Raw genomic sequence first — 70,436 nt, 5'->3', positions numbered from 1 at the left:
CAACTCTCCACTAGATACCAAAATGACACAGAAATTAACAACTATAGGTCACCATACAGCCTTCAACAATGACAAAAGCCCATACCGCACAGGTGCCAATAAAAGGCCCCCAAATGACAATGTAAAACAATTCAAATGAGAAAACTGTGAAATTAAAGACATATAGATCTGTATCGGGCGGCATATATATTTTTTGTTGAGCCTTCAATTTCCGGTGTAGAAAGCATAAGGATAGGCGGCGTTACAAATCTAACTTCTTAAAATTTTAATATTTACATGGATCCTTTGTACTTTGCATATATATGCCTTAAATTATGAAGTTTCCGTCTGTCAAATGTTCATTGTCTTTTTCTTCATTTTCATGTTTCAGTGACTGCTTAAAAAAAGTTCAGATTTTTTATATTTTTAATTCTCTCATATAATTTGGTATGTGCCTACTTTGCAAAGTCTGCATGCCCGTCAGACAGTTTTCACTTGACCTTAACCTCATTTCATGGATCAGTGAACAAGGTAAATATTTCATGGTCCAAGTCAATAAGTCTACAATATTTAATTATATACGAATGATTGTAAGGTATACATGTCCAACTGGCAGGTGTCATCTGACCTTGACCTCATTACATGGTTCAGTGGTGTGTTGGCCTCTTTTTACACAACAGCAATATTTTTTGGTTTGTATAATGCTATGATGTTGTCGTTGTCTGCGACATCTTCTGAAAACATATTTGGTTTCTAGACAATAACTTTAGTTTCAGTGAATGGATATCAATGAAATTAAAACACAAGGTTTATAACTTCAAAAGGAAGGTTGGGAACGATTTTGGGGGTTATGCTATAATGGTCCCAACAGTTTAGGAACGAATGCTAAAAAGGGTCCCAAATAAGCATTTTTCCAGATAATTACTTGTGGAATGGTGTATGGATGTCTCTGATCTTTGAGGGGAAGGGGGTATGGCTTTTAAAATCATTTAGGAATTAGGGGCAAAAAAGAAGGAAAAACAAATGTTTCCTGGTTAAAAGACAATAGCTTTAAATGTACAATGTTGTGTTTGAATTACCTCCCTTACACCGTATTAACACAGAAAAAAGTCAGGCGTGTCGATTTCTTAAAACACTACATACTAGTAATTATAATCAAGATTGTGCTTGAATTGCTATTGAGGTTTGGAGTTTGAATATGAAAGTTAGAGAGCTTAATTATGCCAAAAGCCACCGCCAGAAACGTTCTAACTATTTAAAGGCCTCCAATGTGCCATAGCAATATACTTAATCCTCAGTCAAACATAATATATAAATGATGATGCATTTATTGATTGGTTGGTGTTTAACGCCACTTATGAATATACTCCTCATCGGAAATGTTAGTATGCTCGAAAATGAAAGTAATTTTACAGTTGAGACACCCTCCACGTGTGCGAGAAACTTAATGCCAAATTAAGACAAGTCCTAAGTCGGGAACCTTCAGATATGATGTTCAGTGTTTGTCGTTTGTTGATGTGGTTCTTAATATCTAGAGTAGAACGTTGGTTTTCCCGTTTGAATGGTTTTACACTAGTCATCTTTGGAGCCCTTTATAGCTTGCTGTTCGGTGTGAGCCAAGGCTCTAGGTTGAAAACCGTACTTTGGCCAATAATGATTCACTTTCACAAATTGTGAATTGGATTGAGAGTTGTGAATGTCTCATTGGCACTCTTAGCAAATCTTGTATCTATATATTGTATTGAACAATACTTAAATAAATATGTATACTAAAATATAAGTATTGGACATTCGAACTGCAACTATACTTTTGTAATGTTATTTTAACGGAACGCTTCTAGGTCTTTCTATAGCTTAACCTGCAGAATCTCTACTCGAAACAATTCGCTTGCTAAAATACAAGTGTAATGTTTATTGGTCGTTAAGGTTATTATCAAGTAGAATCTTGGTGTATCAATGCATGGTTTACGCTTGAGAAAGAGTTAAACAGATTTAGACGTTTGGCGGGAGAGTCAGTGGTTGGGTCCATCGGTATGGGGGTTGTTTGAGAGGTACTCTTGTGTTCGGTATCGGGAACATATAGAGAACACCCCTATCAAGGAAATAGTGGTATCGACCCCGGGTATATAAGAGAGTGAGCAACGGCACTCAAGGCTGTCGGTTGGCTGTCGATGAGCCGTCACAAGTCAATAGAGCGTTCGTTGGTTACATTAAGCGCTAGTAAGAGCCTTAATAGTAAAAGGACACTTTGTACCGGGTACAAAGTAAACGTACAAGTTGAACGGATTGACAAGGCAGACTGCCCCACTCGGAGGACAAGCTGTACCAGCCCGCACTGTCTGGTAGTGACAGGTTGTCCCACTCGGAGGACAAGTTGTTCCAGCTCGCACTGTCTGGTAGTGACAAGTTGTCCCACTCGGAGGACAAGTTGTACCAGACCGCTCTGTCTTGTATTGACAGACTGTCCCACTCGGAGGACAAGCTGTACCAGCTTTACTGTCTATAAGTGACACATCGTCCCATCTTGAGGACAGGCTGGTTTATTGTATTATATTTGTATATATATAATTGCCCGTTGTTACTTTATATCGACAAAGAGTCAATGTGTATATTTTAGTTCATTGTGCAAAACGTAGATAGTTGTAGTTTTTAGCATTACCATATTGGTTGAGGACAACTTGGATCCAAGTATTGACTGGAACGGACGTTTGGGATATTAACGCCTGGTTACACGTTACACAAGTATTGAATAATTGAAATGCAACTAAACGTTTGGAACACTTCTAGGTCCTTGTACAGTTTACAGTACATATGTCCTTCGTATTGATATCGGTAAAAGCGTTCAGATTGATTTACTAGTAAACTTTATCTTAATTCCTGTCCTCGTAATAACGCTAGCTGTTCTTATATCAAGACAGATATATAGATCAGATCAATACCATTCAAGATATACAAGAGGGCTTATATGGGGTACGCAGAATCGAGAAAAAAATGACGAAATGTGCAAAATCAAGGAGAAAAAGGGGAAGAATAGCCAATAATTCGCTGATAATTATTGTGAGTAATGGGCAAAATATTAAAAAAGTACAAAACAAAATGGCTGGGAAGTTTAAGAATAAAAACCAAAATGAAGAATGAAGACCCTCCTCCAGCGTGGCTGCGTGTGGTTTACAAAAAAGAGAGAACATTGTACAGGCAATTTTAATGTGCGTATTGTTATGCGTTTACTTTTCTACATTGGTTAGAGGTATAGGGGGAGGGTTGAGATCTCACAAACATGTTTAACCCCGCCGCATTTTTGCGCCTGTCCCAAGTCAGGAGCCTCTGGCCTTTGTTAGTCTTGTATTATTTTAATTTTAGTTTCTTGTGTACAATTTGGAAATTAGTATGGCGTTCATTATCACTGAACTAGTATATATTTGTTTAGGGGCCAGCTAAAGGACGCCTCCTGGTGCGGGAATTTCTCGCTACATTGAAGAACTGTTGGTGACCTTCTGCTGTTGTTTTTTATTTGGTCGGGTTAATTGTTGTCTCTTTGACACATTCCCCATTTCCATTCTCAATTTTATATAAAGAGAATAAGAGAAAATTTGGACTAATTGATGAAACAAATTGAATGTTAAAAAACGATTTGATTTTTGATGTTTTAACGCCACTTTTGAGCTATATCGTGGCGGCAAGTTTTTATAAGCAGAGGAAGCTGGAGTGCCCGGAGACATCCACCGACATGTGTGTTATAAAAAAGATTGACAATAATGGCCCTAAAAAAAAACAAAAAAAAACCCAACAGTCATGTAACAAACACTTGAAGAGTTAGACCCCTAATCCAGACCCTCATATCGAACCCACGTCTTCATATTATCAGGAAATAAATCAATTTCAAGGTCTCGAAAAATTATATAGATATATAACAAACGTTATCAGACTGGCCTAGTGAAGACCTGCAGTCTTGACCTTATAAACATTGACCTTGTACACATTGGTCTTTTGATCCTTGCCCGATAAACAGAATCAGTTCAAAATTTGTAAATATATATATGTCGTAATCTACATGTATAATATGCAATTCAGGAGTGTAGCACATCCCCAACTTGGGGCGGATCCGAATGGCAAGCCGTTTTACTATTTAATCGAATTTCAAGTTATCTCCTATAATATATAAGATATCTTATATAATGTATAAGATATCTCCTTTGATATATAAAATATCTCCTATAATATATAAAATATCTCCTTTGTTATATAAGATATCTCCCTTAATATATAAGATATCTTTAATGTTACTAGTATATAAGATATCTATAATGTTATATAAGATATCTCTTTAAGTTTATAAGATATCTTCTAAAGAATATGCTATATCTTATATGAGATATCTTATTTCAAAGGGGGAGGGCCTAATTACATAATATAAGACAGAAAAATTAAGAGCAATTAACCCAAGAAAACTAAAAATAGGGCGCATTAAAAAAAAGATAATAGATAATCAAAACACGAAAGTTACGTAAGTGGAAATCTCGTCGGCAACAATACATGGGAATGCCCTCACGAAAAGTTAAAGGAATATAGGAAAGAAGGACCCCATCGAGACCCTCTATCATGGTTTACTATAGGAAAGAAGTACCCAATCGAGACCCTCTATCATGGTTTACTATAGGAAAGAAGTACCCCATCGAGACCCTCTATCATGGTTTACTATAGGAAAGAAGTACCCCATCGAGACCCTCTATCATTGTTTACTATAGGAAAGAAGTACCCAATCGAGACCCTCTATCATGGTTTACTATAGGAAAGAAGTACCCCATCGAGACCCTCTATCATTGTTTACTATAGGAAAGAAGTACCCCATCGAGACCCTCTATCATGGTTTACTACAGGAAAGAAGAACCCCATTGAGACCCTCTATCATGGTTTACTATAGGAAAGAAGAACCCCATCGAGACCCTCTTTCATGGTTTACTTGTATACTTTCCTATCTCATATGTATAACCTATTAACCCAGTGACAGAAAAGTCAAAGATACTGTAGTGACCACGGTTATTGACCATACTATATAATATTTGGTATACTATGTCCGATTTTAAGTTCAGTTGGACTGAACAATTTCAGCTTTTGTAGGCATTCGTGAATAGAGAATACATGCTTTAAAATAATTGGTTAATGACTTTAAGAATGATGAATTGAGAATAATGGGTTTAAGAATGATAGATAGAAAATAGTAACTTCAATAAAGGTGAAAAAATAGTAACTTCAATAATGATGAATGGAAAATTATTTTAAACTTCAATAATGATGAATAGAAAATAATAACTTCAATAATGATGAATAGAAAATAATAACTTCAATAATGGTGAATAAATAGTAACTTCAAAAATGATGAATAGCTAATAATACCTTCAATAATGATGAATGGAAAATAATAACTTCAATAATGATGAAAAGAAAATTATAACTTCAATAATGATGAATAGAAAGAAAATAATAACTTCAATAAGGTAAATAGAAAATGATAACTTCAATAACGAAGAACAGAAAATGATAACTTCAATAATGAAGAATAGAAAATGATAACTTCAATAATGATGAATAGAAAATAATAACTTCAATAATGATGAATAGAAAATGATAACTTCAATAATGATGAAAAGAAAATTATAACTTCAATAATGATGAATAGAAAGAAAATAATAACTTCAATAAGGTAAATAGAAAATGATAACTTCAATAACGAAGAACAGAAAATGATAACTTCAATAATGAAGAATAGAAAATGATAACTTCAATAATGATGAATAGAAAATAATAACTTCAATAATGATGAATAGAAAATGATAACTTCAATAATGATGAATAGAAAGAAAATAATAACTTCAATAAGGTTAATAGATATTGATGAATAGAAAATTATAACTTATAGAAAAAATGCCTTAACGATTAGTGAATATATATTAATAGCTTTGAGAAAGGTAGATAAAGAATAATGGCTTTGAGAATGGTGGATAAAGAATAATGGCTTTCAGAATGGTAAATAAAGAATAATGGCTTTGAGAATGGTAGATAAAAAATAATGGCTTTGAGAATGGTACATAAAGAATAATGACTTTGAGAATGGTAGATAAAGAATAATGACTTTGAGAATGGTAAATAAAGAATAATGGCTTTGAGAATGGTAGATGAGGAATAATGACTTTGAGAATGGTAGATAAAGAATAATGGCTTTGAGAATGGTAGATAAAGAATAATGGCTTTGAGAATGGTAAATAAAGAATAATGACTTTGAGAATGGTAGATAAAGAATAATTACTTTGAGATTGGCAGATAAACAATAATGGCTTTTAGAATGGTAGATAACGAATAATGACTTTGAGAATGGTAGATAAAGAATAATGGCTTTGAGAACGGTAGATAAAGAATAATGGCTTTTAGAATGGCAGATAAAGGATAATGGCTTTCAGAATGGTAGATGGAATTATGGCTTTCAGAATGATAGATAAGGAATAATGACTTTGAGAATGGAAGATAAAGAATAATGGCTTTCAGAAAGACGAATAGAGCAAAATGGCTTTCAGAAAGACGAATAGAGCAAAATGGCTTTCAGAATAACGAATAGATAATAATGGCTTTCAGAATGATGAATAGATAATAATAGCTTTAAAAATATTGAATAGAGCATAATGGCTTTCAGAATGATGAACCAGAAAATGGATTTTATAGTGTCATTGTTTCTTTTATTGTAATCATATGCAATAAGTTTGATAATGGCTTTAAGAATAGAAAATAGAAAACAATGGCTTCAACATCAATGACCTTGACCTCATTTTAATGGTTCAGTGGTTTTAGTTAATTTGATGTGTTTTTGTGTATTTTTCATATACTTAGTAAATTTGGTGTATGGAAGGATTGTAATGTGAACATATCCAACTGGTAGGTTTCGTCCGATCTTGACCTCATTTAAATGGTTCAGTGGTTATAGTTAATTTAATGTGATTTTGTCTGCTTTTCATATACTGTAAGCAATAGGTCTATAATATTTGGTGTATGGGATGATCGTAAGATGTACATGTCCAACTAGCATGCGTCATATGACCTTGACCTCCCTTTTCATGGTTCATTGATCAAAGTAAAGTTTTTGAATTTTTTTTTACTAATACTATATGCAATAGGTCAACTTTATCTAATGCATATATTGACTGTAGGTGTTCATGTTTGCCTGGCCTGGTTCCTCTTTTTTAATGATCCATTGGTCAATGTTTAGTTTTTCTTAGTTCAGTCTGTTTCCTATTAGAAATTTATACACAATAGGTCAACTATATTTACGAGACATTTCAGCGTGTGCACTCTTGTTTTTCTCAATTAGTATATTTTTCGTGAACAAATTTATTTATGTGTACGACCCGATTAATCAGATTGGCATCTCTTATACTGAGAAAAAGTTTTGTAGCTTTTCCCACGATTATTAATATGAGTCAATTTGTCCTTGTGTATGTTCTTTTTTGCTACTTTGTCTGAAGTGTATATTCCACTGTCATTTTAAAATTGGTTGAAGTGTTATACTTAGAGTGATTGCCTTTAAACAGAGAACTGAATCATATATTGTAATTTTGTTGAAAGTGATTTTAAGGATCGATTTATTTGTTTTAAATTTGAAGTGGACAGTAATTCAGATATGACTAACTATGTTGACGAAAACAGGTATACAACTGTTACAGTATCTTCTTATATAATGGTCGATCTATATATTGACACCAAAAAGTTCATCTTTAATAGGGGGCATTTGTTGGTTCGGTTTCAATTGGAATTCGTTAGAATTAAATTGACTCATTGTTAAGGAGAAAAGTGACAAAGTTGTCATTCTAACCGAGATCATATTACAGTTGATATGCATAAAATGAGATTTATGACACACGTCTATAAGACAGCAATCGAACAATACTAAACCCCAAAACACATTCAACAACTGACAAATAACAACAATCGGCTAACATCGGGTGACGTCGCTTCTCTCCATACGGTATTGTCCGATTTGTTACGAATAACTATCAAATTAAATATATTCTTTCTTTCTCTTTTGACTAAATAAATTCGCAACCCGATTCATAAGAAATAAAAATTCAAGACAAGATGTCTGCATTCGGCACATCTCCGCATAATCCTAGGTTACCGGAATTTGCCGAGACGTGCCGAATGCAGTGTACCGTATTCTGCCGAAATGTACCGAATCAAAATCTACAAGATTTTTTTTCGATTTGTTCTAAATTTACAGCATTATGAAATTAAAGTATATCGAATTAAACAGGCAATCAATATCTTCTCCAATTTTTCTTTTAGTGTATCAATTTAAATATCTATTATTATTATGATGAAGAAAAATTATGTTAATTTCTATCGAAATTCAGAAAAAGTAAAAGAACACTAGTCAGAGTTTCATTCCCAAACTTTGTTTACACGGTCACCGTAATTTCTTATAAAGTCGGTCATTTCAGGTGTTCATCTGTTATATTTCAATGAGACGTAGGACCCAATGTACTATGCATTTTCTTTTCCCAGTAATAGTCGTGTTGTATTTTATACGTTTGGTTGTTCAATTTTTCAAGTACCCACGATCAAAGATTAATTCGATGATGTAAATGTAATAGAAAGTGCTTCATCTCACGAAGATTTATAAAATATTATTCAAGTTAACATTTTCAATCGTTTTACAAGTGGGTAGTATTTCAACACTCACTGATGACGTACAACTTTACAAACACCATGTGACACAAGATGGCCACCCACAACCCAATATTGTCGACTAACTAGTAAAGAATGCGTTAAAGAGGGTGTTAATAGGGCTAGCAATATAGGATATGGGCAAGAAAATATAAAGAATAAAGTGAAAAAAGGACCAAGAAAAAAAAAACCAAGAAAAAAACAGAGAATAATGGACAAGCAGTATACAGAACAGAGAAAAAATACCTTAGAAATGAAAGCATTCATCAGAAAAGTCATCAATTATTGCTATTTTGCTGATTTTTTTTAAATAATACACATGTACTAATATTGGGAAAGTGAAAGATTTATTTTAAAGATCAAGGTTTCTCATTTATCAATATTTATGATAAAATCTTGATTACATAAAGTGACCTTGTTCATACAACAATACAGGTGTACTCAAAAGTGACGTGTTGCCATACGGTAGTCTTGACGGACCTCGAATGATCGAAAATTATAGAAATATGGCCATACGGACTTCTCTAGTTTTACAACCAGACACGTGATGAGATCTGGTTGGATATTTGGAAGTAGATATAAACACCGATATCCCTTGTTATGAGAACGGTTGTTATGAGGGTACTGTCTGCACCGAATATAATCTTTGTATAACTTTTTAAGGGGCGTAGGTCAGCTATTGCATAAAATGTTATGCTCCTTTTTAACAAATTCCAGTCAAATTGCAAAGTATCTCCCTTCGGTCGGGGCGACTCGCCTGGTTGGTCCTGCCTAATTAACTTTTGTTCTTTTCCTTTGTTTGAATTGAATATAATTAAAATTTACAGGTTTGGCAAAGTTATTCATAGAAAACCCATTTTTGTAAATGAAGGAAAATTAAAACATAGAAATTTAAGATTAAAGATGAGTTGATAGCTCATTTAATAGGCATTCAAAATCAGAAGAAAAAAAAATTGGATACGGGACTGGTTTTCTTGTAACTAGACAAATCAGTTCATTTCACACACATATCTAGTATTAAAGTATACACCATCTGAGTTATCTCCCCTTATATGGCAAAGTTTGTTTTTTTTGGGGAGGGGGATGCAATCAAACAAAAATATACTTTATTTGTAAAAACCAGTAGCATAAATTTGATAAAACACAATTTCCTTGATTAAGATGAAAATTTCACACAAGAATGCCATTTTTCTCTAAAAATTTGCACATTTGATTAAATATCTAGAACGAATCTTTTCTGCAATTTCATAATCCAAGGTGGCGGAAGATACCTCCGCACCGACCGTGCAAGGGCTGTATAGCCAGTCAAGGTCGTTAAAAACTTCCATTCCATACCTCCGCTACTTTGATATCAATACTTATATAGAATGAAATATGCAAATTTCAGCATAACTCTCCTAATAACTATGTTAACCAGACCATGATAGTAAATGAAAATATAAAATTCAAAATAATTATTCCATGCCTAGACGGTTATACTTATTTTAGCGATAAAAAAATCTCGAAAGAGGAAAAAAATACTCGTATGATATAAACATTTCAGTATAGCTTACGATATATATATTTGTCGTACGATTTTTCGTGATAAGAACAGCTGGTTAGAAAATGGCACCAAATTATAGTTTACTTTCGGCCTTGGGGAAAATGTTGTTCAGATTTGTTGTTGATTCACGTTTTGCTACGGCACTTGAAGTGTAGAATTATGGTTTGTCACGTGAACATGATTCAGGGTCGTTGTACTGCTTCGTCATGCATTATGGAATGTCCTATGAACAAATTGATTTTTCCCCAAATCACTCGAGTTTTTGACTTTGCGGTTTTCTAAATAAAAGTATAATAAGGAGCAAGTGTAACCCCCTCCCCGCTTGATTTTGGAAGGAAAATAAAAGACAATCACCGTTGCAATGCCAATTAAGTAAGCAAAAATGTTTAAGCTCTTGCAACGTTTTTCTACAAGCAATAAAACCAACCACTTGGTTATTTATGTTAAATAAATCAAATGGTTTACTTAATTGCAATAATATGAATTGCGTGAGCTTTGATTAAATTATGAAAATGGGAATGCAAATTCAGTATTACGAATTTAAAGAAAAATCATTACTTTGCGCCTCGCATATCGCATTTTCCCACTCTTATACGGAAATCTTACATAAAACGAGTATCAGATGGTCTAAGCATGCGAATTAATAAATTATCTTTTAAAACTATATTGTTTCTTCAATTTTCTTTTTTGTGAAAAATTTTGTACAAACTATCGGAAATAATTGCGCCAAAATGCTATCCTCAATAATTAGATAAGTTTGTTACCCCATAAGTACCCCTATCAATCTTAACCGAGGTCAATATTAAGCACCTTTGATTTATTATAACGAATTATCCTGGTAACCCCCTAAACTCAATATTTCAATCATATATTATCACATGAGTCAATATTATGACCAGAAACCGGGTTTTAACGGTCAAGGTCACGCATGTTATCGCTTATTAAAAAGCAGAAATCTACCCCGAAAATTTCAATAGACCGAAAAGTCAGAACTAACCATGTATATCTCATATTTAACTGTGTCCGGATTCTCGTTTCTTCTTTGTTTTGATTATATGCTTGTTGGTAAGTATAGTTTTTTAATTTAGAAAACTTCAATTTTTAGAATATTTATAGCGTTATTTTTTTTTCCCACTCATAAAATAAGGTGAAGTTAAGTGCCATTTTAACAATTTCCCTGGGCTACGAAACACGAGCCGGTATAATTTTATATCCAGCTTATTTATACTGTCAGGTGGAGGAATCTCGGTACCAATCTGGTGTCACCCGCTTTTTTCTATATAGTTTAATTCAATCTTAAAACTTCAAAGAATAATTAAAGTTGGAGATTTGTTTTAAATATGCTTGAAATATTTTCCACTGGACGTTAGTCAAACTTTTTTTTATTTAAAACTGTTCGAAGAAATTCTTTTTTCTTTGTATTCCTCATATATTAGTAATTAAACAAATCATATTCATTGTAATTTACTACCTATACAACTATGCGCCTAGATGCTTAAAAAAAGGAACATAATGCTGGATTTTGTTTTTGTTTAGAAGAGTGATTGCAGTGGCGGATCCAGTGGGGGGGGGGGGGGGGGTTCCGGGGGGTTGGAACCCCCCTTTTTTTGGCCGATGAATGCATTCGAATGGGGACAATAGTTGGAACCCCCCTTTATCCTGGGTTGGGAACCCCCCCTTTTTAAAATGGCTGGATCCGCCCCTGGATTGTTTTATTGTTTTTGAAACTATAATTAGATATCTATTCGTTTAAAAATATATAGTTTTTTTACTGAAGATACTTTTTTTTCAGTTCGGATTTGTATATGCTTATTTAATAGTAAAGTTAATTTGTATATTTACTTTATTGAAGCTGTTGCATATCGAATAAATGATGTCAACTTCGAATTTGAAAATACCTGCGAATTATTATTTCACTATAATTTCACTTTCATTAATGATCATTAATGATTGATAAAAAAAATCATTTTTTTTTTATATCATCGTAGCTAGTACCCTTTTAACATTATAACTTCTTTTTTGCAGATGGATTTAAAGTTCGTGAACATGAATCACGTACGTATTAATTGGATACTTTTAAGTAAAAGCTTTCAAAAAAGCCTGTAACACCCCCGCAGTTACAAGCAAATACATTACAGAGTTTCAAGTCGTTCCAAGGAATTTTTAATTACAAGATTGCCAATGAGACAACTATCCACAAGAGTCAAAGTGACATAGAAATTAAAAATTGAAGGTCACTGTCCGGTACGGAATTCAAAATGAGCAAAGCACATACCGCGTAGTCAGCTATACATGGCCCCGAAATGATAATTGTTATACAAAAGAGAAAACTAACGGCATAATTTGTGTACAGTATGAACAAATAACACATGTTACACAGCAACAAACGGCAATTACAGGCTCCTGACTTGGAACAGGCACATTCTGGTGGGGTTAAACTCGTTTGAAAACGCCAACCCTTCCCTAACCTTGGACAGTGATGTAAAAGAACAACATAAGAACAAATTTAATAATAATTAGTTGTAAAAGGCTTAACTCAACAGATGTATACAAATATAAATACATGTACATCTAACAAAAACATAAAATGGACGTGGACGGGTACTTATACATCCACACCAGTGGTTGATTCAGAATTTTTCATTAGTGGGGGCCCACTGACTGCCTAAGAGGGGGCCCGCTCCAGTCACGCTTCAGTGATTCCCTATTTAAGCAACCAAATTTTCCCCCAAAAAGGGGGGTCCCAGGCCCCCTGCCCCCCTAAATCTACCTCTGCACACAACAGAAGGACTATGAATACATATTTGAGAGTTTTCACAGTTATTGACAGCCAGTCCAAAGCCAATATTAATAGGGAAAAATCATGCGTATAAGACTTAGATTAATATGGTTTCGTAAAATTTCAATGACTACATTTCTAAATTTTAAACGAAGTTTGCATTAAATGAAACAATTACGTTTTCTTTCAGATCAAGATAGAAGTTTGGAAAGCTTTATAAAATGTTTAAAAGGTTGTGAAGAAAAGGACAAGGATTCAAGCTCTTTGTTCCAAAGAATTAGACGGTCGGAGAAGTCATTAGAACTTGTTCCAGCAGGAAAAGAAACAGATAGTTTAGTCTCAGGCAAAGAACTCAAAGAGACGGGAAACAAAATGAACAATGATGAACATATTTATGTCACAAATAAACCCACTCATAAAACAACATTATCTGATATTTTACTTTCACGAACTGGTACCAGACATTTTGTGTCTGTAACTGAAGGGTTGGATAGCAGTCTAGAAAGTTCAGACCAAAGTTCACAAGAATTACATGATGATGTGGGAGGCCATGAAGATGTAGTTGACCATGGAGATGTTAGTTCCAGTTGGAACTGTCATCATTTATGTTTGCGTAATTCAAATATTTTTGGTAAGTTTTCAATTTAAAATTAAACATACAAACAGTATAACGATGCCATTGAAAGGTAGTTATTCGATTAACGATCAGACACAATCCGGTTGCGTGATTCAAATATTTCTGGTAAATTTTCAAAATAGAACTTAACATATAAACAGTATAACGATACCGTTGAAAGTAGTTATCCGATCAACGATCAAACATAAGTTGTTCGTACTCGCCATAGATATTTAACGAGTTATTGTTTCAAATTTGTCCCAAGTGTCATACAACTAAATGAAATAAGAAATAAGATCACATGCCGAAGTATGACGGACACGAATAATATACTTTCAAAGTTACTGACAAAAAAAACAAATTTTGATTCTTATCTCTAAATATATAAGAAGATGTGGTATAAGTGCCATTTAGACAACTTTCCATCCAAGTCACGCTTTGTAAAAGTTTATCGTTATAGGTCAGAGTACGGTCTTCAGCACGGAGCCACCGAACAGCAAGTTATAAATAAACATCCCCCAAAATTACTTGTGTAAAACCATTCAAAAAGGAAATCCAACGGTCTAATTAATATAAAAATTAAAAACATTTATGAACCACATTTCATTCAATAATTTATTTTAAATGGTATTTTTATACACCATTTAATGGCTTACAGTACGGTAGATGCAAAAAAATAGTGTATTTCAATGGTAATCGGAAAGCAGACGAAAATCTGCTGTATATAATAGTCAAGACAATTGTGTTTAGGAATGACAATCGAGATAGGGGCGCTGATCCAATCATGTTGAAAAAAGAGGGGGTTGGGGATTCAACATCCGGAACACTACAAAACGTTAACGTTCTCCATTTTAAGAAAAATCAATCGAAAAAAAGGGAGGTTTGAACTTTATGAAATTTCTCTTTTTGTCTTACATTATGACCATCAAGGGGAAATAACTCAAACTCAAATTATGTCAATGGAAATCTCATTCGGCAATCCTCGGTAGAATCCGCTACTCTCCTTCAAAAGATGAGGGTACGGAATCGGCCGAGTTAAGACGAATGTCACAGTGGAAATCTATCTAAATCAGTTTTGCCTGAGTTGGTTGCAGTATGAGTATTCATGTTATTCTAAATTATACAGTTTGTAATCGAAACAATAATACTATGCGTCAAAAAATGCTATTGATCACTATATTATTCCTTTGTCCATTCATTCATATCTTTAGTTTAAACGAGTAGGTAATCAGTAAGTCCATGCCAGAGTGCCATGTGAAATAGAGCTATTATATATTAAAAGAAGATGTTGTATGATTGCCAATGAGACAACTCGCGACAAGAGACCAAATGACATAGAGGTTAACCTATATGTCACAGTACGAGCTTCAACAATGAACAAAAAAATACTATCGTACATCAGAATTTCATTAACGCGACAATTTCATAAGATCAACTGGAAACTTTTTATTCATTTCTGCGTTTAGTTTGTTTGATGGTGTCACTAAATTTCGTTTCATAACTTAAGAAAATACCCCAATTTTTAATTGTTATTGTTAAGATTCATTAATATTTTTCTTTGGTTTTTTTTTCAGGTTAAACACATCAATGGAAGTTTGGTTTATAAACATAGACTAAAAGAGATCTGACGTTTTATGTTTCTTCCGTTTGTACACTGGCGATTTGTGTTCTTCTATGTATATACTGACGTCTCATGGTTCTTTTATGTCTCCACAAACGAATTATGTTTCTACAATGTGTATACATACTGACGTTTTATGCTTCTTTTGTGTATATTCTGACAAATCCTTTCTATGTTTCTGAGTATTTACTGACTTTTTTTTAAGTGTATATACTGACGATTTATGTTTCCACAGTGTGTATACTGACGATTTATGTTTCTTCTGTGTATATGTTGTATGTGTGTTCGAAGTATATGTTAACGATGTACGTTCTGATGTATGTATGCATGTGTGTTATGTGTACACGATGTGCATTTTTTTCTGTGTATATATACTGACGATTTTTTCCCTTTTTTTAGCTCACCTGGCCCGAAGGGCCAAGTGAGCTTTTCTCATCACTTGGCGTCTGTCGTCCGTCGTCCGTCGTCGTCCGTCGTCGTCCGTCGTCGTTAACTTTTAGAAAAATCTTCTCCTCTGAAACTACTGGGCCAAATGAAACCAAACTTGGCCACAATCATCATTGGGGTATCTAGTTTAAAAAATGTGTGGCGTGACCCGCCAAACAAAACAAGATGGCCGCCATGGCTAAAAATAGAACATAGGGGTAAAATGCAGTTTTTGGCTTATAACTCAAAAACCAAAGCATTTAGAGCAAATCTGTCAGAGGGTAAAATTGTAAATCAGGTCAAGATCTATCTGCCCTGAAATTTTCAGATGAATCCGACAACCCGTTGTTGGGTTGCTGCCCCTGAATTGGTAATTTTAGGGAAATTCTGTCCATTTTCACTTATTATCTTGAATATTATTATAGATAGAGATAAACTGTAAACAGCAATAATGTTCAGCAAAGTAAGATTTACAAATAAGTCAACATATCCAAAATGGTCAGTTGACCCTTTTAGGAGTTATTGCCCTTTATAGACAATTTTTAACCATTTTTCGTTAATCTTAGTAATCTTTTACAAAAATCTTCTCCTCTGAAACTACTGGGCCAAATAAAACCAAACTTGGCCGCAATCATTATTGGGGTTCCTAGTTAAAAAAATGTGTGGCGTGACCTGGCCAACCAACCAAGATGGCTGCCATGGCTAAAAATAGAACATAGGGGTAAAATGCAGTTTTTTGCTTATAACTCAAAAACCATACCTTTTAAAGCAAATCTGACAAGTGGTAAAATTGTTTATCTAGGCAAGATCTAACTGCCCTGAAATTTTCAGATGAATCCGACAACCCGTTGTTGGGTTGCTGCCCCTGAATTGGTAATTTTAGGGAAATTCTGTCCATTTTCACTTATTATCTTGAATATTATTATAGATAGAGATAAACTGTAAACAGCAATAATGTTCAGCAAAGTAAGATCTACAAATAAGTCAACATAACCAAAATGGTCAGTTGACCCCTTTAGGAGTTATTGCCCTTTATAGTCAATTTTTAACAATTTTTCGTTAATCTTAGTAATCTTTTACAAAAATCTTCTCCTCTGAAACTACTGGGCCAAATAAAACCAAACTTGGCCGCAATCATTATTGGGGTTCCTAGTTAAAAAAATGTGTGGCGTGACCCGGCCAACATCCAAGATGGCTGCCATGGCTAAAAATAGAACATAGGGGTAAAATGCAGTTTTTTGCTTATAACTCAAAAACCAAACCTTTTAGAGCAAATCTGACATGGGGTAATTTGTATATCTAGGCAAGATCTAACTGCCCTGAAATTTTCAGATGAATCCTACAACCTGTTGTTGGGTTGCTGCCCCTGAATTGGTAATTTTAGGGAAATTTTGCTGTTTTTGGTCATTATCTTGAATATTATTATAGATAGAGATGAACTGTAAACATCATTATTGTTCAGCACAGTAAGATCTACAAATAAATCAACATGAACAAAATTGTCAGTTGACCCCTTTAGGAGTTATTGTCCTTTATAGTCAATTTTTAACAATTTTCCTGAAATTTGTAAATTTTTACTAACATTTTCCACTGAAACTACTGGGCCAAGTTTAATATAGATAGAAATAATTGTTAGCAGCAAGAATCTTCAGTAAAATAAGATGTACAAACACTTCACCATCACAAAAACATAATTTTGTCATGAATCCATCTGCGTCCTTTGTTTAATATTCACATAGACCCAGGTGAGCGACACAGGCTCTTTAGAGCCTCTAGTTTCTGTGTATAAACTGACGATTTCTGTTTTTCTCTGTTTTAAACTGTTTATATATTGTTTTGAATATGTTTTATTTGTATTTATTTATTGTTTCTTTTAAGCCATTGTTTTGAATAAAAGTAAACATGAATTATTAATGATTACAGCTATTCTGGTGAATGGAATACATTCGGAGAAGGTTGAGCAGGGTCTGCTTATACCCTTCCGGAGCACCTGATACCATCCCTAGTTTTTGGTGGGGTTCGTGTTACTTATTCTTTAGGTTTCTATGTTGTGTCATGTGTACAATTATTTGTCTGTTTGTCATTTTCATTTTAGCTATGGCTTTGTCATCTTATTTACGATTTATGGGTTTGACTGTCCTTCTGGTATATTTCGTCTCTCTTTTGTGTCAAATTTGAGTCACACTCATTTGATCTCTCACAATACTCCGTTAGGGAATTGCCATTTTGTTTTTCGGGGAGGGCAGTGATTTTTTGCATACTGAATACCAACATAAGCTCAAATGGCCCAGTAGTCCGTTGTATTATTTTTTTTTTGTGACAAATTTATTTTCACTTTTCTCGGGTTGGATATTCATATTCGTCCTATCTGTAGCAAGGTGATTTGCTGACTACTAAACGAAAACAAAAATAAGTCAGAAATTCGGACTTTTTTGTATAGTAGAAAATCAGAATTAGAAAAATAGGGTTAGTTTGAGTGTTAGACCCCAAAATTGAATTTACATGTATATAAACAAGAACAGAAGTGGTATGAGGCCAATGAGACAAAACTCCAAAAGAGAACAATTGGCACAGAAATTAACAACTATAGGTCACCGTACGGCTAGGTAATAGATATCCGTCTAAATACTAACCCAACATTACAATGTTAGATCTGTAACTTTGCAGAAACAAATTTGTGTCAAGTTTTCTCTAGCAGGGATTCGAATTCTTTTGTGATATCGTGGCACCAAATCGCCTTGTATGTCTGGCGCGATAGACAACCTAGGCCCGACATATCAATGCTTTCTGATAATAATAATAAAAAAACACAATCAATTGAAACAAAACACATATCTATAAATAGAAAGATTTATAATACATCTATAAATAGGCAAAATATAATCAGAGGAAAATAATAAAAGTAGTGTACATTTAAAATAACCATCGGACTACTTTTTGAACTTTAAATAACAGTATAGTGTCAACAGATCAAATTTGTTCAAAACCGGTATTTTAATTATGATAGAATCAGTTATGTACCGTTATACATGGTAGAATAACTACTCATGCGTGACCACCGTGAGACAGGTAAAACTTTACAGGTAGAAGAAGGAGGAAATTACCTTTCGATCCGTCGTATAAACAGACAAGCAATTAAATATTACATATTTTATTGATATAGGTAAAAAGATTTGTTTATAAATTGTAACTTCAGACAGTCTCCGGTACGAGAAACAACTTGTTTCGGATGTGAGAAATGATATTGACATTGTGATGTTCATTTCTTCGTGGAAATGTATAAATACCGGTATGTGAAATGAAGTATGGAATATACAAATTCTGATTGAACGTGTCTATGAATTGTAACCTACGCCCTAACTACAAAAAAATATAGCAATATTGGATAATTCTATAACCAGTAATAATGGGTATGTATTACATGTGTCTATTTTCTTTATGATAAAAAATGTATTAAACTTACATAAACAGTTCAGTGGAGGATTTATAAGATAGAGGGTTTCGGGGGTTTGAAACCTGGTCCCTTTTTTATTGGACGATCAATTGCATTCGAATGGGGACATATGGTTGGACCCCTTTTATCATGGGTTGGTATCCTCATTTTTAAGGCCAGACGCTTACTTTGAAGGAGAAAATTCTCAAAATGAGACTTTTCTGTTGCTGTGTTTATGAGTCGGTTCTGACATTCAGGGACACAGTATTGTTCTCTGTAAAAAGGGGTACCCTGTATTTTATAACCCTGAAACGATCGCGTCATCATATCCCTGAAATATATGACTCATTCCAACGTTCGATCTCGTTTCGTCTTGACCGTGCGTGAAATATTTGCCACTGGACGTAAGACCGTCTTCGGCTAATCATCAATCAATCTAGCTCTCAATTTCTGTAAGATTTCTAGATTGCTGATGACAACAGACACGTCCGTATCCAAAATAACCCTTAACCCCTAACTAAGCTAAGAGTCCGGCATACTATACGTGGGATTGGGGGTCGAGGGTAAGATTGGGACCTTAGTGACGAGGATCCAGCTAAGCAAACAAAAGCGAAACAAGCGATTGCTGAGTTCTTAGATAACATATATATATGTTCCCCCTTTTCTATAGACTACTTATAATAAAAAAACACAAAGTTAGATTGCCCGCATTGGTCCTGTATTTTTGTGATAGGAAGGGTAACACACTCAAAACATTTCAAATATTTCTAAACATTGTACTTGAAAGTCTTTCATTGGAAGTAGACATGGGTTGAACGCCTGTGAGAAAGTAACCTAGTGAAACAAAAACCAAAAAAAACACCCAAACTTTTAAAGATCCATCTTAGCTTAAATGTCATTCAATATTCCAATTTAGGTTTGAAGGATGGACGATCGTAAACGTCCAGTGGCAAATCATATACCTATTACAGGGGGGTTCTAAACATAACGTCCCAATTTAAAAGAATTGATCGTCTTAAAAGAGGAGTTCAAACTGCCGGACCTACTGCATTAGACACCTTTTAAAGTCCATGATAATAAGATGTTAATGTGATCAGTACAGGGTCGGATCCAGCCATATAAAAAAAAGAGGGGTGGGTCCCAACCCAGGACAAAAAGAGGGGTCCAACTATATGTCCTATTTAAATGAACTGATCGTCCAAAAAAAAATGGGGTTACAACCCCCGGAACCCCTCACCCTTGATCCGCCACATCCGTATATGAGACCTATTTAATACTAGACTGACATGTACGGTGAGTCGGATTTTTAATGTGCTAGTTCATAGGTCACAGTGCAGTGTGCTTTGATAATGCTTGCTGTATTTTTGATAAAGAGACAATTAAGGTGTTGTCTTTAAAAGGGTCGAGATTCTTGTCATATTAAGTCCATTATGCATATAATAGGGTCTGGATGGAGGGTCTTTGATTGCAGCATTTCTTAAATGTTGAGGTAATTTTATCTATTATTTATCACCTCATTATTCTCTTTTACGTACATCTCTTTCCACACCCCAATACAAATACACCCGTTTATACCACAGACTTTTAAAGAAATTCAAAATTAATGCAATCTGCATTGCTTTGAAATTATTTATGAAGTTAATGTTTGATTGATAGCTGATATTCAATCAAACATTATTATACTATTTGTCAATTTTATGCTTAAATAAAAGAAATAATTAAAAATGTTTTGTTATATTCTATTCTATTCCAACCCACTTAAAAAGCAGCTTCCACAAAAAATAGTATGACATAACGTTTCAATTTCTTTAAAAAAAATGTTCTCATGGTCTCAAGTCGCTTTCTTGTCTCAAACATGTAACATTGGTTGTTGGCCAAACTATAAATATCCCTACCCTACAAGAATGGCTTAAGGAATAAAGAATACATTAGCCAAACGGATACACTGCTGAAGTAACACTTCACTAGCAAAACAAATATTTATATTTCATGAAAGTTCAGATACAATTTAGAAATGACTAATTTGTCAAGTTTTGTCATAAATAGGGACAAAAATGATAGACTCGGTTACAATTCAAACTTAGATTATCTGTATTTGTTTTGTTATTTAGACTTAAAATGAAACCAATAGTTTCTGGCTTCTACTGCTAGTATTAAAGACCATGTATCATATTTTTTAACAAACCCAAGATGTGCCGCACGAATATTTTAATTAGAGATTTTATGTGATAAGCTAATGAACTTAACATTCAGAGATGACATATGAATTCTTTCGACTTTATTGTTAACACACTATACACAGACATACATATCCCCCACCCCCGTCCCAAATAGAAAAGCCTAGTTAAAACACAATTTACTGAGCATGTGCTGCTTCTCCGCTAATCATGCGACATTAAAGAGTAAGAGCAAAGACTCGGGTAGAAATAATGTGTTTGTGTACGGTGTCGGTCGACAGGTGGATTTACGGGGTGGACCCAACTGTGCCCCCTTTTTGTGCAAAAAATATAGTTGATTATTAAGGGAATCACGGAAGCATGACTTGAATGCCCCCTTCTTCGACAGTCAGTGGACTCCAAGTAATGAAAGTATCTGGATTCGACACTGGACCGTGACATATCTTCCTACTTGTGGACTTTGTGAACTATTGCACGTTAAAAAATCCGATTTAGTATATCTCTCTAGTTCAAAGCATGGTTAATTTTCATATTACATCAGATATATTCTTGTCCTGGATATGCATCTTATTTTACCACTGGACGTTAAACAGCCATGCATAATACTAATCCGAATAATCGTGTCGTTCTTTTCCGCTAACTTCGATAACTCAATCGTCTAAACTCGGATTCCGTACCGGATAGTAACGGATTCTACCGAGGATTGCCGAATGTTCGATAACTCAGTCCTCTAGAGGACATTGACCGTAAGGCACTGCATTATTCGAGGTAGTTTATTAGTATTACGATATATAGTTTGTACTTACATTTAAGATGTATTTACATAAATTATAAATACAATGGAATGACAGGTTAATAGATATGTAAATAAGCAGTAATTATGATACGTTACATGTACATGTAAGTTTTGACATTTTCATATTAATGGCGTACGACCACAGTTAGTAAAACAACTTTTTTAATTGTAATAAGATAAGTCCACGTACTGTTTAATTTTGAAATCGTGTTGAATACATGTATCTTAGGGAGCAGCCATATTTGAAAAGGGATACTTTATGTACTTTTCAGACAAGACTTGAAAAACTGACTAAGGAATAAGAAAAATAATAAGAAACTAGAGGCTCTAAAGAGCCTGTGTCGCTCACCTGTATTATCTGATGCTTTAGAAATCATGTATAATAAGGTTAAGATCATAATTTATAGTATAATATATCATTAGATACCACAATAATATCTAAGATAATAGCAAAAAACAGCAAAATTTCATAAAATTACTAAATGAGGGGCAGCGACCCAACAACTGGTTGTCAGATTTGTCTGAAAATTTCAGGGCAGATATATCTAAATCTGATGAACATTTTTGCCAACTGTCAAATAAGCTCTAAATGCTTCAGTTTCAGAGATATAAACCAAAAACTGCATTTTACCCTATGTACTTATGTACTATTTTAAGCCATGTCTGCCATCTTGGTTCGTAGCAGGGTCATCAGACACATTTTTAAACTAGATACTCTTATGATGATTGTGGGCAAGTTAGGGTACATTTTGTTTTAGTAGTTTCAGAGGAGAAGATTTTTTTAAAGATTACAAAAATTTACGAAAAATTGGTAAAATTGACTATAAAGGGCAGTAACTCCTGAAGGGTCAACTGACCATTTTGATCATTTGACTTCTTTGTAGATCTTACTTTGCTGAACATTATTGATGTATACAGTTTATCTCTATCTATAATAATATTCTAGATAATAGCCAAAAACTACAAAATTTGCTTAAATTTACCAATTTCGGGGCAGCAACCCAACAACGGGTTCTCCGATTCATCTTCAAATTTCAGAGCAGACAGATCTTGACATGATAAACTATTTAACCCCTCGTCAGATTTGCTCTAAATGCTTTGGTTTCAGAGATGTAAGCCAAAATCTACATTTTACCTCTATGTTCTATTTTAGCCATGGCGGCCATCTTGTTTGGTTGACCGGGTCAAATTTTGAAACAAGATGCCCCAAGGATGATTGTGGCCAAGTTTGATTTAATTTGGCTTTTGTAAAAGTTAACGACGACGACGATGACGGAAGACGGACACAAAGTGATGAGAAAAGCTCACTTGGCCCTATGGGCCAGATGAGCTAAAAATGACCGCGATACACAACGAAACCAGTTTACATTAACATATTATTTTTAATTCATATTGAGAGAATTAAAAAATATCGCCAAAGATACCAGGCTTATAATTTATACGCCAAACGAGCGATTCGTCTTCGATTGACTCGCCAGTGACGCTCGATTCAAAAAGGTTCAATTCAATTTAATTCAATATTTTATTTACGTCTCATCTTATGTATAAATTTACATAATACGTTTATAAAAGATACAATTTGTATGCATACGCCAACCTGTACAGATTTATAAGAGACGGAAAAAAAGAGGGCAAGAGGTGGAATAAATCACGAAATTATGATTCTTGAAAGTCTCATGATATTTGTAAATGAAAACGAAATCTTAGTGTGGGTGTTTAAAGTAAATTTGATTTCTTTGTTGACGTAGAATTAAGTAGATAGACTGCAGTATTGATATTTAAAGTTTCTTAAAGTTTACATAAGGTCAAATAAAAATATATGTGTGGTTCCTGTTACCCTACCTAGACATAGGAAGATGTGGTATGAGTGCCAATGACAACAAATCGAAGTTGTTAACGACCTTGAATGGCTTTACAGCCCTTGCACGGTCGGAGTGACAATGAGACAACTCTCCACCCAAGTAATAGTAACAATTCATAAAAGTAAACTATCATAGGTGAAGCTACGGCCTTCAACACGGAGCCTTGGCACACCGAACAGCAATCCATAAAGAGCCTACTTTTTAGTCTTTATAATAGTTAACCGTAAAAAAAAAAGAAATTTTTGTAATTTTTCATTAAGTTAAGCACTGTTAACGTCAGAATGTTGCTTCCATACACTCAATGAAGAAAAAGACAAAAAACTTATAACAAAATTCCCCACCTACCTACCCTAACTTGTTATTTTTATGTAACTGGAACCACAAATACAATTTTATTTGGCCTAATAGATATAATTTTGAAATTGATTACGGTAGAGTATCGAAACGTAAATAAAGAAGGAAAACAATTGTTATTACAAGGAGTGTTAATTTCAAATAATTTTCAGACATGAATAGTCTTGTGAATAGTTAGCCTCGTTTGCGTGATGTAGCAGCGTTTGGTCCTTTTAAATATATGCACTGCTTATGCCAACGCCCCTGTAATTACAATACAGTAATACAAAGAAAGAGGACATTAAAATATACAATGTATATGCTTATGTAATATCTGATGAAGATGAATTATATAACAAACTTTCAAATTGGTTGTCGTAACTTAAAAAATGTTGATTTTATACTCAATCAATCAACATCGTCACAAGAATTAAATATATTGGGTCCTAAATCAAAAAGTCAGTAAAACTGAGGACTAGTGGCACTGTACTATTTACTATAATTGAAAGACATATATGTGTGTGTGAATTTTAGTTATATTTTCTACTAATTTTGTATTTATCACAAACTTACGGGCCTTAATGTTTAAAGTGTATATGGCAATAAATATTTGAATTTGAATTTAAATTTGTATACTAAAAAGCCATTGATGAGACGCATCTAAATGAAATAAATTTATATACTGAATAAAATATATAAGTTAATAATGGCGTCAAATTCACTTTTAACCTTGAGAAACAAAGAGGAATATCGTACATGGAAGTGAGGGGTTGATATTTAGTGGCGGATACAAATAAGGGGGGGGGGGGTCTGAGGGGACTTCCATTATTTTAAAAAACAAATGCTGATGAATAGGGATATATGGTAGGATCCACCTATTTCAAAAAGGCTGATCCGACCCTGATATCAAAGACATCCTTTTCTGTTATTCGTCTCTGTGAACTGATTAGGACTCACTGACAAATAACGTCACCCCTATTAGTCAGAAAGGAACAAATGTATGGATCTGCAATGGGAGAAAGGGAAGGTTTTCATTTTTATATTCTTGAAATATTGCGTCGTTAAATAGGTAGTCTAGTATATTTTTTTGTATCTTATCCCTTTTTGTATTTTTATCCATTCTTTTTAATTATTTTGACCATTTTTCTATGCACATCTTATTATGATAATACGACCATATGAATTGCGTTTAAAAAACCTCGTATTGAGTTTACGAGAATTCCATAATATGTTCATTTCTAGTAAATAATTAATTATAGTGTTTATTGATTGGCGATGTTGATTTCACTGCTTTATTAAGGGGGTACACATTCAATTAATTGATATTTAATTAAGGAGGTACACAATCAATTAATTGATATTTAATTAAGGAGGTACACAATCAATTAATTGATATTTAATTAAGGAGGTACACAATCAATTAATTGATATTTAATTAAGGAGGTACACAATCAATTAATTGATATTTAATTAAGGAGGTACACAATCAATTAATTGATATTTAATTAAGGAGGTACACAATCAATTAATTGATATTTAATTAAGGAGGTACACAATCAATTAATTGATATTTGATTAAGGAACATATGTTCTACTATTTGATTACTACTATGTTAGTTATTTGCTTATTCAGTTACACCTAAAGCTCAGTGACAATCGAACAATATAAAGGTTAAATATTATTCATATATTAATAATTCACAAATTCAAAAAGTGTATTCCGAATCTGATGACTTGAATCATGGATCCTTCGCTTATTTACATGTCCGTCGGGAGAACTAAAGGTCAATCCCGTTTTTTTTTGGGGGAAGGGGTTTAGGGGGGTGGGTGGTCGTTTTACTCGGTCGTTTATTGTGTTTTTTTAAGAGAGCGACGGGATATATAAACTCACAAGTCTAACATCGTAACATCGCAAAGACAAAAAAGAAAAACGACGAAAAGTATTCTTATAGCCCACAATGATAAAAGTAAGGGATATTAGCGAAAGAAACGGACATAAACCCAACAAAACAAATAACCAAAAGACATCTACACATCTACAGTTCTACATGTACCTCCCAACAACAGATATCTTTAGATCCAACTCCGTCTGAATCTGAAAAATGTTATTAGATTGCTTGATTAATTGTTGGTGTTCAAACGCACTTTTAAGCGCCACTTGTGGGCTATTTCGTGGCGGCCACTTTTTATTGATGGAGGAAGCCGGAGTGCAGAGACGGATTTAGGGGGGGGGGGGCAGGGGGCCCGCCCCCCCCCTTTTCTGGGAAAAATTTGGTTGGTTATATAGGGAACCACTGAAGCATGACGGAAGCGGCCTCTTAGGCAGTCAGTGCATGGGCCCCCACTTATGAAAATTTCTGGATCCGCCACTGGAGTGCCCTGAAAAAACGCCAACCTTCGATGATATAAACTGACAATTCTATTTAATTGAGATTGGAATCTAGTGGACACACATAGGCAGGGTTCGAACTAACAATCTCAGTGTTGACTAGCTAGGTATTACAGTAGTAGCTAGAACTACTTAGACTACTTGGCCACCGAGGGCCCTGTTTAGATTGAACAGAAGGATAAAAGATCTTCCATTAACACCAAAATTTCAAATTCACAAGACGTAAAATCATTTGTGTCATAGAGATGAACGTTGCCACCGTCTTAGATTTCTGGATTTTATTAATATTCTTATTAACACCGGTGTAAGATTTCCCGATTTTATTCCCGAATTTCATTATATTTAAATGGCAAATTGAACAAAGTATTAAAGTAACTCGTATAAGTTAGCTCTTACTTTTCAACCCATAAAATATTCGACCCATGTAATTATATAAACCTTTGAAACATCGCTAATGTGTATTATTACACACCGCCAGGGGCACTACTTTTATTGTCAACCTCTGCCAGGCAATATAAATAATGTTACAACCTTATCTGATGTAGTTCATTGTTGATTTTAAGATATCAAGGTTAAAGATCTTTTGAATTTCACTATGTTTGTAAGATCGGAATTCGTAGCATATTTTCAATGTATCCTTTCCAAGCAGAGAAAGATATTCTTTTTTTCAGAATCATTAGTGTCCGGTTTCTACATTATAATTAATACAATAAATACACATATAGTAAAAAAGCAGTCTAAAATTTATGCAATAATTTTATGGTTATGGTATACATTAACTAAAAATACCATTGACGTGTTCCTAAGGTCCAGTTACAAATATTTCACGCATGTTTAAAGCGTTTGCAGTTACAAAATGCATAGTTAAATTTAATCGATTGTACTCATGGTACTTCTTTATAACGCGCACAAGGCTTGATATATTTACCTACATACATAGATTATATATAATCCCCATTTTATCTTCCTTTTAATGTTGGATTATATCTATGTTTGTGAAATACTTGAATACGATTTATTTGAGTTAAATATCCGTGTGTTTAGTATTATTTACAAGAAAACGCTAAGAACCGTTGTTATGTTTGTAACGAAAAAGAATGATGAATATGATAATAGCTGTTCAGGACGAGGATATAAGAATGTGATATCAATTTAACCCTATTTCGTACTTCCAGACTTAATCTAGCGACCATTAATCATTATAATTAAGAATTGAATGCTTCTTTTTGTTAATTTATTGGGGTGTAAAAGCGTTGACCGAAGTACATTTTGGGGGTTTGTTTTTTTTTGGAAAAAAAGTTTGTTTCCAATTTTTGGAGAAAAACAATAGCTCTCTCCCCAGAAAATCAAATGGTTGCTGCCTTACAGTCTCAAATCATTATCGAACTCCCAATTGCCGCTTGTTGAGCGGACAAATATAAGTACCAAATTTCAAATCTTTGGTAAGACCGGGCAGGAGACAAGAGACAGTCGTGGTGGTTTGCAAATTGATGCAGGACTTAAGGGGGTAGACCTTGGTCCAGGGAGATAACTCTTTAATTCAGTGATGCGTTTGTAATAGTCAAGTTTTATTAATGTATTTTTAAGCATCTACCTGAAACAGACTGAAAATAATCTATGTATCCTAGAAGCTTAGAACCTATTTATGAAAATGGCTGACACAAACGTACTGATGATTTTAGGAGTTATTTCCCCTAACCTAGGTCTACCACCTTAATGAGTAACACAGTCCCAAAATTGTCATACATGTCCTTGTTAAGATTTTTTTAGACTTTCCTAGATCTAAGTCTCCCTATTTCTATTACATCTTATTATTGGATGATCCATAAAATTGCTAGGAAATGCTAAAAAAAAATGTAATTACATATCTTAATATAATTATATCTTCCGCATAGTTCTTTTAAACTCGATTGTGTGCTATCTTTTAGGGGCTATCTTTTGTACATGTACATCTTCCGCATGATTGTGTGACTTTCTTATTTGTTTATAACAGTTGTATGTATATATACTATAGAATGACGGAGTTTCGTTACAAATTTGTAGATCAAATTGACTGATGGAGGGATTTAAGCTTTTCCCCTATACATTCTCGACATACCTTCTTTAACTTTTTAATTAAAAAATGATTTAATCTATGACCATATCTTCTATCTTGCTCTGTGGTCCATTTCATAGCGACTGAGACATGTATATGATGTTTTGTAGATCTTGTCTTGGAAGGGGGACATAATGAAATCAAAATTAAAGTTTTGTCTAGATTCAAGCGAGTGTGGTGATGGTGGGTGGGGATGGGATTAGGGAGAGGGGCATTCCTTTATACATGTATTTTTCGAAGGGGAAGAGGTCTTAATCTTTCTCTTAATTTGTCTGACAGCTGTGATCTATTTCTTTTCCATTTCGCCCCCTAAGAATCCCTCAAAAGAAAATGTAAAATTTTATACCAATTTTTTTTTCATTATTAAACAGTTATTACACATATACTGTGGTTGGCCTAATGAATTGTTGAAAAAAAATCATAACTTGCTATACGAGGCTTGGCGAGATAAATTTTTGCGAAGGGGTAGGGTGATGGTTATTGTTGTAAAATGTTACCTTTTTAGAGATCGCTGCTTAAGAATCAGACCCTGTTTGGTGATCTTGTACAACACCGAGTTTATATTAAATAATTCTAATGGTATTTTATCATATTGAATATGAAGACATATTGCATAGATATCTTTTTTGTTGCTGATCTGAGTCATCTTTCTGTTTTAATCGATGCCATTTGGGTGGTGTCTCAGTGAATTATTATCAATGCTAAATTAATACTTCTTGTACACGTAATGACAACACACTATTCAAATAGAGGACATACGAACTAGTTTTTCGCATGACTTGTTTCCTGATTGAAAGTTAAACTATACCTTTTTAAAAATTATAATGACGTTAACTTAAGGATCAGTTCTCAATTATTTAGAGACATCTTCTTAACTTTTAAGATTAAGTGACAGTAAATGGGTATATATTTTTGATCAATTTTACAAATACTTGTAAAATGGAATGGAGAATGGAAAAAAGGAATGTGTCAAAGAGACACCAGTGGGTCTTAAAATAAAAATTTGAGGGAGGTTAGAAGTAAAAGACAAAAAAATACCGAACTTCAAGAAAAATTAAAAAAATTAAAACGGAAAGTCCCTTATCAAATGGAAAAATAAAACCCAAAACACATGAAAACGAATGAACAGCAGCTGTAATATTCCTGACTGGGTACTGGGTCTAATGTAGAAAATGGTGAATTAAACCTGGGTTATAGCTAGCCAGACCCCACACTTGTATGACAGTTAGATGTAAGGCATGACTGGAAGGAGGTATAAAATAGGGTTGGAGGGAGGCTTAGAGTGTGATCATTTGGGACAATTTTTTCCTTACGCCTTTTGATCATCATATTGTTAAAATATTGTTAATTTCCAACCAAAGGAATTGTTAGAGCCTTTGTTCTTGATTTTGCGTATATCCACGTGACTGAACATAGACTGACTCTGACGATGTATTTTTCAAAACATTTTCTCCTTCATCTTTTATCTATACAATTTCTAGCTGAAATAAGATTTTCATATAATCCTTTTCAACTTCACTTAAGCTACCTTTTAAATATGTGTGAATAGTAAATATTCTCAATTATAAAGCCATACTGTGACATTCCGTGTCAAGATGTAGTTCGATAAGTGTGAATATGAAAAGACGATGTGGTATAATTGCTAATGAGTTAACTCTCCACCAGACATCAAATGATGAAGAGGTTAATACCTAAAGGTTATCGTACGGCCTTCAACAATAAGCAAAACCCATAGTCAGCTATAAATTCATTTAAACACATGAAATACAGAGTTTCTTTGTGTATTTCCCCACAACCTTCTCTAATGTTTAAATTAAATTAATGATAGAGGGTAGAATTTGTATAAATTGTTTTTATTATGAACATCCAGTGGCAAATATTTCATATCAAAGACAATTTTTTTTTTTGGGGGGGGGGGGGGGGAGGGTTAAATACTAAGGTATTATTCAGCCATACTATGTTATGTTGAACGTTGAGTGTCAAATTCATTTTAGCTTTTCCAGTGAACATGCTGACGGCCATTAAATAGTTCGAAAATTTGTGATCTGCTACTAGTATTATATCACAATTTTTAAACTTGTAAATACTTTAAATTGTAAATTGTTTAGAGTGATGGGTTTTAAATATTTAAGGACTGGTGTTGGAGCAGAGGAGGGGGATTTTTTTGTCAATTTGATTTTTCAAATAAAAAACAAAAATGAAAGAGGACCTTCACTAAATATTAGACTGTTTATTAATTTTTATCTATTTTGTTGTTGTCTTTTTTACTAGCCTATCTCTTTTAGAATGTTGCATCCATCACTTTTTAAAGCTGATACCGTTGAAGAGGTATTTTAAACACATTGTAAAGCACAAGATACCACCTTTTTAATATTGCAAAATTGTCCGAAATAAACCTAGCGTCACACCATTCGTGATGGTGACAATACCATTATGTTAAGAAAATAATCTCAATGTAATTTCTACTTTGCATGGTCCATGTAATATGGCTGCTACCACTTAAATAGAGATAATTGTATATGCTTTGTAAAATACAGGGTAATAGCTCTTGAGTTTTCAAATAAAAAAGAAAACGTGCCCGAAATGACCCGAGCGCCACACCTTTCGTTAAAGTGACAAAACTTTGTGATACAGAAAAAATCCTATGTAATTTCGGCTTGACAAGAGTCTATTTAAATAAAATGAGGTAATTTTTTATGACTTATAAAAAAAGAAGATGAGTACCAGCTGAGCTCCTCATATTTTAAATGATAAATTGAAAATAAGCCCCATTGAACCGTTCGTCTCAACTCGGCCGATTCCGTACCCTCATGGAGAGTAACGGATTCTACCGAGGATTGCCGAATGCGATCGTACCAGAGGGTTATCGTTCGTGAAAGTGACAAAACCTTTTTTTATTTTATACAAAAATGATATCTGTGCAGTTTCTACTGAGAGACCACTGAGAGACCTTTAATTAAAAAGATGCATACATTGTTGAAGGCCGTACGGTGACCTATAATTGTTAATGTTTGTGTCATTTTGGTCTTTTGTGGATAGTTGTCTCATTGGCAATCATACCACATCTTCTTTTTTATATTGTAAAAAAATAGATACTACCTCGTAGTTTTCGAATAAAAATTTAAGAGAACGTGTCCGAAATGAACCGAACGTCACACCATTCGTGAAAGTGACAAAACTTTTTGATACAGAATTTTCCTTACGTAAGTTCTGCTTGAGTAGTAAGTATAGTCATTTGATACTTTTCAACTTAAAATGACCTGTAACGCTCAATAGAATAAATCTTGTATGTACATCAAATTATAAATTATCTGTTCAAGTAATTTTCAACGTCTCAAAATTCATCACTTTATGTCAGATACATTATAACGCTAACTTGATTGATGGGTTGAAATAAAAAGTTAATTTTATTTTAAATTTAAAATGTCTCAAATAACTTTACTACACGTTTAAAGATATTATTAGTTTCACCCTTTATTGCAGGATTTATGTTTATGTTTCTTAAATTAATAAAAGTTGTCTTCGCTTTTTATTAATATGTTGTAATATTGCTACTTTTCAAGAGAGTTAGAATTTAAAAATTTCCAATTAAAAATTTTGCTTCATTTTGTTGTAACGATATATTTTTTTTAAAAGTTTATGTTAATATAAGAATTTTGTAGTATGTTTAAACAGTTCGCGTTGTATTTCGAGTTAGAGTACGGCTCGTCGAGTTATAGTTTATGTTGGACTTTGAGTTTGAGTTACATTTTCTTTAAATAAACTCATCAGAGATACCAGGACTAAATTTAGTATACGCCAGACGCGCGTTTCGTCTACAAAAGACTCATCAGTGAATATCCTCCAACGATTAGGAGACTCCGTGTAATATTTACAGAGTATAATCCTAGTTATGTTATCTTATAATAAGAAAATAACTGCATGTCATGGACGGTATTTTTGATCGCAGTGTAATCTCTCTTGCAGGAAAATAATGTTTTCTGATTTAAGATTGGTTTTATATTTCAATTTTAGTTTGTACAGTACTGAAAACAGCTACCGATGATACAATCATATTATCAAATTATAGTGTTTCTGAAGGAATCCTGGTGCAGGTTGGATGTCGGGAGTTTGGACAGAGACTTACTGGTGGAGCGAACGCGGTCACGTGTTTACCTAGTGGATGGAGTCCTGCTCAAACTACGTTTAAATGTGAATGTAAGAATGTATAGTATTAGTCCATTAAATGGGCTCACAAGGAGCATAGTTATAATATAAGACATATTGAAATAAGACAATAACAAAAAGAAATAACAATGAATAGTCTATTTCCATTCTCAATTTTATAGTATACATACAGGAGGCCCCTCATGGGGGAGTGGGGGGTCCTAGTAATCACATAATCACCATTTTTTTGCCAATATAATCACATAATCATTAAATATTTACTTATCTTTAGTAATCAAATAATCATAAACTAAAAATACAGTCCTAGGTAATCAAATAATCATGAAATATTTGGCTTAATAATCAAATAATCATTAAAAAAACGGCCAAGTAATCACATAATCAAAAAACCCATGAGGGCCCTCATACAGTTTGGACACCACGAACTACACAATACATAAATATATATATGTACGTCTGAACCAGTAACACATCTACAACAGATTTATCCATCGGATCACCAGCAGTGATGGCTGTGTACATTCTATATACTAGTATGCAACTCGTCTAAACATCAACCTAACAATATTCATGTTAGATCTGTAAATTTGCTTTCGCAAATTTTTTGTTATTCCCTCGCCGGGATTCGAACCCATGCTACTGAGCAGAGACACTTGTTTCTATCCATCGAAGGTCGACTATCCATATAAATAGAAGCACTTGTTTCGTATAGATAGAAACAAGTGCCTTTGCTACTGATATCGTGACACCAAATCGCATACACTGTAACCGGCGCGCTAGACCACACGATCACCTGCGCTTCATAAAAATAAATATATTTCCTCCTTCTCAGGTACACCCCAACTTGGAAATTTTTCTAAAAAACTTGGCAATGTACTAGATAAACATATTCCTCAGAAATTCGACTCACAAAGTATATTCACTCATTTTTAATTTCACTATTCCATCTTTTTTTCTCAAATGCCTGGAAATAGTACGGAAGACCTGACGTTTTCTTTTTATAGTTCAGATACACTTTAAGACTTCCTACAATGTGCGTATATGACAAAGGAGTAGCTCCCTCCAGTAAGGACCGATTTTAGCTTCAAATATCGTTCATCTGATGAAAGATTTTAGACATTTTTTAAACACTTAAATGTCTATTTCAGTTAAATCAATTAGATTTTAACTGATAAACTCATTAAAAACGCTCCGAAATTTAGCTTAAATATAAAAAATCTATCAAATATACCCAAAAATCTTCACTTTTCAGAGTGTTTTTGGTCAAAAATGAAAGCGGCTGCATCCGTGTTATTAAGACAGAAACCGTCTAAAGTTGAACTAAAATGCTGAAATTGAGAAGATTTGAGTAATTTAGCATGAATTAATGATGGTAGTACCCAATATATGTGCATTTTATCGTATATCGTTTTTTGATTGAGTTAAGTCTGCCTATTGATATTTTATCGTATGTTTTTCTATGTTGTGATGTTATGCTATTGTTTCAGAAAAAGGGAGAAGGTTTGGGCCCATTAAAACGTTTAATCCCGCTGCAAATGTTTGCACCTGTCCTAAGTCAGGAATCTGATGTACAGTAGTTGTCGTTTGTTTATGTAATATATACGTGTTTCTCGTTTTGTTTATATAGATTAGAACGTTGGTTTTCCAGTTTGAATGGTTTTACACTAGTAATTTTGGGGCCCTTTATAGGTTGTTGTTCGGTGTGAGCAAAGGCTCCGTGTTGAAGGCCGTACTTTAACCTATAATGGTTTAATTTTTAAATTGTTATTTGGATGGAGAGTTGTCTCATTGGCACTCACACCACATCTTCCTATATCTATTGTATTGTAAAAAAAGCCCATATTTAATAAGTAGCATAAGCATTCAACTTTCCAATAAATAACTAAAAGTTTACATTGTAACAATTTTGTAAAACTGCTATATTTTGGGTCCAAAAAGGGGTCTTACTGGACCTAGAGTGGGGTGCTCATTTTCGCCGGGGACACAATTTCGCCGTTTTAGGATTTAAAAATCTTCAAAGGATGGCTGAAATGGAAGAAATGTACCGTTCAATTATATTTTTATAACAAATATGATATTTTTTTACACTGAAAAAAAATTGCGGCTCCTACCGAAAATAACCGAAAAACGGACAACGATTTTCGGACAATTTCCTGAATAAAAAATATGATTTTAAAGAAGTATTTATAAGTAAATATTTGACTGAATGCCCTAATTTTGAATTCTTTACACCTTTGAAAAGTCTGCTATTCATCTATAATGCAATTGATTTTATAAAAATTGTTAAAAGCTGCGGTTATTTGGTTTTAAATAGATGTGTAAAAACGGCGAATATGTGTCCCCCATTGACAAAATATCCGGAAATTTCAAGCACCCTTTAATCTAACTTTTCAGATGATTTTTTTCAAACAAACACGTTTTCAAGCTTAAGAATATTTTGCATTTGAAGTTATCTTCATATAGAAATATCAGTATACTTCAAAAACATTTAGACCTGACCATAAACTGTAGAAAACATGGAAAGATGTGGCGAAAATGGGCACCCCACTCTACTCCTTTATTTATTAAAAAAAAATAATAGAGAAAAATGATATATAGAATATAAAGAAAAGATAATAAATGGTATAAAGAGAATTAAGAGAAAATGACAAAATAGTTATAGAATACGGAAATTATTGATTGATTGGTTTGTCTTTAACGCCATTTTCAACACTTTTGGATATTTTGGCGGTCTTTTTTTGGAGGGGGAGATCGAAGAATCCGTAATGCTCGGAGAAACCAATGTAGATACTGAAATGGAATCCCATTCAATTCTAAACCACAAGAAACTGAAAATTTATCATAAACTGGGCGATTGTTTTTTTAAACGTGATGTATCCTCGAATTGTGTTTCACAACAAAATTGTCATTGCAGGGGATGGAGGGTAAAACACTTATGAAAAAAAATCTATTTTTAATCACACTTCATTATATTTTCAATCATGTTTTTAAACGGGGTGTATTATTGACTTGTTTTCAGAGCAATATTATCATTGCAGGGAATGGAGAGTAAACACTTATGAAAAAATTGAAAAAATCGATCTTTAATCGCATTACATATTTTCAATCATGTTTTTAAACGGGGTGTATACTCGAACTGTGTTTCACAACAAAATTGTCATTGCAGGGAATGGAGAGTTAAACACTTATGAAAAAAAATTAGATCTTTAATCGCAATACATATTTTCAATTGTGTTTTTAACGTGGTGTATACTCGAATTGTGTTTCACAAGAATATTGTCATTGCAGGGAATGGAGAGTTAAACACTTATGAAAAAAAATAGATCTTTAATCGCATTACATATTTTCAATCATGTTTTCAAACGTGTTGTATACTCGAATTGTGTTTTACAGCAATATTGTCATTGCAGGGAATGGAGAGTTAAACACTTATGAAAAAAAATAGATCTTTAATCGCATTACATATTTTCAATCATGTTTTTAAACGGGGTGTATTATTGACTTGTTTTCACAGCAATATTATCATTGCAGGGAATGGAGAGTTAAACACTTATGAAAAAAAATAGATCTTTAATCGCATTACATATTTTCAATCATGTTTTTAAACGGGGTGTATACTCGAACTGTGTTTCACAACAAAATTGTCATTGCAGGGAATGGAGAGTTAAACACTTATGAAAAAAAAATAGATCTTTAATCGCAATACACCATATTTTCAATTGTGTTTTTAACGTGGTGTATACTCGAATTGTGTTTCACAACAAAATTGTCATTGCAGGGGATGGAGGGTAAAACACTTATGAAAAAAATCTATTTTTAATCACACTTCATTATATTTTCAATCATGTTTTTAAACGGGGTGTATTATTGACTTGTTTTCACAGCAATATTATCATTGCAGGGAATGGAGAGTTAAACACTTATGAAAAGTTGATAATTGGACTAGGGTCTGCTGGTGGTGGAGTGCTGTTATTTGGTTTCTTGTTGATATGCTGCTTAGCCCTGAAATACAGACAAGACGGGTAAATACACCAAGTTTATATGTACCTTTGAAAAGTGCATGTATTAGCTCGTTCATTTAAGAAACATGTGTTTTCAAGTTCAAAATGGTCATGTAATACTAACCATATGGTCATGGGGTAATTAATTGCCAGCATGTGGTGAGATTTGTCTTATTGACAATGAAAATGACATTTTGAAATGGAAATAAGTTGTAGTTTGTAAGAAAAAAAATCTCGTTACTCTTTTAATTCGTATTTTGTTAAATGTATTTTTTTTTAAATATAGCTTGGTGTTATTCGCCGTTTCAGGAATGTTTTTCATCACTTAGGTAGATGTGAGGTAATTTCAACGTTTTGATATTCCATTTTGAAAATATTACCCAAAATGCATAAGATTCTGAAACAGCGAATTGGAAAAAGTAGAGGTATTGGATGAAGGATCATGAAATACAGTGAAACCTGACTAAACCGAATCCTGCATAAACTGAAAACCTGTATAAACCGAACAAGTTATTAAGCACCACTTTACCAAATTGTATGTGTTGTGAACCTGATAAAACAGAACATCGGCCAAAATCTAACAAAACCTTAAGTCCCGTAAAAGTTCGGTTTAAACAGGTTTCGTTGTATAAATCTAAGGATACGAGAATAATCTATATCAACAGTTGATGTTGATCTTCGTCTTAAATGCTCTTTGGTTATGATTAGGCACCGGTGGCTTAATGAGAAAGATGCAGTTGGGGTTCATGTATAGTTTTTTGTGGCAGGATTGTTTTTCTCAATTTTAACAGATAATTTTATTTCAAAAATAAAATAAAATGCATTACTCAGGGAATGTGAGATAAAGTCTTACAATGGCAAAAACGCATTTTCCTGTATTGATATTTTTACAACCAAAAGCATTCACTTATAAGAATGAATTAAGTTAAATCCGTTTTAGGCGTTTTCCAAATGTCAGTTGCATGGGAGAAAATTCATCGCAAATTGGTATAAGGGTGTCAAAGACAAGTAGAGTTATCCTTCTTATAAACCTATTGCAATCAGTTTTAACGTAAATTAATCTGCATTTAATTTTTGGTCATTATGTTTTCTGGTCTGTGCGTCCGTCTGTTCGTTCGTTCGTTCGTTCGTCTCGCTTCAGGTTCAAGTTTTTGATCGAAGTAGTTTTTGATGCAGTTGAAGTCCAATCAACTTGAAACTTAGTACACATGTTCCTTATAATATGATCTTTCTAATTTTAATGCCAAATTAGAGATTTCATCCCATTTTCACGGTCCACTGAACAAAGAAAAAGGATAGTGCGGATGGGGCATCCGTGTACTTGGGAAATATTCTTGCTGTTTGTGTGTAAATTTACGTTTCCAGAGTTATTTTTATTATCTTGAAAAAAAAGAAAACAAGTTTGATGCATGTGCTTTAAAATGTATATGCAAAAGGTACAAAAACATATAGAAGTAAATCTAATTAAAATACCGATCATTAGTCCAGGCCTAGTTTACTAGAATCTGACACCTCTCCGTTCTACATTCTGTTTTAACGATCTTTCGATATCCTCTTGTTTTGTCGGAATAACATGCACCTTCTACAAATTTAAAGATGAAATTTCATTGGCTGATGTAATAATTACGAGAACAGATTTAGTGAGCTACTATGAATGAGTGTTGTCAGAAAGTTCGGGCTAATGATATGTTTTTAATCAGATTACAATTCTGCCGCCTTCCCCTTTAAAGCAGCCTAACAAGTTTTCTGGAATTGATACAATATAATTGTTTTGGTGAAGGAATATGCATGTGGTGATATGTTTTTTACTAATACACATTCCAGGCGAGAGAAAGACAGTGATGTCGACAGTTATCCGCCGTCTGCTATTAATGAAAAGGTTGGATATGCCCAGTATGGCAATGGTGGAGGCGGTGGTGGTGGTGGCGGTATTCGTGGCTACAGACCAAGTGGCAATTACGAGAAAAAGATAACATCAGAGCCTCGTAATGACTTCAAAACGGACTCACGTTATGATACATCAAAGCGTGACCCAATTTTATGGTCGGGTTACGGCTCGAATCCTAGTTCTAATCCACCAAGGTTTGTTTTAAAATTAAGACTGTATTCATAGCATGGGAGATTACTCCGTAGAAATTAGTAATGGTGTTAAGGAATACTAGAGTTATCTTTCTTATAGTAACAACAAGTCTAAATAATTAAACGCATCAACCCAAAAGAGATTGAAATTTTGTAGCACTTTTTCTCAATGGTCTGGAGTCACATAACACGAACATCGTATTAAAGAAATATCCAACACTGATATAACATAGTACTTAATTGTAAAAAGCTGTTTCGTCTAGTCTCTAAGCGATTATAAAGTCTTCATAGGAAAAGTAAAAGACTAAATAGCTTTGAAATGAAACTTTGGAATTCACAAAATCTTTTTGGTAGAAAATGCACTGATTCATTTTTATAAAATCGACTATTGAGATGAGGGTTTAATCTTCCTAAGTTAAACTATCAATGTTCACAGAGGACTAGATGTAACATGTTAATTTCTGTGCAATTTTTAAAACAAAGACCGTTTTTCTCGATTCGACTTTATTTTTTGTCCGTAGTTATTCACTCTTCTTTGTTTATTTGCTAATACTTTTAACGTCGATTAACCCCTCACAGACCCCTCATGCTTTTTGTTTACTTTCTTGTAGGGATGCAGGTCGATCTGAACCAGCAGACGGATATCAATTTTATTCCGGGAAAAATCCACAAAATCCATCATCCCAATATGATAATAGAGCATTTGAACGGAACGACTACGAAAGAGGTTCCGGATATCGAGATACTGGTTACCAGGGTACAAATTACCAACAAGGAAAACGTGAGGATTATAGATGGTAAGAGTATAACAGTGAAGTTTAAACCGAACTTATTCAGGACTTTTAAGATTTTGTTCGGTTTTGGTCGATTTTCAGTTTTATCAGGTTTACAACGCATCCAGTTTGATAAGACAGTGCTTAAGAACATGTTTGGTGTACATGCATGTTCTCGGTTTATGCAGTGTTTTCGGTTTATGCAGGATTCGGTTAGGTCAGGTTTCACTGTATGAAGGTTTTAGCTAGGGGGTAACTCAATTTTCTATTCTTTTTAAAAACCCTTTTTTATCTAATTTTAAGCAACCCCTTTATTCTCTATTCTTGATTGGTTTTATCAGTACCTGTGTTTTCTACAAAATTCTTTGATTTTTGGGGCTATTTTTTGTAGTATTAGTTTATTATTCTCTATTTTATATTCTTTAAATCTTATCCAGAGTATTTGTTATATATATATATTATGTATATACTATATACTGTAATTACACCTTATGTAAGAATCCTGGGGTTTGATTGGTTGATAGCCAGTGTATTTTTCACCAATTCACTGTTATCAAATGAATATCGTTCATTTTTTAACGCCGCTGGGGTATTAGGCAATAGCCAAAAGGATATGGCTTATTTTACCCTCTCTGCCGTGGTATTTGCCAAAAAATACTCTATCCGACTGGACGCTTGTATCTAACGTCACGATCATCAATGCGATTTTAAACATTAACATTCGGTGTAATTAAACAGATATAGCATGTTCTAGAGGGGTATTTGCGAAAAATACCAGTCTTGAGAATGAATTTCCTTACGGCTCGCGAAATTTAACATTCTCTCGACTGGTATTTTTCGCAAATACCCCTCCTTAACATGATATATCTGTTTAAAGTAAGTTGACTCTTTCTTACTTCAATTTAGTAATTCACTAATTTGCTCCTTAATGTCCAGCATTGAAATGCTGTCGTGTATTTCATTAACTATACGATGAAGAACAGAAATTTAAGATTTTCCCTTAACCATGCAGGTATGCCTACGGGTGCAGGAATTCTCGCTTCATTGAAGACCCATTGGTTGCCTTCGGCTGTTGTCTGCTCTATGGTCGGGTGGTTGTCGCTTTGACATATTCACCATTTCCTTTCTCAATTTTATATGTACAGATTATGAGCCATAAACTAAATTAAGTAATACATTATATGAGTGGATGACACGTTTTAGATGTGGGATACAGGTGGTAAAAAGTAAAGATTGTTTTAATTATTTTTTCGGATTTGCCGATGAAATAATGGCTACTGGATGTTCAGCAGTCAGGCGATAACTAAAATGTAAATTGAAACTTGGAATAAGTCTTATTTAAGACTAACGTAATTCGTTCTAAATTTGCATGGAATACTTTTTGTTGGACGTTCATCAGTCAACAACTAACTGTAAATAGAAATTTGGAACTCAACGTATTTCATCAGCGATGTTTCTCTCCTCAATTTAGAGGTCTGCTCGACCCCATGCAATTTAGGGACGACATCAAAAGATCAATGTAAGATAAAAAACTTAATTCAAATAGTTTGGGGGTGGGGGGTTGAACTGCTGCAAGATTTTGGTATCAGACATTGATTTTTACATATATCTTAGTCTATATGGGTCAATAAATTTTTCCCAAATTAAGTTAAGAGGGGGGTAGGGGGGTCAAAGAAAAAACTATGTGAATTAAGTTTTTTATCCTTCATTGAACTTTTGATGTCGTCCCTTAAACGTTGTCCCCTTATGTCTGCTTATACAATTTCTCAAGATAAGTATTGACATAATTATGATATTTTACTTATATTAGGAACTAGTTATGCAGGTAAGTACTTAGTGAAAAGCCCATTTCTAATCTATCGATTTTCCTAATTCTAGATTTGTTTTCAAGGGGAAGCAACTGTTTTATAGAACGACTGTTATCCTGTCGATGCAAATAGATCGCTCTTATTTGTTGATTTCGGAAGGCATATTAATGATAAACATGACTTACTTTTTAAGGAACCACCATAAAGAAATCGGATCCCCAATTTGATGATTAAAATATTCTGAATCGGTTTCCCCTCAAACATCCTAGTGTTATAATTTGAAATAAATAATCCAATTGATTGTGTCGAAAAAACAAAAAAATATGTTCGCACATTGAGAAAACCATCCCCTTCCTCCCCCTTTTTAACTGAAATAGTTGCTCCCTAAATTAGTGTAATACAGAATGAAATCAATTTTAGAACAAAAAAAACAACAACATTTACATGATGTTTGCATTGGCAGGGATTTTAGTTTGTTCTAAAAACACAAAAACACAAAACTGAAAACAAGTCGGTATGTGAAATGGACTTATCTCTCTTTATATGGTAAATATTTCAGCTTTATGAGGCAGGGAAGATAACTGCGTTTGCACGTCAAAATTAAAATATACTTATCGAAATTAGAGAATGTACTAGTTATACAGTTTATTTCCTAATGCATTTAAACTAAAACTTTGGTAGGCTTGCCTCCTCTGTTGTATATACGTTAATTCATAAGAAATTAACATTGGCAACTTTAAACAATATATACAGGCATAATTAAACCTGTATATAGTATATTTAAGTTTGATTGGACGTTATCCCAATTACAATTGTACAATATACAAACAAAGCAAGCAAGCTAACCACGGGTTTGCTTTACACGCATTAGGAAATTAGCTGTAATACCTGATAATATTCACGTGTTGCATCTGATGTCTATTATTGTTCAAGCAAAACTTAAAATAAACTAATATAAACACACACTATTATATATAACCCAAATTTGAGTGGCTTTTTGAACTAACTTATAGTATATTAATGTGTTGTTTTTTTTTTTTTAGGAAATTTGGCTTGGAATGCCAATAATATATATGATAGTCTGTAAATAAACTGTTCTTTACTCGGAATGTTTCAGGCTAGACATACTGTACTGTTTTGACACTTTTCGTTTTAGACTTAATTACATATGTTTTGAAAATAAGATGTGGTAAGATTGCCAATGAGACAACTCTCCACAAGAGACTAAATTGTACAGAAATTAACAACTATAGAATACCGTTCGAGCCTCAACAATGAGAAAAAAAACATCGTCTATAAAAGCTTCGAAATGACAATTGTAAAACAATTAAAATGAGAAAAATTCACGGCCTGATATGTACAAAAATTTGTCGGAAAACAAATAAGATATACAGCAACAAAGGACAACCACTGAGTAACAGGCTCCCGACTTCGAAATTTTTTATGGTGGTGCTTCGATCTTATTTCAGTTCTGTAAGAAACACGAGAACGCTATCTATGTGTTGAACATATATGAGAGAACGATATCATATAAATGATTGATAAAATTTAATCTATTGAAGAAAAAATACACTTGATGCGATTCTTGGCAATAATTGATGTTTTTAAATAATTTGTCCCAATTACATTTTATTTCATATTTTCAGGAATGGACAGTTACCTCGAGCTCATATGGCGCGTGATGATCGACACAACAGACAATACTAGCACGTGACATCACAACATTCTCCCGTCATATATATAATATATGGTTATCTCCAAAACAACTTCCGCTAAAATGTACAAGCACAACCTGTAACATCGATCACAATATTCTCCCGCCATATGTTTTTCTCTAAAACAAAACTTCTGCTGAAATGTACAAGCAAAGCACATGTCATTCATTTAGGGTCAGGTGTCAATAGATACTTGTAGGTGTGACATGCAAAGTTGTCTCTTTGAAATGAAAAGTCATTCAGTTTTGAAGTTAGAAATCAAAATAGTCTATAATTTTTTGCAATAAACCAATTGATATTATGTGCTTTAGATAATCTTTATTGCAAAAAAACATGAAACCCTGACGGGTTAAAATGCAAACATAGTACAATGTATACACAAGTGACAAGAAACATAACTATACATGATAAATGTTTTTAAAAAGTGAAGTTGATATTAATTTAGATATTACCTATAGCTCTCAAAGGCAATACTTCCGGTAACATTCCGCCATCTTTGGAACAATGCCAGATAAAATTTGTACTCCTTTAGAAATGAAAAAAAATAACTTTACGCCATATCTGGCAAGATTTCACGGTAATCTTCCGCCATCGTTGGAAAGATTTCCTGATAAACTTTGTACTCCATTGTGATATTATTAAAAAGACGAATTCTTAAAAGATTTTTATATACAATAACTTAATTAACAAAAAAGGTTTAAATGAAAACACTAGATATACATTCTTTTAGTAGAAAAAAATATAGCACTGTAAATATCAATTTGGACCAGTTGCAATTCTCTTAAATAACTGACGCTGTATAAGCTAGAAATGTATTGCGATCTCTTTAAGATCTGTTCTATAAGTCAGCTGGAGGGGCTATAGAATCGTCAAATTTATAAACATAGTTGACTCTTGTTTTAACGTTTTATTTTTTTATTTTAATTCTAAGGTGATATTTCATAAAACGACAAGTATATTCAAATATCTATTGAACAAATGACATATTTATCGATCTGTATAAACTTTCAATGGTATTTACAAACGTGTTGTAGGTATTTAGAGATAGTATTACACAGGGTATATATTTTTTAGAAGAAAATACCTTTACATATAGTATGATATGGTATTACTTTTAGTATTATTGATCTGTTATTTTAGTCAATATATGCATGGAGTTTTGCTGGTTTACAGTGAATGATGCAACTTAGGATAAATGTTTTATAAAGATGCATGAAGCTTGTATTAAATAAAGTTAAGGATGTTCGATGCTCTGTGTCAAAATAACAAGCTTTTTAAAAGACTGTTAGTAATTTATATTATATGCATAAAGAAACTTTTAAAGCCCCAAAAATGGAGGTTGAGTGTGCTTGTTTTTGAGACATACGCGATTGGAAATTTGGCGGGAAATGCTTTCTTTACATTTTTCACACATTTTAACATTCACATCTTTTTTTCTTTCAAAAACTATAAAAACATAACAAAGATTTTGTAAGATATTCAAGTATGGCTGTTTATAAATTATGAAAACAAAATTAGGATATAGCGGGCAAAATTTCTAATGGATAAAACCAGAGGATTCTGAATATCTAGCAAACATTCTAAAACACGAGTAGCGAACGTCCTTAAAGTTTTTTTTCCACACATTTACGCCAAAAGTCATTTACAACGAATCATTTCATTATCATTAAATATATTATGCGATATTAAATTATATAAAGTCTCCTATATAGAATTTAAGACACGTGATATACAGTTAGCCAATCAGAATAACGTATTATAATGAAACATACATCTAATGTAATTCTTAATGTCTTAAAAGACATGTGTAAAAACGCAGAATAATATAAAGCCATCTTAAGACAGCTGGTCATTTGCTAGGCTACGATTCAACAACAGTATTTTGCTATTTACAAAAGAATCCAGTGGCGGATTAAGAAAATTTCTGCCTTTAGTGGATTCCTATATAATCAACCAAATTTTAACCACAAAAAAAAGGGGGGGGGGCTTGACAACCATCTACATCTCCCTCTGGAATGGTATCAAACTGATTATGTATTGTCTTGTATTGAGGTCACTAAAACTGCAGAGGTTTATTTTGTCATCATGGAATTATTATTGATTTTTTTTTATTATCACAGGATATTTTTCATGCTTGATTTAAACTATGTGTAAAGTGTATATCAAACATGTTATTTACATAGATCTGTGTAATCGATTGTTATAATGAAGTTATATATGTGTATATTTGTGTCTTAATATGAGATCGAGTCTTTAAGATTTAAACATATTTTCTTAATAAATATATTTTACACACACAATACGTGCATATTTTTATATACCTAAAATACCTATCTTCTTCCTGTTTTGTGTGGATCTAAAAGAAACGAATTACCAAAGGGACAATCGTTTCAAAAGACAAAACTATACTGATATGACAACGCCATGGCACAGAGACTTGTCTCAGAATATTTTTTCCTATATTTGTGTTAAACTAAGGTATATAAGAAATTTATTTTCTGAGACAAGGGCCACGGCTAAAAAAGAACAATTCCATCATACAAACAATAGAATACAAAATACAACATAGAAAACTACAGACTGAACAACAAGAACCCACTAAAAACGGATCAAGACACCCGTGTAATGTTTTACAACGAGTTTAAAAATCCAGTCATAATGATCTCAGCACTTTAAGCAAAAGAATAGTGCTGTAATGATAAGCAAGTAAGTTTGTCTGTGAAAACTGTTGCCACATTACATGAGAACACCAAACGTAAAATAAACCACAAACAGTCCGGAGCAAACACTGTTACAATATTACCGCGTGTCGCTAGAATGCAATTAAGGGACGACATCAAAAAATCAATGAAGGATAAAAAACTTAATTCAAATAGTTTAGGGTGGGGTCAAAATTGCTGCAAGTTTTGTTTAATTGACATCAATTTTATAAAAATCCTTATTGGTCAATCAATTTTTCACAAATTACAGTTAAGAGGGGGGTAGGGGGGTCAGTGAAAAAACTATCTGAATTAAGTTTTTTTTTTTTATCCTACATTGAACTTTTGATATCGTCCCTAAAGGTATGAATGTTTTTCTTAGTTGAAAGTGGAAAGTCAAATCACAAAATTTAAAATACTGAATTCCGAGGAAAATTCAAACTTTCCGTAGCTAATGGCAAAATCAAATGATAAAACACATCAAACGAATGGACAAGTACTGTCATATTCCTGACTTGGTACAGGCATTCTCAAAAGTAGAAAATGGTGGATTGAACCTAAGATTGTCCATAATAAGGTGTTACTCACATGAACTTTCTACAGTTGCACTTGTTTTAAACTTGAGACAAAAGAACATTTACTGCTTGAAATTGAAGAATGCAAAATAATCAGATTTAGTTATTTGTCTTTTCATATACTACAGTCATTTCTTTTCAACTCAATAACTAATTGCAATTCAGTCACAGCCGTAATTACAAATCACGCTTTTGGAGCCAATTCGTCGTGTTGAAGACCGTAATCACATAAGCAACACGACGGGTGCCGCATGTGGAGCAGGATCTGCTTACCCTTCCGGAGCACCTGAGATCACCCCTAGTTTTTGGTGTGGTTCGTGTTGTTTATTCTTTAGTTTTCTATGTTGTGTAATGTGTACTATTGTTTTTCTGTTTGTCTTTTTCATTTTTAGCCATGGCGTTGTCAGTTTGTTTTAGATTTACGAGTTTGACTGTCCCTTTGGTATCTTTGGTCCCTCTTTTGATATGTAATGGTTTATTGTTATAAATAGTGACTTGGATGGAGTTGTCTCCTTGGCACTCATCCGATATCTTATACATGCATCTACTTTAGATTAAAAAAAAATTAAGAGTCTTTGATATGGTCCTGCATAATTTTAACAGATCAAAAGCGCGAGCTTAAACAAAGATATTTCTTCCGACCTTGACGCACTTTTAAAGTCTGTATCGGTGATCTAGAAGAAAATTAACAGTCAGCCACATAGGAAAGATTAAAGATGCTGAATTATTAAAGTAGTTTCGGTGTAAAACAACGACTGGTGCTCTGACGTTGACACAAAATCAATCGTTTACCCTACTATAGCTAGAAAACAAAAGAAAATGCTAAAATCAACCGTTACCATGGCAACAAACCTATTGTAATTATAAAATTGTCCAATATTGGGGAAGATGTGAGATATACAGAAGTCGTCTGCTGATAAATTTTGTTTTACCATTATTAATTCCCAATAGACAGCGTGTTATTGGTCGATTTTTTTCTCTAACATTTCTTTATGTTGTAAGCGGTTTAACACAAATTCTAATATTCTACTAAAATGTTTGTGTCATGGGTATATTAAAGATTAAGAATAAAAGTTTGTATGACGTTTCTTACATAGAAGAAACTAGCCTTGAGGCTTCTGCAATTTAAAAAGAGGAAAAGAGATGGGAGAGAAAAAATCAAAATAACAATCTTATAAATAATTATAAAATCAAAGGAGCCTATTTTCTGTTGCAAAACCTTGCTGTCTTAACTTACTATGCGATAGTTCTACATACAACACTTGTTTGACATCTTTTTCCATATCGAGGCAATTTAAAAGGTGACTATACGGTAAACGTTTTGCTTATTTTTAAAGACTGTAACCAAACTGGTCCGCCGTTTCATCTATAGCTTTGCACCGAAGGGTGTGTAGAGTTCCTTTCAATTAGAGTGTATTTTTCCTTATTTTTTTTCTTTCCTTTCCTCACTCATTCCTTAAATCTTTTTGGGTGGAAATAAAAGAAGAGAGGTCAAATAAATTTTTGGATGTATTTTAACTGATTTTGATATGGAATGAGTGATTAGGCCAAGTGCAAAAAGGTGATATTTACAGTTTTCGGAACATCTCTTGACTTGTCAATAGGGTATGGATGTGTATTGGCTAAATTTGTAAAAGTGATTGCTTCAATCTTTCTGAATTTTGGATATATATTTGGACTAGGACAATACATTACACACACAAAAAATTTGACAAAAATGCATGGTGCAATTTTTTTAATGATGCAAACGGTTATAAAGAACTGATAGAGGAAATAATTGTGGTCTGTGGCCGACTGTAACGTGACCTATAGTTGCTTAAGGAGGTACCTAACACTACAGGGAGATAATTCTGTTAATTCAGCAAAGCGTTTTAATTTGATTGATTTGTAAAGGGAAAATTAATTGCGCTTCTCGATGATCAAAATTGGTGTTTGTCAAACTGCTATATTACCACAGGGACGTATATTTTAAGTCCTTGATTACCAGTGTACTTTTTCTGACAAAACGGTTGGTTCAAAATTTTTGAAATTTTTATTTTTCTATTAAAGGGTGAAAGTAAATACATTGTCAAAAATTTTATGGAAATTAAACGAGCCAAAAGTAATTTTAGCGAAATTGTTGGGTACCACCTTAAATGGACGTAATTAAGTTGACGAGTCCTTTAAAAAGTCTTTCTGTAATTTGTCCCACCCCCCCCTTTTTTTTTTTATAGATCCGACTTATTTTACTCCCTATATCCCACATCCCAAAGGTGTGTCATCCCCTTGTCCTTGTTATTTCAGAACGTTAAAGATAATAACAAAAAATTGCAAAATTTCCTTAAAACTACCAATTTATTGGCAGCAACCCAACAATGATTTGCTCGATTGGTCTGAAAATTCCAGTGTTGAATAGATCTTGAACAATTGAAAAACAATTTTACTCCCACGCCCTCCATGTCAGATTTGGTCTGAAAGCTTTAGTTTTTGAGATATAAGGCAAAAACTGCATTTGATCCCTATATTCTATTTTTAGCCATATCGGCCATATTTGTCGATGGATCAAAACTTCGAATACAATTTATAAACTAGATACCCGAAGGAATATTTAGTTAAAGTTTGGAGGTATTTGGCCCAGTAATTTCTAAGCAGATTCTTGAAATAGCTAACGACTACAGACGACGGACGCCAAGTGATGGCATAAGCTCACCTTCGGGACCCGGTGAGTTGAAAGTGGAATAAATGGAATAAAATCATGTGTGTGTTATGGGAATAGAGTAAGAATAAAATTAATGTTTAAATGACGTACGTTTCTTACACAACATATATATATATAATATATATATAAGTGTCTAAGAATGTAACTTTAACACACTAATGAGTGTATAATATATATATATATATAAGTACGTCTGAGTCAGTGACAACTCTACAACAGATTTTTCCATCGGATCGCCATCAATGGCTGTGTACATTATGTATATGCTACTCGTCTTAACATCAACCCAACAATGTTAATCTGTAAAGGAGTATGTTCGATAAGGTCCTAAAATGCCCCCTTTTCTAGCGTAAATTTATTTCAAACTCGGATTTATCGACCAATATCACGATAAATTATAGCTAATACATTGACTAGCTAGGATATAAACCATTTTGTTGAACATTTTACGTTTCTGCGTTTCATTATGACGTCACAAGTTGTACTCATGTTGATTTTACACGAAAAAATCAATGAAAATGGGTAAATTTCCATAAATTATTGGACAGGAAACATAGAGCGCATACGTCGATAACAAAGATCTTTTAAAGTAATGTTTGTGAAGACATTTCACATGTCTTATTTGAATCTTAAGCTTGTCGACGCCTGCGCTCTATGTTTCCTGGTCCTTTATTTGGTTGAAATCTAGCTGATTTTGTCAAATTTCACCAAAATCCCTTATTTTCACCTTTTATGGATGTAAAAATCAACGTGTTAGAATTAAACTTTGACAAAAACTGTTCCGTTTCACTCTCTAACATGTCTTTAAGGCAACTTAAAACATGTATTGTCTTGTAACTATGAACTTTATAATTGGGGCCAAATATGGCCCTTACCGAACTTACTCCTTTGCTTTCGCAAATTTTTGGTTCTTCCCTCGCCGGGATTCGAACCCATTTTACTGCAGACGTCCCGCTGGACAACACGACCACCTGGGCCCTACAAAAATAAAGCTTCGGTGGCCGTGTGTTACCTTTCCTCGTCAGTTTTAATCTAGCGTCGTACTACAGTACATGATATATAAGGCATGAAAGGAGAGCTAAAATGTAAAGCCATCATGTTTTATAGAGTAGTGCACGAACTCATTGCTATACCATCTATAAACTTACAGCCAGTAACAACAACAGTACGAGGGCACAAAGAACGATTCCTTGTTCCTTTTGCCAGGACTCAAGTATATTGGCAGGGATGATTCCACTATATAGTTTAGGGCCGCTCTAAGCGGCCATTAAATCGGCCAGCGCTCCCCTCCCCCCCCCCCCCCAAAAAAAAAAAGAAGAAGACGAAGGAGAAGATAATAATTTCAAAACGATGGAAGAGTTTTTGTTATGTTTAAACGATGCACATTTACCATGGGCCTTTTGATTGAATGAAGAAATATTTTTTTCTTTAATTACAAAATCATGACTTATTTGCACCGCCACGTTTCAAGAAACTCAATTTAAATACAACAGTTCTGGGCGTTTTCATTCTTAACAATTAAATGTACGAGAAAAGACCGATAAATATCATAAAAATACCCTAGGGGTTATAGAATCATCAAAAGCTTGACACTTTAAATACAGATATTCCTCGAATTCGTGCCTTATTCGTAGATGAAAAAATCGTTATATAATATTTGCCACTTATACAATTCTCGTGTGGTTATAACCATTTATTTGGAGAGTTTGCTAATTTACAAATACAATTGTTCGATAATTCTTCATAATGATTCCACTTTTAAACAAAAGTAGTGTCATCATGTCAGATTAGATTAGGCGGCCATGTTTGAGAATGGGTAAAAGAAAGATTTAGATTTAAAACAGAAGGGCTATAATGACATTCGAGTATCACTTATTCTCCCATTTCCATTAACGTCTGAGAAAAGTATGAACTGTACAAATATCACACCATTATTAAGGGGATATATGAAACTTGAAGTGACTTATCTGGGTCAATATAACGATTAAATCGGGGTCGATATACAGTAAAACCTGACTAAACCGAACTCTTTCGGGACATGAGATGTTGTTTGGTTTTGGCAGGTATTCGGTTTCATCAGGTTCACAATGCATAAAATGTGATAGGAATGGTCTTCAGAACAAGTTTGGATTAGACAGATTCTGTTTTATTCAGGGTTCGGTTTAATGAGGTTTCACTGTATAACGGATAAATCTTTGATAATAATGGTCATCCCTTTTGTCACATGATATTCTTATTTTTTGGAATCCACATTGCTGCTTACTACATCCATAAGAGGATTTAAGTAGACAATATAAAAAGGAGTCATCCTTTTTCATGATGGAATATTGTGAGAGAGAGAGAAATTCTGACCCTCTGACCAGAATTGTCTGTTTTCGTTCAAATCTGAAATTCCTCATGGCAGCTATTACCATTGAAACACACAAAATCAGTTGTGTATTGAGTGTTGAAATAAAATTTGAACAAAATTTGCATATTCTAAATATTCTAATCTGCATATTCTAAACTTAATTTTAGGTTAAATATTGAAAGTAGCAGAACGTAAGAATACTTTGCATTTAAAAAGTTTTTATGAAATAAGCAAATAGCAAACAGAAAAGACACAAAAAGAGAAAACATGATTTGCCCTAACAAAAAAGAAGATTATACACACATCTTTTTTACGTGTATCACTCAACTTTTAGAATTTTCTATATGATGGATTTGTGTGTAACGTCCAGTGACAAATATTTACAGGCATATCAGGACAAAACATGTCACTGATATTTGAATATGAACCCATGTTTTAAACGTGCTCGTTCACAATGTGGCAGTCCCGAGTCTGGATAACACTTCACCCTACCGGCCGATCAGTCTTTGATTGGGTCTCATTCGGGGGTTCCGATCCCGGATCCCGCTGACTGTTTTGTCAGATTCCCGTATCCCGCTTACACTATGTACGTAAGCAATTCTCAATTTTTTTGTCATTTCTCGGGTCCCGCTAGACCTCATTTCCCGTTTTCACGACACAATAATTTCACTTTCCCATGTCACGCTTACCAAAAATTAGCAACCCCGCGTCACGCTCAGACCCCAATGAGACCCACTTAGATCTTAGGCTAAATGTCTGGTACTGTAGTAAAACCAATGTTCAATTCTCTGGTTTGACTCGATCATGTTCCAAATCCATGTCAACTGTCATTGTGCATGTCTTGCTTTTTATTTTGTTCAATTAGTATTAACATCATCCCTTCAGAGTACATACAGATGTGCATATCAGATGAAGGCCAACAATAAATTTTATACAATTAAGATTATTGATAAAAAGAAAAAAAAAGAAAAAAAAAGATTATTTATTGATAAAGATTATGAATAAGAACAAATCAATAAAGATTATTAGATATAGATTATTAATACAAAAAAAAATTAAAAAAAATATCGTCACAAGAATGCATGAATGTTGTTATTCTAAATCACGATCCGAAATTGTATGAATAACTTTCGACGTTATTTTCAGACGCGGTGAATTTTTAATAATGCTTACTACACCAGGATTGAATGCAAAAAGGAAATAACAATGATTTAATAAATGTGTCTGTTATTCATTTGATATACGGAGTTGTCAAATAGAGACAGTAAGACCAAAACACATAATGAATCCTAAATCGTATTCTGACTTTCGACGTTATTTTCGGACGCGGTGTATTTTTAATAATGCTGACTACACCAGGATTGAATGCAAAAAAGGAATTACAATGATTGGATAAATGTGTCTGATAATTCAGTTTGATAGACGGGGTTGTCAAATAGAGATATTAAGACCAATACACGAAATAGTTTGGTAAGCTGATTTAGCGTGACCTAACTCTGTTAAAAGGTACTGGACAAAAATTAAGAATAGATCGGCAATTCTCGCACTTAGTTTTGTCTAGTATCCGTCAATTATCCCATAAACATAACATTTTTTAGATTTGATAATAATTAATATATGAAGAATAACGCAGAAAAATCTTTTATATTATATATCCCCCAAACATAGCAGTAACCTTCTTCCAAAGAAATGTTCCGACAAATTAGTACTCAATATCTACTATGAGCCAATAAATATATTTATTTCTTATATCTGATAATCATTAATATATCAAGTATAACGTGGAAAAATCTTCAATATGATGTACCCCAAACACCTAAAAGTTCAATATCTACATGTGTATATATATATATATATAGCATTTACAAAACTTTTTTTTTATTTATTTGCTGAGATTTTTAAGATTGGCTGTACTTGGCAAAATATTTCAAAATTTAAATTTCCTCATTGCAATTTAACTTCGAACTTCATTTTGCCTTTTAACATCTTGGATTCAAGCGTCACTTGTAAGTATTTAGCATGCGAAACCCCGCGTCATCAGTAGAAACGTATATGCCCACTCAACAGAGTCCAAATGAAATGGATTTCAACAATTATAGGTCACAATATGGACTACAATGAGACAAAGATCTTTTATACCGTTTTTCTCTATATTTTTTTTTTATAATTTTGCCTATTATGCTCTTATATTAAGGTGGCTCGCAGGTACAAAAATTTCGGCAAATAATTAAACATTTGTTTTTTTTTCATTACAAATGTTATTTATTACACTATTAGTTATTACTTTATGATATGGTACAAAAATCAACAAAAAAAAACCCAGATGACTTTTAAAATGTTTTCGTCTGTTTTCTCTTTTCTGCAAACTCCATCCAGGTCATCAAATATGGACAAATTCATCAATATATATACTAATAATGTAGATATTTTTCCTATTGGAATGATGATATGATATTGCATAATATACAATGAAACTTTGATCGTTCGATACCAAACCTCTGTAGGTCTCGTGTCGCCATTTTGTCTCGTCGTTTTCTATTGATTGAAACAGTTTATCAAAATTATGGACATTTCCGTTGTCCCTAGTGCAGTCCTGGCTTTCATTTCAAACAAATAGTTATAGATGGTGTTAGAAACCTTTCGGATGTCTACAGTTGTTATCGACAGTTTGTAACAGTTCCGAAAAACTAATATACTGCACTAATGAAACGTCCTTCGATTTATCATGGAACAATTAGCTTATGCTTGTAAAATGGAATAGAAGAGAAGCATCACGGAGAATAATGCATTATGGGACAAAAGAATAAGAGAATAATGCATTATGGGACAAAATAATAAGAGAATAATGCAGTATGGGACAAAAGAATAAGAGAATACTGCATTATGGGACAAAAGAAAAAGAAAAAAATGCATTATGGGACAAAAGAATAAAGAACAATTCTATGCTAAATATTTAGAACAGAAAATAATGGAGAAAAAAACTTATAACCAACAATAGATAATCACTAGTCAAATTAAAAAAAAAGCCCTTACCGAAAAGCTTCAAACTGGTATTGACAAAACTAATGAACTAGTGCGCTTAAATTAATTGTTCTTGACATCAACTAGTTTAACACTGTCCCCAAAGTTGGCAAAACCTATAGCGTATAGTCAGCTATAAATGGCAAAATATGAATCAATTGATACGAGAAAACTAACAGTTTGTATGACGAAACAATAAACACAAACAAAAATGACAGACACCTATACCGACGACAACCACTGAATTACTGACTCTTGACTTAATTGGGACAACATTTGTGAGCGTTCAATCGTACCGCCATCAGGTGCGGAATCAGCCATTTAAAAAAGGGGGAGGGTCCTAACACAGGACAAAGGGGGGGGGGGGGGGGGTTCCACCTATATGTCCCCATTCAAATGCATTGATCGGCAAAAACAAATGGAGTTCCAACCCCAGGACCCCCCTCCCCTGGATCCGCCAATGGCCATGTTCGTTGTTCTACAGGAGATTTGGTAGATTAAGATTTGTTAGTCTCTGTTTATTTTTTCAAACTTCTGTAGAATTTTGGGATTAAAAATCTTGACATATGATACGGATATTGGTTTATCCATTCAGTTGTCGATTTGTAAGATGTGTTTTATCATACTAGTATTACATTTCAATTTCATTTTGCCAATTTGATTAGGGACTTTTCGTTTTGAATTTTTCTCGGAGTTCAGTATTTTTGTGATTTTACTTTTTAACATTGAAGACCTAAATATGTTTGCTTCAATTACACAAATATGTTTGCTTCAATTACACGAGGAGTCCTGCAGGTCTTTATTCTTTATTTTAAAATCTATTTTTCTCTATTCTGTAACCCATTATTCTCTCTTCTTAATTCGTTGTCCTAGTTTGTCTGTGAATTTTTCTTGCTACCTGATTGGAAGATATTACGGGACGTGAATAATCAAAGTTTATTGATTGATTAGGACAATCCAAAATCTACAAATAGTCGAATCTTCTGGAATAAACAACAACGTTAAACGATATATATCTGTACTTCATAACGTGTGTGGTAAAATTGTTGATTGATGAACGTGGCTATTCCAGTAAATGAATTAATCTACAAAGCGAGATCACTTTCCATTTTCATCAGCTAAGAGTCGACTATAGCCCTTTTTAAAAGGCTAATGCTTGTATATGATACCGATTGAAAGTTGTCTCATTGGAGAACAGTCAAATGCGTAACACGAGACAAAGAAAACAAATTGGATGGGAAACATAATCTCGTGTATCCCATAAAAGACTGAGGCAAAAGTAATAAATCAAACAAACAATAATTGTAATCATAATTTTCATCTCTGAGTATCATTCTTGTTTTCAAAAATATAAAACTCATTTGAAATAAACTTATGGTTGGAGTCTTTATCAAATATCTTTTGATGTTGCAGTGTTTTAGGCTCAGTAAAGTATGGTTTTATAGCTGACTATGCGGTATGGGCTTTGCTCATTGTTGAAGGCCGTACGGTGACCTATAGTTGTAAATGTCTGTGTCATTTTGATTTTTGTGGATAGTTGACTCATTGGCAATCATACCACATCTTCTTTTTTATACATTCTTTTATAAGCTCAACAATTGACAATCAAAGCTATATTGTTATCAATCAGTTCATTTCTTATAAAGAAAAATGAATATTTTCATAAAATGAAATATTTGATAGTATAAGAAAGCAAGTATATTTCTTATAAAACGCTTCTGTTGTCTGATAATGCGCTTTTCTCTAGTGCAGGAGGTCGAGGTTCGATCTCCCAACGGATCAAACTAAAGACTTGATAATTGGTATTTTCTGCATCTCCACTAAGGTAAATCATTAATGACTGAAAGGCCCGGAGTCAGAATTATATGCCCGGATAGAGACCAAACCACACAGATATGAATTAACAACTATATGTCACCGTACGACCTTCAACACTGAGCAATGAGCAAAGCTCATACCGCATAGCCAGCTTTAAAAGACCACGAGCGAGAGAAAACTTACGGCCTACTTAATGTGCAAAAAAGTGAACGAAAAACATGTTACTATAGATGTAACACAGCAACAAATTAAAAGACAACCACTATATTACAGGCTCCTGACATGGGACAGACACATACCACACATTATGGCGGGGTTAATATATAAATATGTTTTCTTGATAAAAAAAACCCCTCTCATAACAAGGAACAATGGTGTACGTAACTGTACAACATACGAACGAAGCATGTCAATAATCATGCCAAGAAATCCTAGCTAAAATTCCGGTGGACCTCCTACGGCACCCATTAGTAGATACAGATTTAATTTTATTCAACAAATTAATTTATGACCTTTATGTACGTCTCGCTAAAAACACGACCATATACCAAATGGTCAATATTATTCATCCATGTAATTTGCTCTATGGGATATTTGCAGATTTTCAACGGAGGCAATTGCTTGGCATGTCATAAAATTCTAAATAAAAGCGGGAGTCAAAAATTGATATATTTCTGCTGACGTCTGCAGAATTTAACTTGCCCCCATTAATTACATCAATTACCAATCTTCCTAAGAGTATACCCTTAATTGGTAAACTTAATTATACAAACAAAGATTTGTCGTTCCAAAACGAGTCTCCTTGGTGCTTCCGTAATTGTTTTGTATAAAGAGGCACCTCGAGGGACTACAGTTGCGTTCCTGTGTTTTAACATTAAGAGGCTCCATTGGGATTTGTTTTATCCAATACAGAAGCAACAGAGATGAAATAATTCCTAATGCCGAGATGAAGTTCATTGATTCTGCTGAAAATTAAATATAATGTTCTCATAAATCGATTGTTTGTTCTGTCACGTGATATATTCAGGTTTCCAAGAATACTTGGGATAAATCCAGAACAACGTCACGTAGTTCAAACTCTTAAAGAGTACAGAGAAAATTGTCTTATAAAAAATAATCGTTTTAGAAGCATTGATAAAATAAAATACGCACATTGTATTCATCTTTTTTGTTATTAAACACACTTTTTTTTTTTAAATAGAAGGAGAAATATACCTACATGTGGCACCCGTCGTGTATTTTATTCTCTTAAGCCTTCATCTATATATTAACAGCATACAGAAAATATTCAGCCAGTAATTTTTCATTGAAGTTTAATCATTTTACTTCCAGGACGCTTGCTCTTAAACTCGTTGATAAACAGATAGAAATATAAAACCGCGTTCAAAAATACCTTTGAAATATCAATTTCGAATTATCATTTTTGTTTGAAAGCAATAACAAAACAAACAACAGTTTATATACTTTTAATACAATGTAACCATCTAATTTGATTTTTGTAGAAAAGAATCTATTACTAAAACGATTAAAATACTATATCCAGCTTCCTCGCTTAGCGTTTAAGGATAAAACTAACGCTCTCTTCTGCCTTCTTTCTACGTGACTTTCGGTGTCCTCTCGTTTTGTCGAACAGTGGTATACTACTGTTGCCTTTATTTTTCGAAGCTTCAAAATTGAGACTGAGGTCAAATACCCCGACCTTTTAAAATGAGTATTCAAAGAAGTATACATAGAAAACTTAAGACTGAGCAAGACGAAGCCAACTGAAAAACTTGGGTTATTTTAGGTGCTTCGTAATGTAAAGCAGATCCTGCTTAAAAGAGGGACGGAAGATACCAGAGGATAGTCAAACTCATAGATTGAAAATAAGCTGACAACGCCATGGCTAAAAAAAGAAGACACAACAGACAAATAAAAGTACAGAAGACACAACATACAAAACTAAAGACGAAGCAACACGAACCCCACCAAAACTGGTTGTGATCTAAGGTGTTCCGGAAGGGTAAACAGATCCTGCTCCACATGTTTCACCCGTCGTGTTGCCTATATTATTACAAATCCGGTAAATAGTCCAATTCGGTAGGTCACAATCATGAAAAGGGTATTGTAGTTACGACATCATGACATTTCCGATATCATCTGTGAAACGGCTATTCCATAACGATCAACCAACTTGTGATGACATCTGAAAAATTTACTAAAGGATGATTTCAACTTCACCATTTGGAACTCTTGGTTTAATAGCTTCCTTGCGAGCAGCAATCCTCTATCAAGGAAATCATGAAAGGAAACACAAGCCCGGGAATATCGTTTCAATTTGGAGATATTTACTCCGTATGCAGTCGCTGGTGGAATGTTGCTTCATAGAAATGAAAACTTCACAATTGGGAAGCTGAAATCATCTCTTTTGTCGTAAAGTTTTCAACCGACCCTCATGAATGTCAATTTCTAGATGTAAGTCAAGATATTAGGCAATATTAACTGTATCTGTAGTATCCTTATCTCTAGTTCGATCGAATAGATTCGTTCATTCGTTAACATACAACAAACCATCAACAACGGCCTCGACGGTCTTTTGGTGGGGATTGCATCTTGCGGATGCGGAAAACTATCGTCTATAGGTTCGATATTGGAGCTGGATATAACACAATAATAAAATTTTGAAAATGCGCATGCGTATTAGGCAAGAGAGACCTGCGAACGGAGTGCGTTCATATGTCTGTAAAGTGTTCTCGCCAAGTTTTTGAAATATTTGCCACTGGACATTGATAAGCAGTCTATATCTAAAATCGATCATTAGACATGTATGTATATGTTATATTTAGTGTTTGACGAAATGCACATAACCATCAATAAAAACCATGATGTCTTCCGATTTTTTTTTATATGCCTTTAAAAAAAGTTTGCACTCATTTATATCCTTTTGTTTACTTTTGATATTTATTTACTTGACATCAGCTGGGTAAATCAGTCAATTTGGTCATTTTCCGATATTCATTTCAATGTCGGTGAGAATGTATCAATTTCTCTCTAAACGAGATCTTTCCCTTTGTAGTAAACAACTATTGATCTGAGTTAAATTGCTAGTTTCTGCAAAAACATTGACAATTCAACAATGACGTTCGGGGTCCTCTGGTTTTGACTAGATTTTGAATGGTAATTGGCGATTAAATTATTCGATTGAGAGAATGTACTGACCTAAAAATTCCTCTTTTAAGTTACTTTTATGAATGAAAATAGTTTTTTCCATAAAAGGATGTCATTATGTTTCATTCCAGTGCGCAGCTGCGCTTTAGTGCGTGACGTGGACGGGAAATTTCAGCAGGCAGACGACATAACCAGATGGCGATATTAGGGATATATTAGGAAATTATTGAAAAAATCGTAAGTATGGAAACAATTTTGATAGTATTTTAATTGTTATTATTTTTAAAATCTTATTTACTCGTCTGTTTTTGGTTCCAATAGAGGGTTGAAAAATACCATTTAATTGATGAATGTTAATTGCATGACATTAACTATTTCTTGTTTTTGCACTTGACAAATGTACATTTGTAGTTATATTTAACATACATATATATGATAAAGCGTGAATAGATGATTAATTGTTATTTTTCAACATTTTCTTGATGTATTTATGAAAACGTGGCGTGTACTTGTTCGTTTCTATTTTAATTAGAGATTGAATTCGGTTTTCATTTGCATCTTTTATCTTATTCTATGGAATAATCAATTGAAATTTGTTTTAAGATGAAATTTTAAATTTACATATTTGTTAGTTTTCACGTAATTTTTCACTCTTGTGATTAATTATTATTTATAATATCTATCAAGAAAAAAATTGAACAGAAAAATACGAAGTCTTATAATATGGGTCATGTGCCAAAGCAAAATGTATATAAGTCTATACATATATACTAGTATATGCACATCCATTCACTTTTCGTGGTTGTTTAAAACATAATTACTTACTGTATTAACCAGTCACGAAAGTGAAAAATTGCATGTACCTAATGTTTATGGTTATAAATTAATAGTACATAGTCACCTTAAAAGGCCAGAAATAACTCTTGACACAAATAGGGACAACCTAAAACAGGCAAGTTATAACCACAGAATAGCATAACATTGTTTTAAAAATAAAACCAACTGATTATAGAGTCGATTGTTTTGGGAATATATTAGCGATTAAATATTCCAAAAGTAAAGTTGAGAACGTTTTGATTGGAGCTGAACATGTGTTTCTCCTTGCGACCCGAAGGTGTTGTTTAAACAAAAGATATAAAAATCTCTTTGGAAGTTTTAGGTCAGTTTTTCTCCAAAGCTCATTTTTTTTTAATCATGTTCACGTATAACGCCCTCCTTTAAGATATTCCCATTTCAAGGCGCCCAAAAATCAGTATTTGTAAACGTAAATGAATCAATGGTCTTGACTTCTCCAATCTCGCATCATTCTCTAACTTTTTTCATCGCGTCCGTTCATGCATTCACTAAAGTCCCCTCTTTTTATTATATCAAAATCATATCATTTTAAAGGTACAAATATTATATTTACATGACAGCCTTTTACAACAAACAGAGAGGCCGTGCTACAACCAGCTCCAGTGGCGGATCCAGGAATTTTCATAAGTGGGGCCCACTGACTGACCTAAGAGGGGGCCCGCTCCAGTCACGCTTCAGTGATTCCCTATATAAGCAACCAAATTTTTTCCCCAAAAGGGGGGCCGAGGCCCCCTGCCCCACCCCCAAACCCGCCGCTGCGCTCCATTACGGAAATTTAGTTCAAGACGACTTGTTCTCAAGCATCCAGACATATATTTATAGTTCATACGGTGAGATCCCCTATAATGAAATTTCATTGTCATTTTCAGAGAAAACTATTGATTTAACAATGAAATATGATATATTGATTTACTATGGAGAACTATGAGGTATTAATACGTGTCATAAAGGATGTTAGCTTCTCATCAAATTTAACAGAAACGATCTAGTGATGGGGATACTTCATTTAATGTTGTTTTTCCGATTTAATGACGTCTAATAGGGCATGTACTCTAAATTGTATTTTTATGATAGAGAGGCAGTCATGCTGCATAATTTCAAAATCGTAATGTGCATAAAATTTAACTGTACTATAAAGAGAGTACGAAAAATTTAACTGTTCTAAGAGAGTACGAAAAAGATTAAGACACAATTAATCTAATCCGCATGCGCACTATTTAAAGTAATCAGCAGATAATCTAACTCGAAAAATTCTGCGCCCTCTAGCGGTTAATGTAGCAATCGGAAATTAGACGGAGATCAGCGTATATATAATACTGACATTATTCGGGTTACAGATAATCTATGTATGAAAAAAACAGTAAAACAACCACCAAAGTGGAACTGTGGTTGGTTGGGACGGAAGGGTAACACTATCTTGTATGATATACAGGCTTCAACGTAATCAAAACAAATTGTATTCTATTCGGAACTTTCATATTCAAGCTTTATTCATATCCTGTTCCACACACACAGACGACAACGTGAATCAAAAGAAGCCACATCCTGTTTCGTATCGAGGCTCTAATGTGAATCAAAATCAGCCGTGCAAACACTGTCCCATATTGAGTCGTAAAAGTGTGGTTCTTTTAAACTGATTGTGTCTATGATTTTGAATTTTCAAAATACAAACGTCTGGACAAAACAAAACAGACTGATTATATACTTGATGATAACGTCTAAAAGGTCTATAGTTCTTTATCGATGCTGAATACCCATGCGAAATTGTGGGGATGATTGGTAGAAGTGGAAAAGTAACGTTAAGCTGACTATGCGGTATGGGCTTTGCTCATTGTTGAAGGCCATACAGTTACCTATAATTGTTGATTTCTGTGCCATTTTGGTCTCTTGTGGAGAGTTGTCTCATTGGCAATCATACCACATCTTCTTTTTTATATTAACAAATATATAACTTCATTTAAATAACGTGTTTATGAAACCTTTCGGAGTTCTAGTTATCAGACCAAACAAATAAAACAGTGTGTTTAGAGTTCCATGCTCAAAATATGTAATATCCGAAAGGGTGGTAGGATTTTTTTTAATGACGTGAACTTTCTGTCGTTTGGATAGACATGTGTTTGAACCATGCTGCAAACTCTCAAACATTATCTTGAAGGTGGGCGTTTCTGAATACAAAATAAAAAGGTTAAACAAGGAAACTCTAAACAAATATTGTTTGGCCTCAGATGAATATCACTGAATTTGTACACATGACACTTAAAAACTACGGATGTTAAAGGCCAGATTTAAGTAGCAAATTTAATAGACTTCCGCTGTAGATATATACTCTTGGGTAATTTATAAAAATTTATGTTCACACTTTTTTCCTGTACATTTAAGGTCATTATTAATACTTGGCGTGCCACATAACAAAACCATGTTTGTTATAGACATTTTAATATAAAATAATCAAATTTATTTTGACCACAGATCGATCCGGAAAATATAATCAAATAGCTCGGTAATGAAACCGAAATGTAGAGTAGTCATTTTGAAGAAAATTGCTTACTAAATATCCTTATAGTGCAAATCCAAATGTAGGTTGCAAATTATCTAGCTCTGTGAGGCCTGTGAGAGAATCTCGTAGAGAATGTTGTTATACCGCAACTCCATCCATTGTCACGTGTTCATCCATTGTCACGTGTTCTCTGACCTTGAACGTCCTTGATTCGTAGAAAAATAAACCTGATCACCTTCTGAGAAGAGACTTAGATCGTGAAATAACTTGAAAATAATCTTTTGATTTAGAATAAAATCTCAGCAGCTGTGTCGCAGTTTCTGTCACTGTAAATGAAGAAATGAGGTGATTAGGTATACGACAAAGATTATGTATACGCCACAGACCTACCGAACAAACACACACACACAAGCACACTTAGACATCTTATTTGCTTGTAATAGTGACAAGTCTTGTACTTTATGAAGTTTAACAAAAGCGTATCAGAGATGCTTGTTTATCAATTTAGTTAATAAGATGGCTGACTTCACCAATTAAGAACAGATAGAATACTGAAGTGTTGACATCTCTTAGACAAGACCCCCCCCCCTCCCCTGGACAATTAAGGTATATGTAATCAGATTGGATGAGTTGTGTTGCTCATAAATACGTAATGATATTGGCAGATATTCTACCCGGTGTCTCTGCAAAGCTGCGAGTTTATACTTGACAAGAACTGAAATGCGTTTGTAAGGAGTCAAAAACTTAATGTCATCCATGATTTGAAGCATTCATATGAAACCGAAGTTTAATAAGGGAGCTACCATTTGATTTTTATGGGGGGGCTAGGATGAAAAATTGTGTCCTGCATTTTTTTTTAGTTGTAATCTCTGTCCTGCCTTTTTATTTTTCACTCTATCCGGTCCTGCGTTTTTTTTTTTAGTTTATCCCGACTTTTTTTACATAAATTGTCATCCTGACTTTTTTTTTTTGCAAGTGTCTCATCCTGCCTTTTTTTTACTCAAAACTCCTGTCCTGCCTATTTTTTTCAAATTTCATCATAGCCCCCCCATAAAAATCAAATGGTAGCTCCCTAATCAGGATGAATTAGAAGCTTGAAATATTTTAATGAGAATGGCTGACAAACAAAAGTTCTAGAGATTTTCAAAACTATGTCCTCTACTCTTGATCTATTTCCTTAACTACAAACTAAATAAACTGATTTTGTTGTTATATTTTAAGCTCGAGGATATCTGTTGAATTGTTTTAAATTTCAGTATGCTTCTTAAAACACTTGACTTCAGTATATTAATAGCAAACGAGTTCTCATTTAGCCGCCCTTAGCCATATATAATGTGTAGTTGGTATCAGGTTTCACGTTTATTACATTTAATTATAGTCCTATTTCCAATATAAAACAATAGTTAATAATTATTAGGAACTGGGTACTTGAAGCTATTTTAACTTCTCAACATTTGTGTGTGTTATTTTAATTTGTCTGTTTTGTAATATTGCATTTAAAAAAATTTGAGACTGGAAATGGGATTGCGAGAAAGCGTCAAAAACCCGACCAAAGAGCAAACAACAGCCGAAGTCCACCAATGGGTCTTCAATGCAGCGAGAAACTGCCGCATCCCAAGGCATGCTTTAGCTAACCCGTTATAGTCTTTTTACTGTCTTCAGAAAAATACCAAATGAAGAGTTTTATTTTCCACTGACGACTCCACTATGCAAATTACCATTCAACATTGACAACAAAGAAGCGACAGATACTAATGGCAAAGGATATACAAACTAATAAGTCAAAAGAAAACATCACGAAAAACGACCAAGAGACAAACAGCATAATAAACTATAACATAGAATTACAACATGCTCAAAGACATAAAATTGAGAAAGGAAAAGGTGAATATGTCAAAGCGACAACCACCCGACCATAGAGCAAACAACAGCCGAAGGCAACCAATGGGTCTTCAATGTAGCGAGAATTCCCGCACCCGTAGGTGTCCTTCAGCTGGCCCCTAAAATATGCATAATAGTACAGTGATAATGGACGTCATACTAAACTCCGAATTATACACAAGAAACTAAAATTTAAAATGCATACACACAACCATTCGAATTACAACATGCTCAAAGACATGCACACACACAACCATTCGAATTCGTGACAACATGCTCAAATACATGCACACACACAACAGTTCGAATTTCCATCAATAAAAACACACATGTATGTTTTCTCCTTTTCAAATGGAAAGGGTGAAGTGAAACTACAATGATATTTGAAACATTGGGATTTATTGGAAATGCCATCTTAACTGTTTATCACGATTTCATGCAGCTTTTCATTAAAAATTACAATGTCTGCTTCGACTCTTCAGAACAAGCTTGTTCATTCGTTTTTGATGCGTTTTGTTATTTGATTTTGCAATTGTGATTATGGACTTTCCGAATTGATTTTCCCCTTAGTTCAGTATTTTTGTGATTTTACTTTTTACACTTGTAATCAGTATATATGTTGAGATCCTTTGGGAACAGAAATTAAAAAGTTCGAGCAAATATGACTTTTACTTTCTGTTCTTTATAAAATTGAGAATGGAAATGGGGAATGTATCAAAGAGACAACAACCCGACCATAGAAAAAACAACAGCAGAAGGTCACCGACAGGTCTTGAATGTAACGAGAATTTCCGCACCTGATGCGTCCTTCAGCTGGCCCCAAAACAATATATATTAGTTCAGTAAAAATGAACGCCAAACTAATTTCCAAATTGTACACAAGAAACTAAAATTAAAATAATACAAGACTAACAAAGACTAATGTTGAGATCCTTTGGGAACAGAAATTAAAAAGTTCAAACAAATATGACTTTTACTTTCTGTTCGTTATACTCTATTCTTTATAATGTAGCTCTAATATTATTCTCTTTTCTTTGTGTTTTTTTTTGGGTCCATTATCTCTTATTCTTTATATCTATTGTCCATTACTCTAATATCTATGCTTTAAACCTCTATCCACACCTTCATAAATGAACACAATCCGTCTAGTAACACATACTCTTATGTACACAACATATGACCTATAAATCAAATTTTGTTTGACAAAATGATACTTCAACGTTCTTGAGTTAAACTTCCGAGGTATCTGCCGTTTACAAAAATCAATACCATATATGGTATTTCACATATGATGCAATTTAAAGCCTGTGATTTAATCGAGATGAGAGTTGATTTGCTACGCGATAAAAGAAATATCAACAATCAATACGAAAACACGTGCTTAAGTGCATAACGCCATGATTATATCCAGACAACACCGGAAACGGTTGAATTAGGAAGCGGAAATGTAATCTCTAAATCTCTTCAATGGAAACGAGAAAGAGACACATAAACACAAATTTCCCTATTAAGTAAATGTTTGAAGTTAAGTTACAAATTTCAGAGTGAGTTGAAATAGTTCTACAGTGAAGGTAAGATCTGAATAGGGGTCATATTTCAGGACATTATTTGTTTTTGCAAAGTTAACTTTTTTCTCGTAGTCTTAAATTTCAAATGAACTGTGAGCTTGAAGTTAAAAATTAGGCAAGAAATAAACTCGATATATGTTCATACATATTTTTGAGTCATTAATGAGGTCCCATTAACTACCCCCTCCAAATAAAAAAAAAATCCATCGATTCTATGTTTGATTTCACTCCTATTCGGTTGTTCCCACCTGACTGAGTACCATGATGTCATACCAGTGTGTAACCTATTGAACAATAGACCACTTTCCCTCACCGGAAAAAAAACTGGTCAATTATATGCGCTTTTATGACGTCATTTACCAGATAGAGGGGGTCGCTTGTATCCCTGCACTATTTGCGTTCATCAAGCGTCTGAGTGATCCATTGTGCAGGATATTAAAACTAGAAATAATGGTTGTTCTGTAGGTACTTAATGACAGTTCTCTAATGACAGCAATGCTGATTGTCAATTTTGAGAATTCAATTTGCCGAAAAAAATTCGTACAATATAGAATTATAGTTTTCCATCCACTCGCTCAACATTGGAATGGAAGTGACGACGCCGCTTCAGAAACGCACAAATGACGTTCACTAAAACCAGAGTTTTAGACGGAAATGCATCGAACTCGAAAGTTGTCTTTTATAAAATGCGAAGTCAAAAGTTGGTAAAAAACAAATGAAATTATGTTCACTACTACCAGATGCAGTGGTCCGCTTTTTATCTTTATCTATTATTCAAGATGTAAAATTGAGCTTTTTACAATTCCTAGTTTCATGCAATTACAACCAACTAATCTAAAACTGATAACTATTTTAGTTTTAATCACAAACTGATCTTTTATGCTCTGTAGCGAGATTTAATATGCGGTGCTCCCACAGCTAAGGAGGAAATAATTATATTTAAAAACCTGGTACGTCTGCTAACCGATGAGATAGCATCGATCGGTTGTCATAGGATGGTAAATTAACGTAATCCCCGACTGTATTTATTTCTGTTCTTACATATCTATTACTTGCATGATCGATAAGGCAACGAATAAAAGGGGCGTGAACTATGTCCTAAAGTAGAGTTATTTCAACAAGACCGATGGGTAGTAAAATATGAGGGTCAGCATGGGGGGTTTACAGAATAGGCCTAAATGTACAGTACCATCAACAAAAATGTAAAAAAACAGAAAGAAAAAAAAAGAATTATGAAAATAGAGAATAATTGGCAAAAATGATAAATAATGAAGACAACTTAATTAAGAAAAATAAACAATACAGAACGATCGACCCCCATCTAGACCCTCAGATAAAGCATTTTCATCGCTTGATTCTTTAATAGTAGAGAAGGGAGCTTTGTTTGTCACTTCATGCCATGCTACTCATACTACAAGCTGTAAATGTCTTTATTTTAAGAGGTTATTAGGTGGGGCTTCATCGATTCCACAACAACTTTGGTATACTCCTTGTTATGGGGTTGTTTGTTTGACATTTTGAAAAATTAAAAGTACAAGTTCATGAAATTAATTTCAGAGTAATATGTTAAAATTGGCTTTATTGTGTGGTCAAATCAGTGGCGGATCCAGAGGGGGGTTCCGGGGGTGCACACCCCCCCCCTTTATTTTTGCCGATCAATGCATTTGTATCGGGACATATGTTTTGCACCCCCCTTTGCCCTGGGTTAGCACCCCCCCTTTCGAAAATTCCTGCATCCGCCCCTGCAAATATATGTATACTATGCTGTAGCGCTTTGTGGGCTGTTTATGTAAAGATATTCGGCCCCAAATCAGGAGCCTTTCCTACAGTAGTTGTCATTTGTTTATAATTCTTTTTTTCTATCAATTATTGTTGGTAAAAAAATCGTTTCGTTTGCTTTCTTGTTTGAAGTGTTTTTCATTAGTAGTTTCGGGGTCTTTGATAGCTTGTTTTACGGTATGGTTTCGCTCATTGTCGAAGGACCGTGTGATGACCTATACAAAAAGAGAGATAAACAAGAAGGGCATGAAGACAATTAAGATATATTAAATTATTCAGAGTCAATAGATCAGTTTTACATAGGTTTGTAAGATGAGTAATTTACCTAATAATTAATGCACACCCACGTGAAATCTATGTCAGTCCTGACGACGAATGGCCATTCTGTCTGGTTACCTTTCGACAGTCGAATGGGTCATTTAAACAGGGACTCAGTAGTGCAATTCGAAATGAATTACCAACCTACCTTCAAAAGTTGACTATCAGTAGCTCGTACAAAACACAAGAAGTTAATACAAAGCTGCCTCGTTGTAAAGAATTCAGCGTAAGATACTACAAACTGGACGTTTCGGTGTACACTTTTGAAAATATTACCCATAATGCATCAAACGGTGAATTGCATATATCTAGGGTTTTGAATAACATCTATGACAAAACCATGTGCTCCTAACTCGGGAAAACATTTTCTACAAGTTCAATTTTATTTAAATACTAGTAGTTGTTAAGTAATTAATTGATCGAGGGATTGTGGTTGATTATATAATTTAGATACTGCATTGTTGAAACAATGACATCAATATTGCATATATTTTCTGCTTCTCCGACAGCTGCCACCAAATGTAAAGGTATTTTCATGCTGCTAACTAAATCTATTCCCAGAGTGTTACGAACCTTTTTTGTGCGCACGCACAATTATCATTATGTTTCATATCATAAAATGTATGTCACTGTACCAAATTTCATTTCTCTCTATTGGGACATATTTCCAACAACGACACGAAAGAATTTTCCTTTAAGGGGGTATGGGTGTCTTTCGCCATCTTGGATTGTAAAAAACAGAGAATCTAAGGTCCATATTTTCTATCAAGTTAGCAAACTTTGATGCAGGAATGCAGATTTTTAATGTGAATTTTCATTTAAAAGAACCAATTTATAAGAATATAACTTATAAATATTAATATTTTTACAAGTGTAGATTATTTTTGGTTGTTTTTTTAATATTTTCAAATTTGCAATTTAAAAGGAGGTAACTCTAAAACAGTGCATTTTCTGAAGGACTCTTCATGAAATTTTCCTATTTTATAATATTTTTGAACATGTATCAATAGATACTACATTTTGACAAAGTATGAACAAATTCTATCATTTTTATTTTAGACTCCCATACCACCTTAAGTACTATTAGATGTTCAATTAAATTTCCAAGTTCCAAAGCTTAATGCAAGTTTTGGCTTTCATTTTATCCCCTTTATAATATAAATCATCGGTAGAAATATTTTAATTAACCAATATTTCCCCTAGTTATACTAGCCTGGGACTAGATAATCATAGTTAATATGGTATCTAATTTTTGTCGATAATTACATATCGGTAACATGTGGTATCGAATAAAACTTCTATTACAGGCAGTAAATATTGAGCGTCAGTTCGATACATTTACACTCTTTTCGGTTTTAGGTTTTAATTAAACAATATTTCACCTAATTTAACTGCGCCGGGACTATAATATTTGTTAATAATCATTTTTATAGTTTTCAATTATTTTACAAATTTACCATACTTTTTTTTACAGCCATTGTAGTTATTGAGCTTGAATTGTTTATTTTATATGTAATTGTTTTAATAAACTAATATATTCACCATTTAAACTGCTTTGGGACCAATAATTTGTCAATAATAATTGGTTTTTTTTCATGTTCAATAACTTTATAAAAATGTAACATGTTGTATTAAATTAACTTTTATTTACAGTCAGTTAAAACAGATATTCGATTCAAAACATTTACACACAGTTGGATTTTATGTTAGTTCAAGTTATGCTGTTAAAAATTAAATAAAACGTTTCTGACAAAATTAACTCCCATGAGAACAGTGTGATAAACGCCACTTTCGGGATACACATGTAGTCATAGAACAATTTGGTACGTACTTATAGACTCCGGAAAAATCAACCAATCAAATTAATGAATTTCTCGTCCTTCTCAAGTCCCGAGTACTGAGTAAAGATTATTCGTCAGAAAGGGCAAA

At 33.5% G+C, this 70,436-nt stretch overlaps 2 protein-coding genes across 3 annotated transcripts; both read left to right on the top strand.

Moving 5' to 3' along the window:
• The first annotated feature begins 11,166 nt into the window (after nt 1-11,166).
• Nucleotides 11,167-15,665, top strand: LOC134718976 (uncharacterized). Its single transcript, XM_063581861.1, has 4 exons — nt 11,167-11,296; nt 12,257-12,286; nt 13,201-13,641; nt 15,201-15,665. The coding sequence occupies exons 1-4, from the start codon at nt 11,230-11,232 to the stop codon at nt 15,203-15,205; spliced, it is 543 nt and encodes a 180-aa protein (XP_063437931.1). The 5' UTR covers nt 11,167-11,229; the 3' UTR covers nt 15,206-15,665.
• Nucleotides 15,666-18,710: 3,045 nt separating this feature from the next.
• LOC134718975 (uncharacterized) lies at nt 18,711-43,371 on the top strand. 2 transcript variants are annotated; one of them, XM_063581860.1, is made up of 7 exons: nt 18,711-19,083; nt 32,773-32,955; nt 36,827-36,947; nt 38,751-39,008; nt 39,617-39,802; nt 41,589-41,603; nt 43,233-43,371. In XM_063581860.1, the coding sequence occupies exons 1-6, from the start codon at nt 19,080-19,082 to the stop codon at nt 41,593-41,595; spliced, it is 759 nt and encodes a 252-aa protein (XP_063437930.1). In that variant the 5' UTR covers nt 18,711-19,079; the 3' UTR covers nt 41,596-41,603; nt 43,233-43,371. The 2 variants fall into 2 exon arrangements, with proteins under 2 accessions (XP_063437930.1, XP_063437928.1); XM_063581858.1 differs by lacking the exon at nt 41,589-41,603 and having other exon boundaries at nt 18,712-19,083.
• Nucleotides 43,372-70,436: the final 27,065 nt, after the last annotated feature.

This window comes from Mytilus trossulus, chromosome 5 (assembly GCF_036588685.1).
Source record: "Mytilus trossulus isolate FHL-02 chromosome 5, PNRI_Mtr1.1.1.hap1, whole genome shotgun sequence".
NCBI classification, from domain to species: domain Eukaryota; kingdom Metazoa; phylum Mollusca; class Bivalvia; order Mytilida; family Mytilidae; genus Mytilus; species Mytilus trossulus.
This window is presented reverse-complemented; position numbering and strand designations above follow the sequence as displayed.

Bases quoted from the DNA above. Each gene is read 5' to 3' on its own strand.
- LOC134718976 (XM_063581861.1), top strand. From the start codon at position 11,230: ATGTATATCTCATATTTAACTGTGTCCGGATTCTCGTTTCTTCTTTGT. The intron at 11,297-12,256 runs GTAAGTATAGTT...TCTTTTTTGCAG, and splicing joins TTTTGATTATATGCTTGTTG to ATGGATTTAAAGTTCGTGAA. The intron at 12,287-13,200 runs GTACGTATTAAT...GTTTTCTTTCAG, and splicing joins AGTTCGTGAACATGAATCAC to ATCAAGATAGAAGTTTGGAA.
- LOC134718975 (XM_063581858.1), top strand. The intron at 32,956-36,826 runs GTAAGAATGTAT...TTATCATTGCAG, and splicing joins AACTACGTTTAAATGTGAAT to GGAATGGAGAGTTAAACACT. The intron at 36,948-38,750 runs GTAAATACACCA...TACACATTCCAG, and splicing joins CTGAAATACAGACAAGACGG to GCGAGAGAAAGACAGTGATG.